This window comes from Neofelis nebulosa, chromosome 2 (assembly GCF_028018385.1).
Source record: "Neofelis nebulosa isolate mNeoNeb1 chromosome 2, mNeoNeb1.pri, whole genome shotgun sequence".
NCBI classification, from domain to species: domain Eukaryota; kingdom Metazoa; phylum Chordata; class Mammalia; order Carnivora; family Felidae; genus Neofelis; species Neofelis nebulosa.
The window spans coordinates 32,075,346-32,147,434 of NC_080783.1; the positions used below are offsets into that span (position 1 = coordinate 32,075,346).

General features: G+C 38.9%; 1 protein-coding gene across 3 annotated transcripts; it reads right to left on the reverse strand.

Moving 5' to 3' along the window:
• Positions 1 to 20,275: 20,275 nt before the first annotated feature.
• ICOS (inducible T cell costimulator) lies at positions 20,276 to 43,395 on the reverse strand. 3 transcript variants are annotated; one of them, XM_058707979.1, is made up of 5 exons: positions 43,245 to 43,395; positions 26,924 to 27,262; positions 25,753 to 25,859; positions 24,703 to 24,787; positions 20,276 to 22,476 (listed from the first exon to the last, which is right to left on the reverse strand). In XM_058707979.1, exons 1-5 carry the CDS (start codon positions 43,300 to 43,302, stop codon positions 22,322 to 22,324), a joined length of 744 nt encoding a protein of 247 aa, XP_058563962.1. In that variant the 5' UTR covers positions 43,303 to 43,395; the 3' UTR covers positions 20,276 to 22,321. The 3 variants fall into 3 exon arrangements, with proteins under 3 accessions (XP_058563962.1, XP_058563948.1, XP_058563955.1); XM_058707965.1 differs by having other exon boundaries at positions 20,276 to 22,511; XM_058707972.1 differs by lacking the exon at positions 20,276 to 22,476 and adding an exon at positions 22,603 to 23,910.
• Between the last annotated feature and the right edge of the window lie 28,694 nt (positions 43,396 to 72,089).

Sequence of the window (72,089 nt, forward strand, 5' to 3'; positions counted from 1 at the left end):
GACATTTTAACAATATTAATTCTTCCAGTCCATGAGCATGGAACATCTTTCCATTTATTTGTGTCTTCTTCAGTTTCTTTCATCAGTGTCTTACAGTTTTCAGTGCACAAGTCTTTCATCTCCTTGGTTAAATACATTCCTTAACATTTTATTCTTTTTGATGCAATTATAAATGGGATTTTTAATGGGATTATTTCTTAATTTCTCTTTGATTATTAGTGTATAGAAATGCATCCCACTTCTATATATTGATGCTGTATCCTCCAACTTTACTGAATTAACTTATTCTACCAGATTTTTGGTGGAGTCTTTAGGGTTTTCTATATATAATATCATGTCATCTGCAAATAAAGACATTTTCTTTTCTTCCTTTCTGATGTGTATGCCTTTTATTTCTTGCTTAATTACTGGCTAGGACTTCTAGTACTGTGTCGAATAAAAGTGGTGAAAGTAGGCATTCTTATCATGTTCCTGATTTACAGGAAAAGTTTTCAGCTTTTAACCATTGATATTTGCTATGAGCAAATGTGTCACATATGGCCTTGTTATGTTGAGGTATATTCCCCCTGTACTCACAAAAAGAGTTTTTATCATGAATGGATGTTGAATCTTGTCAAATTCTTTTCCTACATCTATTGAGATCATGTGATTTTTATTTTTCATTTGGTTAATGCAGTATATCACATTGATTTACTGGTGGATGTTGAACCATCCTTGCATCCCTGGATTAAATCCCACTTGATCATGATGTATGATCTTTTTCATGTGTTGTTGAATTTGGTTTACTAATATTTTGTTGAGGACTTTTGCTTCTGTGCTCATCAAGGACATTGGTCTATAATTTTCTTGCAGTGTCCTTGTCTGGTTTTGGTATCAGACTAATGCTTGCCTCATAAAATGAGTTCAGTAGTGTTCTCTCCTCTTTTTCTGGAAGAGTTGAGAAAGACTATTATTTATTCTCCTTTATATGTTGAGTAGAATTACCAGTGAAACCATTTGGTCCTGGGCTGTTTTATGTTCTGAAGTTTTCCATTACTAATTTAATCTTACTAGTAATCAGTCTGTTCAGATTTTCTGTTTCTTCATGGCTCACTCTTGGAAGATTATGTTTCTACAAATTCATCCATTTTTCTAGGTTGTCCAATTTTTTTTCTTTGGTGTACATTTGTTTATAGTAGTCTCATGATCCTCTATTTCTATAGAAATATCGGTTGTAACATCATTTCTGATTTTCTTTGAGTCCTTTTTTTTTCTTGGTGAGTCTAGCTAAAGTTTTGTCTATTTTGTTTTTCAAAGTTCAGCTCTTAGCTTCCTTGATCTTGCCTATTGTCTTTTTAGTTTCTATTTCATTTATTTCACTCTGATCTTTGTTATTTCCTTCCTTTCATTAACTTTGAGCTTAGGTTTTTTTCTAGTTTTTTTTGAGGTGTATAGTTAGGTTATTTGTTTGAGATCTTTCTTGTTTCCTTCTGTCAGCATCTATCATTATGAAGTTTCCTCTTGAACTACTTTTGCTATATCCTGTAAGTTTGGGTATGTTATTTCCACTTTCATTTGTCTCAATGTATTTATTTCTTTTGATTTCTTCTTTGACCCATTGGTTGTTCAGTGGCATATTGTTCAAACACATATTTGTGAATTTTCCCAGTTTTTTTTTTTTTGTAGTTGATTGTTTTAGTTTCATACCATTGGTGATCAGAAAAGATGTTTGATATTATTTCAATCTTCTTAAGGTGGTTAAAACTTGTTTTGTGGCATAACACATGATCTCTACTGGAGAATGTTTCATATGCATTTGAGAAGAATGTGTATTCTGCTTTTGGATGGAATGTTCTGCAAATGTCTAAGTCCATCTGGTCTAACATGTCCTTTTAAGTCTAGGGTTTCCTTACTGATTTTCTGTCTGGATGATCTATACGATGATAAAAGTGAAGTATTGAAGTCCCTTACCTACTATTATCGTATTACTATCTATTTCTACATTTAGGTCTGTTAATATTTGCCTTACGTATTTCAGTGCTTGCATGTTGGGTGAATAAATATTTGTAAATATTTGTCCTCATATTGGATAGCTCCGATTTCTTTGTCCTATCATGCCACCATTTCCCCACACATCTCCCTCACTGTTGAAGCCATATTTTTGACACTCAATCATGCATTGCCTTGAGACCTTGTTCACAGGTTGTCAAACAAGGGAATGGAAGGCTATCACAAACTGCAAACTGTGAGAAAAGGCAAACTACTGCTAACTCACTTCTCATGTGTGGATGCCTTCTTGTCCCCAAAAGATTCTAAGTTACTTCAAAGGACCATGTAATCATTGTCTGTGAGAATAAGGACATCATCTGCCATCCATGAAAACCTGCCTCTCCTCTCCCTCACTGGCTATACCCAAACATCCCTGAAGTCTTATCACTCTGTTCCTTCAATATTGCTCAAATTGGTCATTTCATTCATACCGCCCCTGCTATTGCTTTAGTCCAGGCCTTCACGTCAGTTATCTCTTAAGTTTTTGCCTCCCTCATTCCAACCCACCTTTTTTACTCTGCCACCACAGAGCCAAGCATGTCCCTCCTCTCCTTTGAAACCATTTGTTTCTTCATTGTCTGTAAGATAAGAGCCAATCTCCTCAGTGTAACCAGTTCTTTTTCTTCTAGAAATTCCTTGCCATTTCTTTCCAGGTATTCTATGATCCCACAAAAACAACCACCCACCATTATCTGAACACCTCTTCTGAACACCTCAAGATTTTCATCTCCCCATGCTTTGGCATATACTGTATATTATGCCTCTTCTCCTTCCTGCCACCTGAACTCCATCTTTCAATGCCCACCTCAAAAATCACCTTCCTTGAATACAGACCTCTATGAATTTTATTTATTTATAGCATACACCATGACATAAAATAAGATATAATGTCACATACAAAGAAACACACTATATAGCAAGTTGAAATAGATTCTAAACCTTAGCAACTGATAGAAAAGTAAGATAAAGATGGGAGTGATATTAGGCCATGAAGTGCTTCTCAAACAATTCTACACATTTTCTAGAGCTTCATAGTATTCATGTAAGTCTCTGAGGCTCCCTAAGTGTTTACATGTCTTACTCCTCCTCTAGACGGAGTTGTTAATAACAAGAAACTCATCTTAATCATTTCTCTGCCACTAGTGTCTCAAATAATGTCTAGCATTTGCTAAAGACTTAATAAACAGTTACTGGATAAATGAGTAAATGAATGTTTCAATGGATATCATCGTCCTCTTTATACCCCTCTCCCAGTACTGAATAACTTACACGTAATGTATGAAGTGATGGACAGAAATTCAGAGAGAAATATCCAAATACTTGGAAATGTATTCATATTCTTTGGGGAAAACAGATTAATCTTTAGGAATACATTAAATATCAAGAAAGAAAACTTGGAAATAAAACAAATGGACAAAGGAGCCAGTGAAAGAGAATAAAGAGAGTGTTGGATGGAAAGGAATAGTGAGGAGGAGGTAGGGAAAACAGGGAGAGTAGTGAGTCAATGTTATGAACATTCAAGAGACAAAAGTTCTTCTTGATATGATCTGTTTTCTATTCCCTATGCCCTTCATATAATAAGTGCTAAATAAAAATATTCATGTCAGAAGTTGGGCAGAAAAACTTTAAAGCTCCAAGTCAGGAGCACAGCAGGGTAAAGAACTTTCTTGTCTTCAGATTTAGTTTGGCCTCCAGGCAAACACCTCTTCATACTATTTGATATATTTATGTTTCTGTCGGCTTTAATTCATTTCTGGCCGCCTGTTCCTCCAGACTCAAGAGCTCTCAGAAACAACTTTTTTAAAATCTACTTTTTCACCCACCCTGATTGTTCACTCTTTGGAGAATACACATTCCTTCCAGATCCCATTTGATTTCTGCATCTGCCTAGGCCTTCCTGACTTACTCATATCCCAGGGCATCACCTGTGAGTCTGTCTATACAGTCCTAGGTAGCCTCACCTTGCTCTTCTAATGTGCTCTTCTAATTCCCTGGACAGTTAGATGGTTCAGAAATTCTCCCCTCTTTCCCTATTTCCAGCCCTGATCTCTTTGGCTCTGACAGAGTCAGAGATTAAAATGCACTTTGTTTCTTAAACTAAGTTTTAGAATTTTCTCAAAAGGAAGCCTATGTTGCTTTGGTTTTTCTTTTTTCTTTTTTCTTTTTTTCCCAGTGAGGCTTAACTTAAAATCACTAAAAATTCTCAAAAGACTGACAGCTGGTGACAAAAGACAGTGATTACATTGAAATCTCTACTATGTTTTGTGAGAAATTTCATCCAAATGTTTCTGATTTTGAAACTGCTCACTTGTAATTGCTATTTAAGTCCAGGAAGCATTTTAACTATCATCTGTAACATTTTAAAAGATTCTTTTTCCTTTGAAATCACTTTTTCAAAGCTGGTATCACATATATTCTTACTCTATAAACCTAAGAATTAGGAGGTTGCTAATTCAGACATATTTCCCATGTAGGTTGGCCACAAATAATATTCCTTATTTAATTTGCAAAGTCCTTCCCTTCTATGTATTCTCTTTGGGATAACCCCCTTCTAGCCATCTAACTTTCAAGGCGGGGAGGGTGGGGGGGAGGGACCCATAAAAGTCACAATATAAAAATACTAAAAATGGGAAAATGGGAACTTCCGGAATGAAGTAAAATCTGAACAGACTGCCTTTTTCCTAAGCAAGTCAACAAAGGGTAGAAGATGGAAGTAGAAAATATCTTATGATCTGGGTAATTTCCTCAGTGACTTTTTGGGAGCCTTAGGACTTTCCAGAAATTAAAGAAGTAAATTGTAAAAAGCCTGACTGTGCAACTTCAAGAAGTATAAAACCTTATAAAGAATATTTTTTAATTGGAATTCATCTTGCCAATGTAATTTGTGGTTCTTTTGCATACAAAGAGCTCCTTTGGAGGACAATTTTGTGGCCCTGAACTAAAACAACACAGATTGATACCCCCCAAAATGGTCACCAGGAAAGATTTTAAGAAATCCTGAAATTCAGGGTGCCTTGGTGGCTCACTTCGTTAAGCATCCAACTCTTGATTTCAGCTCAAGTCATGATCTCACAGTTCATGACATTGAGTCCCATGTCAGACTCTGCGCTAACAGTGTAGAGCCTGCTTGGGATTCTCTGTCTCTCTCTGTCTCTCTCTGTCTTTCTCTCTCTCTCTCTCTCTCTCTCAAATAAACAAACAAATAAAGACATAAACATTGAAATTCAAGTCCTGGGGATGGAGTTAAAGATTTTTAAATGCTAGAATAGTAAAATTGTAGAGATAGAAGAGATTTGAGAAACTATTTGGTAAATGAGCCCTCAAGTGTATCTGATTTGCTGAGTGTGCACGAGCAAAAGGCAACATGCTTCAAATAATAGGAAAATGATGTGCAAAGGTTAGCACTAAAGGGGATTGTGTGTAATCCTATTTCTATGGGAGGCAATGGTCTCATCCACAAACACCTCAAGCTTCAGTCCAGGCTTCCCCATGGTACACTCTTGGCTTCCTCTCCCTAAGTACAGAGAAGAAGATGACAGTGAAGGTGGTAATACGAAGAAACTTGAAAATTCACACCTAGTGACAACTTGGGGGAAATGAAGAGATGTAAGGTACAAAAGCCAAAAAGCTCATGATAATTATGAGAATAGAAAATTGACTAATTTTAGAAAAATTATTAGTGAAAATTGTATAACCACTTTATAAACTTTCTTTCAAGTATGTAATTTAAAATGTGTCTTAATCTATTTTTGTCATTTTTAATTCAAGTTTGTCATTTTTAAAGATTCATATGTTACTTTGATCTACAGCAACACTAAGGAACACTTCTTTAGAAAAGCACGTTATACAATGGAAAAGAATACGTGGCAAAAACTTCTGTTTTATTCCTTGTGGGGCAGCAGAGTTTCTAGATTATAGGCACCAGAACCCAGTCTCCTTATCTCTTTGAGTACTCTGTCCTACCTTTGCTATACCTCTACGTCAAAATGGCTACCAAGTGGCCCCATACCCAATTGTGATTCAAGGTGCTTTTCATGAGCACAGCAGGTTTGAGTTTGAGCTAAGCAGAGTGCTTGCACTGGTAATACTTAGTGCCTGTAGGTACCAGAGTTTGCTGTTGATAAAGAAGATAATAAAAGGAGGGGAAAACCCAAATGACTTCAAATAAGCCTAAACTTCAAAAGTTTCAAAACTCAGAGGCTGGTAATTTGAGTTAAGGATCTTTTGTGGGCTGAACTTGACTTAATGCCCCACCCCTGTCTTTATCAGTAATGTATTCAAAAAAAGAGAAATAGAAATGATCTTTTGGATATCAAGTAAAAGAAAAAACTAGGTCCATTTGGCCTAAAGAAGGGAACTGGAGAAGAGTTTTACACACCATCTTCAAGGATATATCATGGTATCACATAACAAGGATATAACAGGTATCCATGGTATCACGAGGGGGGTGGTAGACTTGACCTAGCAGGAATTCCGTAATAGTGTGCATTATCTTCATTAGTGGCAGGAAGAAATTGGCTTAAATTTCAAAAAATAAGCACAGTCTCGTGATAGTTACTGAAAAACACCTATATAGGAAGATCCTTCTCTGAATACTTTTAGAGTGGAAGGCAAGAGAATAATGTTTTTCTATGTCATGTCCTATTTGAACACATCAAAGTTAATCTCACATAAAATCACTTTTGTGATATCTCTGGGATTATTTGAAAGGAAAATTATTGTATTTGCCTCTGTGTTCCCAAATTCCTAATATATTGGATAGAAGGAAGAGAGAGAAACTTGTTCTGGCTATAAGCGTCTTTTGCTGAGCCCGCAAGCAGCGTAGGATGGTGGAGGTGGGATGAGAAGCCCTTGAGAGATGAAAATGCTCAGATTCAAGGCCATCCCAAACCCAAGGGAAAACGTGCCTACCGAGTCACAGCAGATATCATGGACTCCACTTCCACTAGAGCCCAAATTGATCCATCAGAGGGATAAGAACTTCTAGGAACACCAATTCTAAAAGAAAGATGGTAACTATTGACTCTAACTATCCTATTCCATGATATCTGAGCCTAAGTTTATAGAACTCCCACCATCTCTCCACCCCAAGAAGATCATTCTTCCTTGCAAAATCCCAAATCAAGACAGAAAATTGATTGATTGATTCTTTATTATATTAGGCAAAACATATTTTCCAAACTTTTCCTCTTTCCCTGAAGCAACCAGGCTTTGTAAAACTTGGGAATAATAATGACATCTGATGAAAATTTTCAGCTATCAGTGCTCCAGAAGACCTGGACAAACCTGTTAATCAAACAAAGCTAAGCTTGTTAAACTTACTGAAATAAGGGAAGATATTACCTTGACTATCTCAAAATAGAAAACTGAAAGAAGTTATCTATGGAGTTTTAGGGCTCAGGCTGGATGACTTTAAGGTAAGGGTCCCAAGGCAGGAAACGGGTTGAGGCTGGGCAGAATTTATGACAAAATAACTTGATTTGATGGGTACAGTAGGGCATAGAAGTTAAAGCAAGTCCTGAAGTAAGCTGTTTGTCTGGCATTATGGGTTGGGTTTTCTGTGAAGCAGACTTTGGGGCATAGTTTAATATTCAGGATGGTTAGTAGGGTGTATCCTTAAAATCAGAAGCTCTATGTGTTTAAAATGATGCATCAGAAATGTCCCCCATTGGGCCACATCACTGGTCATGGGCTACCTCTGGAAGGAAGTAATGGGCAAGGCAGCTTTCTGCAGCTGAGGCAAATTCTGAAGGGAATGACAGATAAAGGCTTTCTGCCAACAGCATTCCTCGGCAGCCAGAGCAGAGGGATCTGGACAGCGTGGTCCACAGTCTCCTCATCCATGAACACGTATTCCCTAAACAAGCAGCCTCGGTTATTGCTTGGTCTGGGCACTGTTTAGCATAGGAATAGGAAAATGTGTCTGGTCCCATTATTTAACACAGGAACAAGGAATTAGGACACTGTCCATTTTCAAAAACAAGTTCAGCTTCTTTCCTCCTGATAGGAAATGTATCTTAATGTCCGAGAAGGAGATTACTTATGTTTGGGCCAGATATATTTCCTATCAGTTAGGTTCTCTATGCCACCTATCCTCTCCCACCTTTCTCCATATATGTATCCCACGTATTTATTATTCCCTTATCCTATGCATATTCCACTACCTCTCATCACCAATAACGTCTCTACATAAAAACTTCAAGTTTTCCTAGTTTAATTACTCGATTGATTAGTCAATTAATTTTGATTTATTTAGGCTTGTAGATCTCTATATAATAGCCCATCTTCCTTTCATCATCAAATGTCTTCACTTAAAGTTCTTTCTATTCTAACTTTGCTGTTCTATTGAAACTACCCTTGGAAAGTCTCCAGTAATCTCCCTTGATATTTATATGATTTACCTCTATTTGCAACCTTTCTCTTAAAACTCACTCTTCTTCTCTTGTATTCTGGAGGTTTCTCTTCTGCCTCCAGAGCAATTATTTATTTGTCACGCCCATTGTCCTTCCTTCCTCTCCATTTCTCTCAAAAATGAAGACATTTCCCATTTCTATCTTTTCCACTCTACCTATACTTTCCTAGTTGTTGATGTCACTCATAGAAACAGCACCTTCATATGAATAATACATCTGTGTCTTTTTTCAATATCCAATTACCAGCTAGAAATTTAGAAGTGATTTACTTGTCAATACTTCAAGCTCATTGTTTCTACAAGTAGGCTCAACATATACCCCTTCAAGGCTACATCTCCCCTATTTCCTATCTATGTCCCTATGTATATTCCTATGTTATACAGAATGTATTTCTGTATTGATCAGCATGCCATCAGAGTTATATAACCATACCAGTTATTCCAATAGAAAGGATTTAATGCAAGAAATAAGTTAAACAGGCATTGGGAAATTGTAAAGAGAAGGCAAAAGGCAATTCTCAGGTAACACAAAAATAGTAACTGTAGGAAGCATCTACCACTCATAGTGCTGGTGGGACAGAGGGAAGAGGTTAGGGTTGTTAGGACCTAGAATCTTGGATCTGGGGAGAGAGCTCTGCAAGGCCGGCACTGATGCCTTAGGAGCTCAGAAGAGGCACCTCATAATGCCAGACTCAAACTCCTGTGGAGGGGCTGCTGGGAGGCTGGTGCGGAGGCAGCTCTATCATAGTCTGGTTCTAGGAGTATGGGAACAAACTGGAAATTAGAACCAACTGCAGCTGCCAAGGTGAAGAACCATTGTGGCGATGACCTGACAGGAAACAGCAAGCCAAACAGGAAGAGTGTATCCCTTCTCCCTGCTGCAGACTTCATAGGGAGCAGCTGGAAAAATAGAAATGTGCTCTGCAGAGTCCCCAGCCCCAGCATCCCAGGGCAGGGAACAGAGGGTGAGTTTAGAGCTCAAAGGTGATAGTTTAACAACCAGCACTGATGTTATATCCTTGTAAATCAGGGATCAGTAAACCAGGGCTTGTGGGCTGGAGGTTTTAGTAATAAAGTTTTATTGGAACATGGCCTTTCTCATTCATTTATGCATCGGCTATGCTTTCATACAGCAGTGGCAGAGTTGAATGGTTGCCATGGAGACTGTGTGGTTCACAAAGCCTACAACATGTCTCTAGCCCTTTACAGAAAAAGTTTGCCAACCCCTGCTCTAAACTTCCAAAGCTGAACAACTCCACTATTTTGACAACTGCACTCCCTTCACCCTCAACAGAGTTACCTGCCAAGTTACACCTCTATAAAACTACCATTCCTTCTTGCCTGTTTCCTCAGCCATAACCTCTCCTCTTGGTCATCTCCTTTCACCTGTCTTCAGTCTACTTACAAACTGCTACCAAATTAATCTTTGGAAAACACATTGCTGGAATATTTCGGCTCTGCTGGAATACCTTCAATGCTTCCCACATTTGCTTAAAAAAAAAAGAAAAAGAAAAAATTAAACCCATTACCCACGTTTGGGCAGATATATTTCCTAACTATTTCCCACTACTGTCATGCAAACTCAGATCACTGACTTGTCTCTAGCAAACCCTACTCTTTACCATCTTTGCGATTTTGCACTGATGCTTCTAGTTTGAGAGAACCCAAAAAAATAACACCTCTACTCCCCACCTGCCTTGAAAACCAGTTGAGAAATAGACTCTCAGTTGCAGTCAGAAAAACTGGAGATCAAAATGTTAAACATTATTATGAAAGCTGGAGTGGAGTGTGTGGTTAATTTACATAATAGAAATGTTGTACTGATACTCTCTACTACACTACCTCCAAATCATACCCCAGTTAGACCTTAAGAAAGCTCACCCAAGGGAAAAACTTGGATCTGCTAAAGAAAACACTGTCTAGGATCTCTGCCTCATACTGAGCCAGGTTGGGGAGAAAATAATATAACTTAGCAACCAGTTTTTGGAATTTTGTAATCAGTTCTGTCAAATGGAGCAACATGGACTAACAGATGTCTCTTACCATCAGAAGGGGTGGAATAAGAAATAAGATGGGTAAAAGACATGGATGTTAGTTAAAGACCCTCATATAAAAAAAAAAAAAAAAGATTGAGGAAGGGGGAGTTCCCCGCATCATTTTCTTTATTTTTTTTCTCTTAGTCTTTGAGATTCACCATGAATTATAACAACCAAGGGAGTGACAATCCTCTGAAAGAGAGGAGATCATCCATTCATCAAGGCAATCTTGTTTCCACCTTCATGGAAAAGGTGCTTCCTTAATACCACCTACTGTTCCTATGTTATCCTCCTGTGACTATTAGTGAGAAGCATAAAAATGCTCCCAACAGACAGTACATTCATTAGATTAACTCCAAATCTACACTGAATCCAAGGCTGAGAATTTGCTCCCTCTTCTATTTCCCATCCCAAATTATACCCAACTACACTGCCCAATATAGCTCACCAGAGGTTAGACAATATGATTAAAATGGCAACACTAACATATTCCACTAATAAATTTACAGCAACCTAAAGGTGCCTGAAATTTGCATATAAACTCTCTCCCATTGTGAAATTCCCAGAAGAAATTGAAGTCCAAAGATTAAATTCTCTTGAAAATTAGAGTCCAAATAATTTAACGTGTGAAAAGATTAACATCCTTAATTCTTTCTCCTCAAGTCCTTATTTTACTTAGGCTCAGCAAAAGGACTTAGGCTCAGATATCTGGTAGAGTCTGGGTTATTTGAACCACTGCTGCCTCAGTTTTTAATCACTAAAATTAGCATACTTCTTGTGTTCCCTAACATTTAAAGAGCCAAAGACACACATAGATTATCACAACAGCAGCACTACACTCATGAAATTTAAAATAAGACAAAACCCGGACCCTAGAAAGCTCATCTCAGGTGAAACTGTCTTCTGAATACAACTTTAGTCTAGATCCACATTAATGTGTCCAAAGATCATGGCAGCAAATCAGTGGTACTGGAGAAATTCTCAGTTTTAGATTTTCCACGATGCCAGTCAGCTGATGTCAGTTATCTAAAATTCGTAACTATAAATTTAAACCCAATTGGGAGATATTTCTCATAAGAGGTTAATTTCTCCCAAGAGGTTAATCTCCTATCTGAGGGGAAAATCTAAGAGCATCCAAGAGCTTTTCTCGGAGAGAGGTGTTGAAGACATCGTAGCCTTCTTAGAAAGTGTAGAAATTTACAGTGGTTACTGTACCTGTCACAAGATCTTACTTCCTTTTCCCCTTCAAGTCTTTTGTTTCTGGGGCTGTGGTGCCATACCTAGCATGGTATCTATTTAGACCATCATTTCCACACCCATTTCCGAGCAAGAATGTTCAGTCCTGTGATATAATGGCTGCTACCCCTATCTCTTGAAGTAGAATTGCTTGAGCCTATGAAACCCATTTCCTAGAAAAGATATTACCCTACTCTCCACATTTTGTTTTGACTACCAGAGTCTTAGCCTCAGTAGACCTCTAAACTGAAGCTCCTATGAATGTTTCAGAATATTTTCTTCCTATGAATCTAATGAAAGCTTATTTCTCTGCCTTATGTCCTCAAAGACTACTGTCTTCGTTCAGCTTTTGGATGTTCCAGGCTTTGAGTAGAATTTCATTCTCCATTTTTTTTTTTTTAAATTCAATCCTGGGGTGTGTCTAGAGGAGTTCATTTTTCTTTTCTGTAAATTCTTTCTGCAAGTCTCAGTTGAGATCCTGACAATTAAATCTAATGCCTAAATGGATCATTTCCTTATTTATCACAAGTGTAAAGGTACCATGATTTTTGGACCGGAATACCACCAGTTAATAGATATTTTGGTTGTTTTCAACTTTCACCTATTATGAATAAATGCTGCTATGAACACTTTCATACCGTTTTTTGTGAAGGCATGTATTTTCATTTCTTTGGGGAAGATTCCTACTACTGGAAGGTGGATCATACAGTAAGGGTATGCTTAACTTTATACAAAATTGACAAACTTTTTTAAAGTGGTTTTACCAGTTTGCACTCCCACTAGCCATGAATAAGAGTTCCAGCTGTTCCATATCTATCTCCATACTTTAATTTTAGCCATATCAAGCTGTGGGTAGTATTATCATATTTTTAATTTGCATTAGCCTGGTAAATGTGGTGCTGAACATCTTCTCAATCATTCTTATTATATGTATTCCATATATCCAAACCAGTGGCCGGCCCAGAGCCTGAAGGTTAGTAGTTAGGTAAGTGGATTACACAGGTGGGAGTTGGGGTACCAGAGTAAACTATAGATTCTGGTAAGGTTAGGGCTCTGAAAGTGTAATGACTGACAGGAACCACTTCCCTTACTCAGAATGCTCAGAGACCAAGGTTAGTGCTGGCAAGTTACGTCTTGCTGAAGTGAAGATGAAGTAATTGCATAACTCTCAAGTTTTAGCAAAGATGGTGAGCAGCAGAGATGCCAATAAACTGAAAGGATTTACCGGGGGATGAAAGGGATAGGGTCTGAGTCCCAGAAATTGGGGATCTAGCCCTCATCTTCACTGAGCCTTTCATTCAAAACCAATTTTTGGCCAGAGCTTCTCGTGTGTGGTTAGAACTTGGATGAGGAAGGAGGTTACACCAGTGTCTCTTGTGTCAGGGACACAGTGGGGTGTTAGGAGAACACTGGCCCCGCAGGGCAGACAGCGGGCTTGGAGATGGCGACTAGTCTTGAAGAGGAAGAGGACTGACAAGGAAACTGGAATTGACCCATCTTTCTTCACAGAGGCTTTCCTCCGTTTGCTGCCCACCCATCTTCCTTCTTTAACCTCTTCAGTCTTGTCTTGGTGGGTGACAGCAAACAGGAGCTAAGAGGGGAGAATGAATGTTTAGGGAAAGGAAAATGGGTATGGAAAGTTGAGTTAGGTGAGATAAAGCAAGTGGAAAATGAGATAAGCAACGTGTCAGAAATAAAATGTACAGTTTCTAGTCTGCTTCTGATACCCACTGAGAATGTGACCATGAGAAATCATTTTACTTCTTTGGACCATCTATGAAGTTGGACTGTGGATCCTTGGAAATTCTATCATTAGACTGCCTATGGAGATTCTGTGGTTGTTCTGCTGAGCTTTATAAATGCTTTTCCTTTGTGATCAGATTTGAAATCTGAGACCTTGCTTTCACTCATATAAAACTGGTTTTTCTAGACATTTGGAAATGTAGGCAGTTGGATTTCTGTAACATTTGCATGAAATCCAGAATTTAACATAAAGTAATTGTTTCTTTAAGGTAAGAGAGTGGGATTAGGCAGGGAAGAGAGGGATAGAGAAGCACTTTGATTATTTTAAGTCACTCCTTGGGCCCTCACATACCAATAGGACTTATTCTCAAAGCACTGTTTGAGAAATGCTAGACTGGATCCAAGCTTCAACTGGAAGTCTGACAATGGTTCCCAAATTTCTCATGTTCACTCACTTGGGCTTCTTTATATTACAAGAGGAGTGTTTCCCAGAAATAGCCATCTTTCTTGACTGTTGCTAGGAAATATATTCAAACCCCACAGCATTTAGTAGATACTATGGAATGGAGGCAAATAGAGGATCCCAATCCTGGTTTCCATTAGAGGGGAAACTCTGACCCAAAATAATTTCATTAAGTCTAGCCCATTTCCCACAATAATAAAGTGGACAGCCATTAAAAGCTAATTTCAATTTCTTTTAGGACTCTGGAAGGCCCTGCCCAATAAAGCAAAAAAAATATTTTATTTTACAGTGATTTGGACCCAATGACATAAAGGATAGGGTGGGCTCTTGCTCACGTGGGACAACTGAGTCCTTTCTTAACATGGATTCAGACTGTAGTTTGTTCTTCAGGGATGTGCTTACTATAATGGACCAACTAGCAAAAACAAAAAACAAAAAACAAAAAACAAACAAACAAAAAAAACAATGGTTCTCAGCTCCTTTTGGTGGGTGTAATGGAAAGGAAACTAGAATTGACAAAGTTGAGCTCACCATTGGCTAAAGGACTAAAGTCCATACTGGCCAGTCCCCTCTCCATCCCAGCACTTACTCTCTTAAGAGTAGTGAGCATCAGCCATCCATTGGGTTGAAGTCTAAAACTAGTTACAACCACAGGACTCAGAGTTGGAACATGGCCCGCTGTATAAAGAGAGTCTAAAGGAAGTGATCTCTGGTGCTTTGACAAGGAAGGGTATGGAATTTCCAAAAGAGAATGTAGAAGAATGGGGAGTCCTAAGTATAGAGACCCGCGTTGGGAGTGGAAAGAAAGGTTCATGGGGGATTCCCACCCCAAAAAACCCTGGTGGTTAGGGGACTTGAGTCAGCTAAATAAGTCTATGAAAGATATCCTAGTCCTAATCCCTGGAACCAGTGAATTACCTGATATGGCAAAAAGGACTTTGTAGATGGGATTAGTTAAGGATCTTGAGATGGAGAATTATCTCATATTATCTACGTGGGACCTAAATGCAATCACAAGTGTTCTTATAAGAGAGAGGCAGAGGGAGATACACAACAGAAATGGCAAGGTCGGTGTGACTACAGAAGCAGAGATTGGAGTGATGACAAGCCAAAAAATGCTGGCAGCCACGAGAAGCTTTGGAAAAGAAAAGGGAAAAAAAAATTATCCCCTTGAGTCTCCAAAAGAACTAGTCCTGCCAACAGGTTGACTTTAGGCTGGTGAAACTGATTTTAGACGTCTGGCCTTCAGAACCGTAAGAGAATAGATTTGTGTTGTTTTAAGCCTCTGAGTTTGTGGAACTTGGTTACAGCAGCCCTAGGAAACCTATACAAGGACTACGTGAATTAGAGCTATTTTATCAGGTGCTTTGAAAGGGACAATGTGGGGAGGGGATGGAAGAGTTGTATTGGTGGCTGGTGGAAGACTTCATTCAGGAGAAGAAAAGGAGGGAGGAGCTGCTTTAGGAGCTGCCTGCAGGCATGTAAGGGGCACTGAGAATGGGGAAAAGCGTTTTTGTTAACGAAGTTTTGCTGTGCTTTGAGAATGACACTCTCAAATTTGAGAGAATTTTGGTATATTCTTACAAGACTGGGAAGAGCTATATTTTCAGTTAAAATTTATTTGTGGTGAAGTGTCCTTTCTTTCAGAGTAAACCTGAGTTGGCCCAGAGGTATCTTGCTTTTATACCAGGGGTTTCAGGGGAGCTTGCCTGATGTTTTAGATACAAGAAAAGGAGTATTTGGTGGCATTTTGAATTCAGGTTGAATTCAGCTTGAATTCAAGGAGAACATTTCATCATGACTTCCAAATTATTGGAATACTGATGGAAGAGTGCCACGTCCACGAGACAAGCTGCAGGCATTTTGAACTATCACCATTAAGCCAGAAGAAAAGAGTAGAGAGAGACCATACCGAGGAGAAGCCACATGTAGAATTCAGTATTTTTGTCAAAGAACCATACTGAGATGCCATTATACTGTTCATTAACATGAAGACGAAAAACTCTGTGAAACCAGAGATTCATTTTTAATCCCGCCTCAATGGACGCCCTTTCTTTTTTTCTTTTTTTCTCTTTTTTTAATTTTTTTATTTTGTAATTTACATCCAAGTTAACACTAATGAAATGATGATTTCAGGAGTAGATTCCAGTGATTCATCCCCTATGTACAAAACCCTATGTACTCAGGGGTGCCTGGGTGGCTCAGTTGGTTAAGCGTCCAACTTTGCTCAGGTCATGATCTCACAGTTCGTGGGTTCAAGCCACAGGTCCGGCTCTGTGCTGACAGCTCCGAGCCTGGAGCCTGCTTCAGATTCTGTGTGCGCGCGCGCGCGTGTGCGTGTGTGTCTGCCACTCCCCAGCTTGCTCTCTCAAAAAATAAATTAAAAACAAATTTAGAAAAAAACCCAGTACACACCCCAACAAGTGTCTTCCTTAATGCCTCTTATCCATTTAGCCTGTCCCCCCCCACAACCCCTCCAGCAACCCTCAGTTTGTTCTCTATATTTAAGAGGCTCTTAGGTTTTGATCCCCTCCCTGTTTTTATATTACTTTTGCTTCCCTTCCCTTATGTTCATTTGTTTTGTATCTTAAATTCCATACATGAGTGAAGTCACATGATACTTGTCTTTCTCTGACTGACTTATTTTGCTTAGCGTAGTACCTTCTAGTTCCAGTCATGTTGTTGCAAGTGGCAAGATTTCATTCTTTTTGATTGCTGAGCAATACTCCATTGTATATATTCAGTGGATGCCTTTTCTTAAGGAGAGGGGTCAGTGGTGGATGCCCATAGTTTAGTTGGAGGCTTTTGTCTGACTCTACCTGCAGAGATCAGATTCCTGGTGAACCTGCCTAACCATCTCTATTAGCTTCTTGAAAATGGAAAAATTCATAAGCACTATGCTATGAAAACTAAGGGAGAAGTTATGATTTTTTTAGTGATGGTCAGAGCATGTCACTGAAATGACACAAGAATGGGTAGACTTGGAAGACCAAGAAAATAAGAATTTACAAGGGTTGGTATTAGGGATTAATTCTATATTTGATGACAGGCTGTCTTGCTGCCTTAGACGGGTTATGTGGCAAGGTGGAGAATAGCCAAGATTCATCTTTTGAATTCATAAACACTAATCGACAAGATAGAAAATAAAGTGGTATAGGGTGAAAGACGTCCAAGGGGTAGGCAGTTGGAGGGAGTTGGTGAATTACCATCTTCATTTACTGGAACACAGACCCTGGAGGAGGTTAAATGTTGAGACTGACGCATTCACTCTCCTGGAAACTTTCAAATTCCCCAGCGCCTCACTGCCATGAAACCAAGTCGACTGACAACCAGCCTGAGCACAACCTATCCCCCATGGCACCACAGGAAATCTTACCCAGTACAGAAGAAAAGCAAAATGGAATGTGTTGAAAGTAGGAAGAGGACTTGGATCACACCCAGAAAAAGTGGTCCCCTCTTGTGAATTTAATGAAGAAAAACATGTGACAAGGTGGAGAATTTTGTTCCTCAGAATTCAAACTGATATTCCTAAACAAGGAGGCCAGGTCCTAGGAAAACTGTGTGTCCTTGGGCACTGGCCACAGACAGGGGATACAGCAGGAGGTGCAAGCCCTATTTGGGTGTGGTTCAGTCAGTCTCCACAGAACAGGTGATAACTTAAAGGTTAAAGGAAGAGAGCAATGAGTGGATTGTTTCCAAAAGGTTGGATGGAATCAATGAACAAATAAGGAAGGATGAAGCACCTGGGACTAGTGTCAGTGGAAAACCACTGTTTCCCCTAGGCGTGGAGAGGCAAAGAAGTGTCTGAGTTAGAATTCTCCCAGAAGCAGAGGCTGAGATAAGAATTCCAGAGGAAGCAGTTTATGTGAGAAGTAAAGGAAACACAAATAGGGATGTAAGGATGTAAGACAGGGAAGGAATTGATGCCAATAAAGATCAACCAGCAATCACTGCAGGTAATTGGAACTTAACATGATGGGTAAATTCTGCCAGCCAGGGTAAAACACAGGCCATTAGGGGAGTCACCCCAGTGCAAGGGAGCCACCATGGGCCCAGGCTGAGGTTGGAGGAATGACCCACTTTGGAATGGTAGAACCCAAAAAGGTAAGAAGGGCATCCATGAAGTGGGAAAACCCAGTTCAAGGAGTCAGAACCCAAACTGGCTGATTCTAGGCTTGTGCAACCTGGAATGAGGAGTCAGAGTCCAGGCAGAGGGAGGAAGCTACTATGTTGGGCAGGGGGCACAGCCGAAATGGGAGATTAGTTTCATGCTGGGAGACTGAACAAATAAGTAAAATACTAAAAGATGATGAGAGTCAGGTTTCTCAGTGTACTAAGAGGGCCAAAAAATAGAAAAGAATAAATCTGGAATAAATGCTATACTGTTATATTGGAATTAAAGGCACGGGTATGAACCCATGTGTTTCAACATATATAGATTGTTAAAGAAATAAATATAGATATAAATGAGTATATGTATGTGCAGATGTATATATACATACACTTCTTTCTATATATTATATGTATTGTATGTACAGTTACATCTATGTTTAAAATATATATTATAAAATACAGAGAACAACTGATGGTCGCCAGAGGGGAGTGGGGGGAGGGGGGAGGCAAAATGGGTGAAGGAGAATAGGAAATATAGGCTTCCAGCTATGGAATGAATAAGTCATGGGAATAAAAGGCACAGCATAAGGAGTACAGTCAATGATCTTGTAACTGCGATGTTTGGATACAGATTGTAGCTACACTTGTAGTGAGCATAGCATAATGTATAAACTTGTTGAATCACTATGTTGTACACCTGAGACTAACGTAACATTGTGTGTCAACTATACTCAAATAATAAATGTAAATATATACGCATACACATTTACATTTATATTTGCGTCTGTATCATGGTTCTGTCCACTGAAGGGCCTGGAAGCAGTGAAATCCCAATAGTCATGAGCATTTACTAATGCCTAGATCTTGGCTTCGAATAACCATTGCCTACTCAAAGAAACAAGGGCTCTTTGGAGAAACAGCTGATGCTAGCCCTGGGATGGGAAAACACTAGCTGGGCCTGGAGTATCTTGTCCTGCCCCAAAGCACAAAAGTGCTAAGAATGACGAGGATGTGGTAGAAAGACACAAGAGGCGTTTAAATAGGCTTTTTCTGGCCAAGAATGGGACGGTTTAAGCATCAAAATAAAATGATGGTAACAAATGTTTACCCATTGAATACAACAAGAAACCATACAGATAAAAAAAAAAAAATGAATGAATAGAAAATTTGACAAGAAAAGGAAGATTGATAAGCTTTCAAAGCACCTCCCCATAAACTACTTATTAACTATAAAGAGGAAAAGAGTATCTTACAGTGGAGACGCTTGACAGGCACCACCTTAATTAAGGGATCAAAATGAACATTATCAGTAACGTAACAAATCAAGATTGTAAGCCACCTGACCGGATGCAGTTAAAAGAAACACAGTAACTCTTTGGGGTTATTTTTTGCCAAAGGTCGATAATCCGATTTTAATTATCAAGAAACATCGGGGGCACCTGGGTGGCTCAGTCGGTTGGGGATCTAACTTTGGCTCAGGTCATGATCTCACAACTCGTGGGTTTGAGCCCCGCATAGGACTCTATGCTGACAGCACAGAGCCTGGAGCCTGCTTTGGATTCTGTGTCTCCCTTTTTCTCTCTGCTCCTCTCCTGTCATGCGCCCACCCTCCCTCTCTCTCCCTCCCTCTCTATCTCTCAAAACTAAATAAACATTTAAAAATTTTTTTAATTAAAAAAAAAAAAAGAAAGAAAGAAACATCAGACTGACCCAAAGCAAGGGGCATTCTATAAAATAACTGCTTGTAATATTCAAAAGAGCCAGGGCCATGAAAGTCTAGACTGAGAAACTGCCTAGACTGAAAGACACTGCAAAGACATGACAACCAAATACAAAAAGAGATTGTGAACATAATCTTTTGCTATAAAATACATTAGGAGGACCCCTGGACAACCCCGAATGGAGCTTGACGGTGAGATGGCCGCCATGTATCAGTGTTCATTTTCCGATGTTGATGGTTGCATTGTGGTTATGGATAAAAGAGTGTTCTTGTTTGTAGAAAATACTTATGTCCAGAGGTGATAGGGCATCAGGCTAGAAACTTCATGAGGAAAAGAGCTCTTCTGCTGTACTTCCAACTTTTTTATGTAAGTTTGTGGTGGTTCCAATATTTAAAAAAAAAAAAAAAAAAAGATGAGCGACTGTTCCAAGCCGTGTAACCACCTTCAAGGATAAGGTCAAATTTGCAAGTGCTAGCTACACCTAAGGGAACCGTTTCCTTCCCCCAAGAAAACACTCTGAGTATTTTCAGTTGCTGAATATCAAATGTTTATTCCTTAATTTCCTACTACTGCTAAAATCTATTTCATGAGTAGCTCCTCTTAAAACAAGTCTTTATTTCATAGAAATTGTATCATTTAATAATCCACTTCGAAATGTCCAGTGCTGAGGATGAGGATGCTTTAGAGCACAGTATGGAAACCAGGCCAGGTGGACCCCAATGAAGGCTGTACTCCCCACGCCAACCCCCCACCCCCAAAGCTGCAAACAACTCAGGGAACAGCTCTGCAGAGCCAACCAGGTTGTCCAAGTCAGCTGGAAAAACACCACCAAACTTGATTCAAATTACAAATGCAGTACTGTACTGTACGTATCCATCATTACGCACGCTTACAAGAATATAAGTATGCCTAATGACATATCTGGTCTCACTTTTAAAGTAAACTAGACACAGGCACCTACAAATTTTAAAACTACTGAATAGCCCAACTTTACCTAAGGTTAAAAATGTTGTTGCACATACATTGGCTGCTTCAGAAGCATTGGGCATGCAAACAGGAAGCAGAGAAAATATTCCAGCTAAGACCAATCATGTATTATATGTATTTAAGAATCTTTCCAGCCAAATTGCATTCAAAGGAAGACTATCTTGAAGGGCCAGGGCCAGTTACTAGGAGAAGGAATCCTGCTGATGTTCCCTGGCACATCTGTGCCTCCTCCAAGACCCTGGAGGTACAAATGCAGGCAGATTCACCATGGTCACGTCAGCTTCTGGGGGCAAGAGCAGCTGGTTGTCCTTGGCTCACAGGAGTCTCTCAAGCCTTGCAATTTCACCCAGGTCTGGATGGCTGCTCCAGGCTGATGGGGCCATTTCAGCCTGTCAAGCCAGGAGGTCATCTGGGTTATAGTCTGTCAGTGACCTCCAGGAACTACAGCTTTCCACTAAATGGATCATTGGCTCTACCCTCCGGGACAATGTTGGGCAGTGAAAGACGGTTTTGTGGGTTTGTTTGTTTGCTTGCTTGCAATTTTAAGATGACCTATAGAAACAGCCTCGCTTGGAATTAATAGCACCATGAAAACATAGATAATGATAGAAAACAGACTCATACAATAAAGTCACTTCTGATTCTAGGCAATGTTTTCTACCACTAATGTGGTAGAAACAAGTCAACAAAGTAAATCATTTTAACTGAATTTGGGAAAATAAGAGGTCTTTCTGGAAGAAAAATATTCTTGTAGGGAAAATATAGGCAAATTATATTCATTGGGCTACAATTAAATATATATACTATGTGTTTTATTGAGCAGCAGAGGGGGAAAATGTAGATAAAGCTCCCTACTCAAGAATGTCTGTCGGAGCACCTGGGTGGCTCAGTCAGTTAAGCGCCGACTTCGGCTCAGGTCATGATCTCACGGTCTGTGAGTTTCAGCCCTGTATAGGGCTCTGTGCTGACAGCACAGAGCTTATCGCCTGCTTCAGATTCTGTGTCTCCCTCTCTCTCTGCCCCTCCACGCTCATGCTCTTTCTCTCTCAAGAGTGAATAAACATTAAAAAAATTGTTTTTTAACAGAATGCCTGTCAAGTAGTCATGTAGAGTATTTTAAAAAGGCAAACTGAAGGCAGAAGAAGGCATCTAAACTCTTGGGAATACAGGACTGGGGTTCAGATGTTGGAAAAGAGTACTGTGTACTAACCTATTATAATAGTACAATTACGTGTTGATACCTCAGAAATAAAATAGCTATAATTTTGAAGCACCTTCCCCTACTGTGTGGCTAAAAAGGAATGCTCAGCCCTAGAGGAAGAAGAGGTAGTCTATAGGCGAAGTGCAGAGAGATACTGGCTGTTGGCAGCCCATTTGCTTTGCAGATTCGGTACCCATGGCATCTGTTAAAAATATCTGGAGATGCGTTTGTTCTCCTGGCTGGTGCATTGCTAGAAGCAGATATGAAGATAGGAATTCCATCCCAGTGAGGTCTATTTCTTGAGCACACACGAGCTGGGCTTTCTGTAAAACTAGTTGCAAGAGGGTGTTTTTGATAACCCAACAGTACCGAAGCAGCCTTTTAAAACCCCTGTTGACCGATAGTCACTAGTCCAGATTGAACAGAACACCAGCAGAAGATGCATGTACTCAAATCAAGTCTGACTCTCTGTGGTCCAGGGGACGTGGGAATCTTGCGCTTCAAGTCAGAGGGGACCTGGCCCACGTGGTTCATGCCTGGGTGCCACAAAGTTCCAAATTATGAGTCACACCTATAACAAAATGTAGCACAACATTTTTAAAGGCACTCTGTTCCAATTCCCTTCAACAAGTTTGTCCCTTTCATCTGACTCTTGTACACACACACACACACACACCCCATCCAAACTCGATGCTTCAAGACTCAGCACCAGCTCCATATTTGCCATGAAGTTTTACCCAGCCTCCTCTTAACTCCTGTAATAAACATGACCTGAACTCTCGACTTCACAATTGAGGACTTTGGACACTATCGTATGATTCTACCCTCTATGTAAACACATCAGCTCTCCCAATGACATTATAGACTGAAGACCAGGACTTGCTTGAGTCTCCCCTCTCTCTACCCAACACAGATCACGTGGCCTGGTACTACTTACATAATCATGCAATAAATACTTGACAGAGGTGCTGAGACATGCTCTGCTTGAACTTGTGTATGCATATTGCTTTCAGAATACAGAGGAGAGACCCACCTACCTTCAAGAAGCTTACACTATGGCCATTTTCAGTGATTACAGTTCGTAGGTGGGATGTGAAATAGCCCGACTCTGATCCCAGCCACAGCTGGGGTAGACACTTCTGTACATGCTGTCCATTCTAGCACAAGAGTCCCACCATGCATTACTCTGCTCTCTGTCTCAGGGATTTCTCTGTAGACTTGGGAGCCAAGCCTAGAGCATGACTCCAGGATGGATGAGGGAAAGTTCATGGACCCTACAGGCAACTCCAACCCAGTGGGGATGGGATCCACTGGATCAATACCCCACTTGCCATCCTTCAGAAGAACAATTCTTGGAGACACCTGTGCACTTCTCAGAGGTTCTGTGGCCTCCAGCTGAGACCTCAGTAATGCAATCTCCATTTGCTTTTCCTTCTTGCCTGTCTTACTCTCCCTGCTCCCTCACCCGTTTTCCCTGGGGTCACCTTCTAAGTAAACTACTTCTACTCAAGTCTCTGTCTCGGGGTCTGCTTTTTCAGGAATCCAAACTGAAACAGACACATTATAAGAAGCACAGGGATTACAAGAAAAGATTTTTTTAATAGGCAAGTAATGAAATGCATGCTCTTTGTTAGTGACAAAGCTATGGTGGGAAATCTCTAGGGAACCAAAAGAGTCACTGAACATCCTGGGCATCAACTTCTCTCATCCAAAAAATGAGGAGATAGACTGAAGGAGCATTTAGATCCCTTCCCATGCTTTAATTCCATGATTACAGGTGCTGTTTGCATCCTTTTTATACAAGTCCTTTACCACTGAATGGTGGCAGAACCTCGGGGCCTTCTGTCTCATCACATATGTCCTCTCGTCGCAACCTCAAAGGCATAAGACTTACAAATTTTCCACAAGGGATGCTTCAGACTTTCTAGATGCTCCTCAGCTTGATGAACCTCAAATTGACAGTGTTCGCTCTGAATGGGAAAAGTCAAATGTCGCACCTAACTGGCCTTGTGCAGCCATCGGGGCCCTCTCGCCCTCCACCTTCTTTTCACCAGAATAGCAAGAGCCTCACCGGCTCCTCCTCCTTCCCCTGGTAGCACCAGCCCAGATCTCTCTTCCAAATCTCTGTCCAAAACCCTTCATATACCTCTGCATCTCCCACAGCTCCTTACTCAGCCATTTGTACCTCACTGATCTCCAATAACTGCTTACCAGGTGAATTAGAGAACTTTTTACCAAGGAAGACTTAGAATCATGCTAGCTTTTGAAATACCAATTAGAAAACTGCGGTGATACAATAGTGGTTTTATGGATCCTTTGCTCGTTTGTTTTTTAATAGTGGTTTACAAATACATTGTTTGCAGTGTACTGCAGAAAAGGATAAACCTGAAGTGAAAATTTCAAATTTTCACAGAAAAGACTAAAATGAGGCCAGAGAGACATTTGGCCTTCCTTTAAAATAAGAAATTAAGGGCACATGGGTGGCTCAGTCAGTTGAGCATCTGACTCTTGGATTTCAGCTCAGGTCATGATCTCATAGTTCTATGGGATGGAGCCCTGTGTCAGGCTCTGAGCTGACAGTGCAGAGCCTGCTTGGGATTCTCTCTGCCCCTCCCTTATTTGTGCTCATACACATGCTCACTTGCTCTCTCTGTCTCTGTCAAAATAAATAAACTTTAAAAATAAATAAAATAAAAAATTAAAATTCCAAGCATAATGTGAAGAACACTCTGCTCTACCCAAACCCCCAGATGGAGCCATACCTGTGAGTCCAGGTTTCTTGGCTGTGTTCACTGCTGCCATAAACATGTATTCACTGTTAGGGTCATGCCCACTGGATCGATACTTCTGAAAGAGAAGTCAGAAACATGGTTTGTCAGCTGCTCTTCCTCATCTCCATCCCTGGTCTTTTTTCACTGTTTTCTATTCTTGGTTGAAGTGATATGCGACAAAAGCGTTAGCATGTGGTGTAGGCTCCTGACTTCCAGCTAAGTAGGAGACCAATATGAAAAGGGCTTTAAATAAAAAGACCCTTCTGCTGAATTTCCTCCCTCATTTTTGTTTTTATTGTTCCCTTCTTTTGTAGATTTAGATAGCGAACCCTATCTCACTCTATTCTTTATCTCTCTTTTTGAATTCCATTCTGGCACAGATACACCCATGGTCTGCCAACTGATACCTGTGTAAAATGCAGAATGCTGTACGTTCTCTCATTGAGAACCTATATTATGAAAGACTGGAAATAATACCCCCCAGCACAGAGAGATTGTTTTGTCATTGTTGAATTCTCTTCCCAGTTTTTCTATGGTCTTCTTCAAAAACGGTCCTAACAACTTAGCCATGGAAAGAAGTTGGCCATTTACTTCTCAGCTAAGACTGACACCTTGTAAGACTTTCTCACTGATTGTTTAACTGAAAAGTTGAGTGAAACGAAACTGTTTCATCTTTGTCCTGACTCTGGAAACTTAGAATCAAATTTGCAGCCCATATTTAATGATTCTCAGAAGTCAGAAGCATCTATTTTTATGTTTCAATCTTCGTCCTGACTTTTTATGTTTTCTTGGCCCCAATTCCCTTATCTTTTTTGAATAATAATAATAACAGCTCTTTCCATAAGCCCTCAAACCCTTTTTTAGAATGAAGCAGCTATAGAATAAGCTTCTGTTCCAAGTTAGTAGTTAGTAGACCTATCTTATGGAAAAGAAAATGTCTGTTAATCAAATCACTCTGGCAGGAGCAGCAGGTGCTTTGAGTAAATAACTACTGATATTCTTCAGGAAAGCAGAGGCGAGAAAAATAGAGACATTGCTCACCTTTTTTGTAAGCCAACAAAGAAATACGCATCCAAAAATGTAGACTACAACAAAAGCTGAACACCCTATGGGTAACCAGAACTTCAGTTGGCAGCAAATCTGTGATTCTGGATTGGAAAGGAGACATGTTAAGGAAAAACTGTGAGAAACAAATCTCCTTTTTGGGTGCCGAATCACAAGTTCTTTTACCAAATTCCATAAAGTGATTTAATCAAATGCAGTTTGCCTTCATTACAATCATGGAATCCAATGCACAGTATATAACACCATCTCAGTATTATAGCAAGCGTTCAAAAACTAAAACCTGAAAGATTCTATGCACATAAATGATTACAAATGTGGTTACTAGGAAGGACTTTTTCTGTCTGTATTTTTGTAGAAGAGTAAGTAGGAAAAGTAATGGTATAAAACTATGGCTTTCAATCCCCTCACTTGATTCCACAAAACCGACACTAACCAAAACCTTAAGTTTTACATGACTAGAGCCAATGGCCACTAGGCCACAGATTTGGGTAATTGTCTTAAATTTTTTTCCTGATTTTTAATGGCCTATGCGTTTTAAAGACAACATGACCTATTTTTTTTCTTTTCTTTTTTGTTTTTTTGGAGAGGGAGAAAGAGAGTGGGAGGAGGAGGGGCAGAAGAGGGAGAGAGAGAATCTCTAGAAGGTGGACTATGAGATCATGACCTGAGCCGAAATCAAGAGTCAAACACTTAACCAACTGAGCCATCCAGGCGCCCCAACGTAACCTATTTCTAACTCAATAGTCTACGTGATCAAATTGCATATTACTGATTAATACTAATTATTAATAATAATAAATTATCCCTTGCATATTTTTATGATAAATTATTGCCATCAATTGCACCAAAATGAACTCCACAAATGATACTTATTTGCTTAGGGGCACCTGAGTGGCTCAGTGGGTTAAACATCCAACTCTTGGTTTTGGCTCACTCAGGTCATGATCTTACAGTTTGTGAGTTCGAGCCCCATGTCAGGCTCTGCACTGACAGTGTGGAGCCTCCTTAGGATTCTCTCTTTCTCTCTCTCTCAAAATAAACAAATAAACTTTAAAAAATAGTCATTTGCTTAGTTGTTTTCATTAGTGAGAAAAGCTGTTAAATGGGAACGTACTCTTAAGTCTGAAAGATGAAAACAGTGTCTTACCATAAATATTCAAATATTCTCTGCTAATATTCTTCTTCTGAAAAGGAGGAGGATCAAAAATTGACAGTTCGCAGGTGTAATAGCTGGCATGAGAATTGTCCAAGTTATACAGGAAAAAGGAGACACTGTCATTGAATAACTGAGTTTGACAGAATTTCAGATTCTTAATGGACACCGTGTTACCACTTTCTTTTGTCTTAGTGAGATCACAGAGTACTTCCGTCCCTTTTAGCAACTTCATTTTAAATTGCAAGGCTATCTCACTGAATTTGCATGAAATTTGTATGCCTCCATCGTGAAAGGTAAACATCTCAGACTTGGCGGAATCATTGATTTCTCCTGGATAAAAAGGAAGAAAACAAAGCAAAAGTGACATTTTATGAAGCTACTACTCTATTAGTTGTATTCGAGCACAAAATTTATCTCTTCTCTTCATAAAGTCACCTCTATTGCACCAAAATGAAAGAATTTCACAACCAAAAGAAGAACAGGACAACAAATAAAACTCTGCCCTCGAAAATAACCTGACCAGAAATTTGCTTGTTACATATGAATATATAATATGTAATATATTAAATAATATATTTACACAGGGCAGGCACCATATTATCTGATTATGCTTTTATATTGGAGACAGATGATAAACAAATATGTAGTAAAACATCTGAATTAATGCTAGGAATGGAGTACTGTTCAAATAAAGGTGGGGGGTTGGGTTCTAATTTTGTTTATAGAATCAAATAATGCCCTTTTGATTTTTAAAATTGAGATTGAAGGAGGATTAGCACTTTGTCAAACAAAGGAAGATTTGGGATGAAATTTGGGGAATGATGTAACTTACAAAAAAAAAGTGAAAAATAGCTTAAACTAAAAAATGAACAATTATATATAAATATATATTTACACTATACCCTCCAGTCAGAGTAAAACAACAGATGAATCATTTTCAAATGATAGAAATGTGTCTTCTCTGAACCTGATCCATTGAGAATTGAATCAAGGTCTGATGACAATGGTAAGGCACCAGATTTTTGTCAATTTCTTTTTTTTTCCCCAATACATTTTAAGCTTTCTAGGAAGCCAAGGGTATTTTTGAAAGCTACACAGAGGTCACACAAGGAAGGAGCCAAAATGGTTTTAGTCTGGTTGCAGATTCTGAGTTACTGGGTTATAAGTAACTGTTCTCTTCTGTTCCTTTTTCCTTTTTTTTTTTTTTTATATGAAAGTTTCTCACTGAAATTGGGAAAATTATTAGCATGAAAGTTTTTTGCTTAAGTTTTGAAATCTGTCTTTATTCTTAAAGAGAATATAGCAAGTAAAAAAAGAATGTTGAAGGAAAAAAAGTTGTCCAGCCCTATTGTGAAATAGACATACTATCTGTGTATATTTCCCCTCTATCTTCCAGATATACACTTGTTTTGTAGACATATTTCTTTGTGTTCTGCTATTGTCACTTAATGATATATCATAAAAAGTTCCATTTCTTACATAGTTGTCACAGTCCTTTTTAATGACTGTATGTATATTAGGACATAATGTTAATATATAATTTGTTAAAGCATTCCAATGTTGAATATTAGGGTGATTTTTAGCACTTTGCTTTTATGACCTAGTCAAACTGTTTAAACATGTTATGGCACTACGTATTGCCATGTTGCTTTCTGAAAGAACTTTAATTTATGATATGACTAAACATGATGCGGGTAGATTCACCTGCCACAACTCTGCTTGCACTAATTGCCCTAATTTTATTTAAGATTTAGCACACTTATTTTTCTTAATATCTACAGGCTTTAATTTAGATCTCTTTAATTTAGATTCCATATTACAAGGGGATAGATTTTCAACTTGGAGATTTGACTGTGAAAATATGCATAAGTGTTGTAGTTTTTTGGTTATGACCGCCCAGATTCCAACAAATTCCCACACCCAAACAACCAAAATTGCTGAACAACAGGTCTAAAAAATATTATTAAAAGGCTTAACAAGGTTTAGCAAAGAGAAGAAATTGGTGGGTTAAATCTGAAGAACCAGAACTCAGAGAGATGAGCAGAGTTTAGAAGTTGCTTTTACTCTGAGAGTGTTTGCTGTTCTCCCAGGTTCAAATTTTTGTTTTCATGCCTCAACTCCCAGAGTCTTCAAAGTAAGAAACCTAGAAGGCCATCCTCTCTCAGTAAGTTGGGATCTCAAACGGTTCCCTTCTTGGACTACGGTTAAAGCAGAAGGAAACCAGCTCACATCACTTCAATGGTCCAGAAAACCTAAATCCTTGAATTTTGTTCAGGGTCACTTTGGATCATTATTACCCTTAGGCTATTGAGAGTAAAAATGCAACTATTCTAGGAAGAAAGATTTACATCGTAGGCCTCAAATCCTATCCACAAATAATATTTAAAAACAATGACAAGCACACCAAAAAAGTTAATCAGACATGCAAGGAAACAAAACAAACAATGGACTACAGAAACAAAGCCCCCTTAAAGTCCTATATTTGAATTGTCAGATCCCAAAACAAACAACGGGGCTTAACTGCATTTAAGGCAGTAAAAGACAAACTTCTAATAACCTCTGCAAAGCAAAGGAAACTAAAAGAAACAAACAAAAAACCTAATTTGAAAAAGAATCAAATAAAACTGGCAAAATCCATACTATGATTAAAAATTCCATGGATATTTTCAAAGCATATTAGAGCTAAAGAGAGAATTGATGAACTAGAAACTTAGGTTAGAAAAATTATTTGAAGTGCAGTCATCATCCAGATTCAAGAATCCCAACAAATCACTAGCAGATTTTTTTTTAAATGTGCACGTCTAGATACATCGTAATGGAAATCCTAAAAGCAGCCATAGAAAAGAGACACTTTACCTTCAGAGAAGGAACTATTAGACTGGCAGGTGATGTCTCAACATCAACAATAAAAAACAAAGTGAAATAGTAAAGGTATGTATAATGAGAAACTTTGGTAAGTGAAGTATGCATGTTGTGATTTCTTGCCTAATGACTAAGAAAATAGAAACGGGGGGGCCAGGGTGGCTCAGTCAGTTAAGTGTCCAACTTCTGTTCAGGTCATAATCTCCTGGTTCGTGAGTTCGAGCCCCGTGTAGGGCTCTGTGCTGACAACTCAGAGCCTGGAGCCTGCTTCAGATTCTGTGTCTCCCTCTCTCTCTGCCCCTCCCCTGCTCATGCTCTGTTTCCATCTCTGTCTCTCTCTCTCAAAAATAAATAAACACTAAGAAAATTTTAAATACAAAATATAACCTAAATGGATGTCACAAAGTTCAGTCTAATGGTTTTACATAAAGGGAAGGAAATGTTGGATCAGGAAGCAAAACCCAGGGGGTAGAAAGGCTTCTGTGTGCTGACAGTGTTTTATTTCTTGAGATGTGGTGATTATGCAGGCAAGGTAGTATGCTTTATAATTATTTATTGTGCACTGATGTTCAGTCTTCTGTATATATGTCTTGTTCTAGAACAAAAATTTGTAACTATACAGAAGGAAAATAATGCTTGTCTTCATTTTAAAAATAGAGGAAACAATGTAAGCAAAAGGCAAAAGGAAATAACTGATAGCATGGATATATATGCAGTCTACATTAGATTAAAATGAAAGATATTTTCTTGGGGACTTATTTATGTGAAAATAAATTATGCTGCATGACTATTGTTCTGATGTTTAGGACTCTGTATTCTCCTGCAGAGAATAAAATCAGTGGGCTGGTTCTCAGTTTCTTTAGAAATGTCCAGGGCACCGGCAGGGGAAGGGGGAGGGGGTGGCTCAGTTATTTAAGCATCCAACTTTGGCTCAGATCATGATCTCATGGTTTGCAAGTTTGAGCCCGATGTTGGGCTCTGTGCTGACAGCTCGGAGCCTGGGACCTACTTTGGATTCTGTGTCTCCCTCTCTCTGTCCCTCGCCTGCTCATTCATTCTCTCTCTCTCTCTCTCTCTTTCTCTCCCTCCCTCCCTCCCTCCCTCCTTCCCACCCCTCTCCCTTCTCCCCTCTCCCCTCTCCCTCTCTCTCTCAAAACTAAATATTTAAAAATTTTTTTAAAAATGTCCAGAGCAAATTTTCCCAGGACTTTAGAATGGCAGCAAGTAAACTACAGTGATCTTGGGGCCAAAGTGTCTGTGGCCACCATGTAAACACATAGACATAGATGCCCCATCTTGTATTTCTGAAGATGTTTTGTCAGCAGCTTCTCTTCTCTGCCCCATGCCCACACTATGACCCACAACCCAACACAAGATGAAAGGTAACGATCAGCAGTGCAGAGTAGTGGAAGATGCAATGCAGTGATTCCCAAGGAAATGAGAGGAAAATTCTGGCCTTCCCATAGCAAGTCTGTGACTCTGGTACCCCTCTGACTTTGGTCTCTTCATCTGTGAAATAAGGAAGTACCAAAACATCTTCAAGTTCTTTCCAACACTTACTCACTAGGGATCCAGGATCAAAACCTATCCAAAGAAGACTGCAAGATAAGCTATTACTTTGTTGTTGTTCCAATAGTCTTCTCTGTTCCAGAATCTTACTGGGATATTCCAGGGGGGTCAGGAGAAATAAATTGAATGAGACTATCTTCCTTGCCTGTGAAAGTGTTTAGGTAGGGCTAAGAAAACTACCTAAGTTTTTCTTGAGTGATAATGCCAAGGATGTGTGCCATTGACATCAGAGGAGTAGCTGGGGATTCCAAAGTGTCATTTCTGCTGGGCACTCTGACTTGTTCACTTTATCATATTTAATCTAGGTGGGCTTTTTATTATTAAAGATAGTGATAAGAAGCCTGACTTCTGTTTCTACGTAACCAATGCTTAAGCTTTTCATCTGGAAAACCATTTGACAACTCTAAGTCTGCAATTTGAATGTTTTCAATTAAAATTAAAAGAAGCAGGTATGACATTTAATCAAGTGCTTCATAATTACTTTGGCACTTGTAGAACAGATATGCTCCAGTACCTGATTAAAAATGCTCCTTAGCCTTTGGAGACATGTGAAAAAACACTATCAAAAGGAGATCATTCCTATAACCATGGCTAAAGCATTTAGCGGGTAGGCAGATAATTTAAGGAAAATCAGAATGTATTGGTTTCTTATAATTGTAGAAACAACTAGAATCTTTTCTTCACCCTTCCTGGATATTCTCATCTCCAGATCTAATATTCAACTGGGAGTGCTGGTGTCATAACACCAATTTTTATAGCCAGTGTTCGTTTTGGTTGAGTGTCAGATCTGTTTGATCAGTTCCTCTGCTGTACCAGAAGTTAAAAATTGTGAGAGTTCCCCTCACCAATCTTTCTTCTGTTCTTCCTTTATCTCAGCTTACTTTTTTTTTTACATACCACTTCTTATAAAATCATCTTCCAAAATCTCCCTTCCCACAGTCTTTGATAAGTTCCTCACCTTCCTCCCTAACATATCTCCATCTAAGTTCTCATAGACACTGTCTGTCTGTGTTTCAGACTCCCCAAAACACCTTCTCCTTCACATTTGTGTTTCTTGTAACATGGTTCAACCCCCACTCAGCATCATAAACAATTAGACCTGGTAAACTTAGAAATTATACAAGTCCAATTCTTTCTGAAGACCCGGACAGGTTAGATTATTTGTCCACAGGGAATACAACTTCTTGGGTGCAGAAAAGATTCTGGGTTTAATCTATGGTTGAAGTGCCACTAGCAACAACCAAGGGACAGGTAATGGAAGCAGGCAACCACATGAAGCGAGACAGTGATCACTACAGACTGAGCTTACAGGATCATGTTAAAGTCTGTCTACGGGAAGAAGGCCTAACTTCCTGTACTTCTGTTTTATGTCTGGTTGAGTCTATCCACTGCTCCTGCATCTAAACTTCAATTGGGCCAAACCATATCATCTCTCTTTAGGACTGCAAGAGTCTCCTAACTTGCTGCTCTCACTTCTGCCCTTTTACCATCTATTCTCTTCAGGAAAGCCAGAATGATCTTCTAACATTCACAGATTGTGTCATTGCCCTGCTTATGAAACATAAATCTCACTTAGAATTAAATTCAACTCCTCAGCCTAGTTTCCATGACCTGCATGACCTACGTAGCTCTCCAACACCATTTTATACCAGTCACTCACTACGCTGCAGTCATACTGCTCTTCTTTCTATTCCTCAAATATAAGAAGCTGGTCCCCTGGGCTTCGAATTTGTTGCTTTTTCACCTAGAATGTTCTCTCCAGTCTTCACATAACTACTACTTCTTTAGCGACCACTGACCACTCAATCCAAAGTACACCCCCAAGTCATTTTCTGTCCTATTACCTGAGAGAAAATATTTATCATTGCCTGAAATAATCTGGTTTATTTATTTACTTATTTATTGTCTGGCTACCCCACTGTTACATCAGGTTTACCCCACTATTTAAAACCAGGTACCTTGTTGATCTCCTTCACCAATCCATCCCAACTATCTACAATAGCATCTGTAGTATGTAGTAAGTCATAATAAATATTTATTAGACACAGAGATGAACTAATGAATGTGTAGATTTTGGTGATGTTATAAATCTGGGGCGATGGATAAAATATACAATGTAAGAACCAAAAGGGCTCTCAGAAATGATCCAGTTAAGCCTTTCATTTTATATTTACATTTATCAAGCTAGACTTGGGGCAGAAAAGTGAGTATCTTGCCCAGGATTCCATAGCTCATTGCTGGAACATGATCTCATGATTAGCTATGCCATGTTGTCTTTCTTCTAGAAGCAAGTACATGCAAATGTATAATCAAGCATGAAGGGTATCTCCTGAAATGGAATGTCAGATTCTAAAGAAAATTCTCTCTGAGCTCTAAAGAAACAGATTCTCTTTAAATATCTACTAGGTTCATAAAGACTTGTTTAGATGATTGATGATTCTCTTTCTCTACAGAGGACAAGTTTAAACCTGGTTGATTATTTAGATCCTCCAGAGTGCACAGTCTTTAAAATTGCCCAATGTACAGCCAAGACGGGCCCCTGGACCAATGATTGTTCTAATACACTCAGATGTTTCATAACTACAGCACGTTAGTGACTTAGGATAAAACATCATGCTATATCTTTCAGCACTTAATACATTATTTAAAACACAATAGAAATATGTCCTCTTGACTCCGATTAATGGGTCTTAAAATCTAAATATTAAGTATTAGTTTTTGTTTTGCTACCATATCTGTTTACCTGTTAGTACTCCTGGATTATAAGTACTCTGGAGAACAGGTATTGTGTCTTCTTAATCACATAGACTACCATGTCTAAAGGGTACAACCTTCCCAATAGAGGTTCAAACCTGTTAACTGCTGCTAACTATGATTGTTATAACTTTACTCTTGACATCAGTGGACTAATGTTTCCAAGAGTAAAATCACGGTCCTTATATTAGGTGATTTCTTTAGGTTTTCAAATTATTTAAGGGATAAGAACATTGGTATCCCCTGGGCATGGGAACTGTGGAGGTTGTTTATAAAAAAAAAAAAAAAAAATCAGAAGAAAAGATCATTCTCCTGAGAATTGTACTGTGGCTCAGAAGAGTTTATTTGTACGTTGTTGTTTTTTTTTTAAATATCTAAACCATTCAATTTCTATAGTATAAGATGGCCTTACTGGAACCCATCCTGCCAGGACTCCTTGTAAGCAGTTGTATTACCCCTGTTGAAATCTTTTGGCAAAAACACTTTAGAAAACCCACACAACTGCAGGGGGTGTGAGACAAAACAGTAATTTTATTTCATTCTCCTTAACTCAGACTTCTAACCACAAACCTCCACAAAGGTCTCAGAGTGATAGAAAGATAAGATCTCCTGAGTATGCAATTATTGATAGTGCTTATTAAACATGTTTTCTGTAATCAAACAATAAACTTTAGCTTAGCACGGCACATGAGTGTGACATAAGAGGTGAAGTCCTAAAAACTGCAACGTTTATTTAGGGTTTGTTACATTTTATCTTTTACTAAGAAATGTTGGCATTTAAAAAAATGTGCATTTACCACTTTTTTTCACCTTTAATTAAAGTATTGTCATTTTTTTATGAGTCTACTGGCTAAAACTTTCAGAATCCTGATTACATATTTTTACACACGCATCAGTTCTATACTTACATTACTATTCAAAGGCATCCATACTCCAAAGAAGTGATTGAAGTGAGTAGGGAGGATAAACAAAATAAACCCAATCTGATCTAACTTCCTAACAAAGACAAAAGATGTGAAGAAGTGAGGAGAAAAGAGCGCGTGCGTGTGTGTGTGTGTGCGCGCGTGCGCGCACGCACACACACACACACACACACACACACCCACAAATATGTGTATTGTTTTTACTCTCCAAGGAAATTTGTTGGGGGGATAAAACAACCCTCGGTCCTCTAAAGTGTGTATCCTATTACAGAATAAGAAAAATATGGAAAAATGATTTTCTTCTAGTAAAAACTTTCTTCATAAAAACGGAAGAATATCAAATATGCTATAAAGCTTTGTAGCAATATTCATGAAGTAACAGTTAAGTTGCAAACAAGTTACTTTCCTAGTTAATTCATTGTCAGTGATTTAAAATTGCCCCACCAGGGAAATTACATGAGATTAAATGAGCCCAAGTCTCTTACACAGAACGGGAGGGAGAAAGAATTTTATTGGCACCCAAGAATATCCACATTACTTCCCATCCCTCCTTTGGGCGCATAGACAAGGCATTGGCTGGGTGAGCTTGTTACACTGAAGGCTCCAGCTCTCCTCTCTACTCTAGTAACACTCACCTTTATCTCAGCCACCCCTTCCCTTGGCTCCAGTCCTTTATCACCAGTTTCCTTTCAACATCTCTATCTGGTTTCCTCTGATCAAGAATAACATTTCCAACCTGAACTCAATATTCACTTCCAAACCCAAACCTTGTCATTTAAGGGAGTCACTAGTCTGACCCCCTTCCTCATACCTCCCTCTCTCTGGTTCTCCTGATCCAATTGGCCACTAAGTCCCGTTGACTTTAGCTCAAGGATATCTCTTGAATTCAGTTGCTTTTCTCTATTTCTGTTGCCAATCCAAGGCATTTTTGTGTCTTCCCTCCTCTGTGGAAGCTTCTTGACTGGCCTCAGCAGCAGTTTCTCCGTTTCCAAATCCATCCTCCATGCTGCTTCCAAAATTGTGTTCCTAAAAAGCATTTAACTCCCCAGCCTAAAGTCTCTATTATATTGTTACTTATGAGGTAAAAAATCAATTTTCTTAGCATGACACCAGCTCTTTTCACAATCTGTGGACCATATATGGTCCACCTATACTAAATTTTTGGCCATTCTTCTCACATCCTTAAACTATTCCCATAAACTAGAATATCCCGGTACTTCTTTGTCTTCTTAGAAACCCCCATGCATTCTTTAAGAACCATTTTAAATTGGTCCCTGAGACCCCAGACAAAGACACCTATCTCTATGCTCTCAATAATACTTTGTTTACACCAACATATTTATAATGCATATCATCTTTGATCATAATTATTTTGTCTGTCTTCCTCATTTAACCATGAGCTTCACAAGGATGAGAACTGTAGTATGGTCACCTAAACCATCCAAGGAGCTAGAACATTTTATAAGCTCAATAAAATAAATGAATGCATAGAAAAACATGGAGGCTGAGCATGTTTGGCAAATGTCCTGCAATGGACTGAGGAGAAGAACGAGAAAAGCAGAGCAAGAGATTCTGTTTACTGGAGAATACTTGTTTCCCAGTCCAAAGACAAAGACTCAAACTGAATGCTACCTGGCCAATTGTCTGAAGCCTAATAGGTCTGGAAGTTAAATAAATATTTCAGCTTTCAAAAGTTTCCAAATAATAATACAACAGCAATTTATAAGCATTGAGAGTTTCTCCTATGTTGAATACTGTTAAATGCATTACATGCAATACATAATTTGATGTTCATAACAGTCTTTTATGTTGGACTTTCTATTTTAAGGAAACTTTCGTATTTTGAGGAAACAGAGGCTTGAATCACTGGCCCAAAGTTGTTGAGCCAGTATGTGGTGGAACCATAATATGAACCTAGAAAATCTGAGACCAGAGCCTGCATTCTTAAGGAGCCTCTTAGCCCAGTAATCTAGTACAACCCCCTAATGCTACAGAACCTGAAGCCCAGAAGCTAAAGAGACTTGCTGGAAAAAAAAAAAAAGGAAACAAAAAAAGAAGCTTTTAACATTAAACTTGATTGGGAAGTTATGTTTGGATATTTCTTTTCCTTCCAGACGTATTGGGTATATTATCATCCCAAGTACTTTAAGTACTATTTACATTGATGCCACATATGTATTCTGTGATTTAAAAAGTTATCATAGGGGCGCCTGGGTGGCGCAGTCGGTTAAGCGTCCGACTTCAGCCAGGTCACGATCTCGCGGTCCGTGAGTTCGAGCCCCGCGTCAGGCTCTGGGCTGATGGCTCGGAGCCTGGAGCCTGTTTCCGATTCTGTGTCTCCCTCTCTCTCTGCCCCTCCCCCGTTCATGCTCTGTCTCTCTCTGTCCCAAAAATAAATAAAAAATGTTAAAAAAATAAAAAAATAAAAAAATAAAAATAAAAAGTTATCATATACCAAAAATACATAAAATAATTTCTTAGATATAAAATTACTTTGTGCTGAACACATTTCTTTAGATATGCTCATTCAACAACCATGTGTTAAGCTATGAGCTACCCTGTGTATTTGAATCTGCAACAAAGTCTAGCTCTTTGCTCCGACAAAATTCTTTTATTCTGTAACTTCTCTGCCTGTAGACATGTAAAAACATGGATTCACATATACAAACTTTCGTTATCATTCAACAGGAAATAATGGGAGATTTTTGTTTTAGACATAGTACAACATAAACACAACTTTTCTTGTGAGTGAACTAGAGGATTTGTTTGTTTGTTGTTGTTTTCCATGAATGGACATTTTGGTGATGAGTCCTAGGAAAATATAAACGTTGGCTGTAAAAAGTCTGATTTCTCAAATTCAAAACAGCTATATTAAAATGATCTCTAATTGCTTGTTGAAAGTGCCATGCCTATGTCAACACAGCTCCAACAAACAAAAGCTATACTATCAGAACTAGTGGTTGACAGAACCAAAATTCATGAGTCTGTCACTGTCCCTAGAGTCAACTTGATTTTTCTTAGCGTTGCCTCACGCAAAGTAGAAACAGGCATCAATACGTTATACGTGACCCAGAAGAGGACCATATCCCCAACTGACTCTCTTTAAACTTGGAAATCTTGGTCTGTTCTGATCAACCTTACAGGCTAAAGCAATGAAAAAAATCATGTTTTGACTAACAGTTTTCATTTGTGTTGTATACTTTCTAAATACTTAAGTTCTACTTTCCAAAATAGTTTTGAATTTTTTTAAATTTTTTAATGTTCAGATTTTGAGAGAGAGAACAGGGGAGGGGCAAAGAGAGAGGGAGACAAAGAAGCAGGCTCCAGGCTCAGAGGGCTCTGAACTGGCAACACAGAACCCAATGTGGGGCTTGAACTCACGAACTGCAAGATCATGACCTGAGCCAAAGTCAGATGCTTAACCGCCTGAGCCACCCAGGTGCCCCTAGTTTTGAATTTTCATAAGAAGTCTTCAAATACCAAAGGTCCTATTTTACTTAGGATGACCAAAAAGTGCCATTTGAAGGACTCAGTTTATTAGAATAGCAATAGTACAGATGAGCCTTTAATGAGTAAATGTGGCCCTTTCCTTGGGTATTAAAAGGCTAGAGATGATTTTTATTTACAAAGTTTAATAAATCCTTTTGCATAGAAATTTCCTATCCTTAAGCTAGGAAGGTAGCATAAGTTGTGGGTTTTGCTCAGTTTACAACTGCAAATATTGAGGCCATTTTTTTTAAGTCAAACAAGTCTATACACCTTACAGTGAGCAAAACAAAAATGAGAATCAGGCCCTGTCTACACACCTACATTCTGTTTCTACCAAGAAATGGGAATATGCTGTTAGCCATTTAAAAACTATGCTATTCCACTTCATCTGAGGGGGTTGCCAATAACAATGAGAAATTAGGAAAGCCACTGTGTTCACTATGGATGAAAAAACACGGCACTCAAGATCATACATGAGAATAATAGCTATTCCTAAAAGGAAGAGAAAAAGACAAAGAAAAAGATATTAAACTATGGGGAGAAAAATGCCCTGAAAATTAAAAAAAAAAAAAAAAAAAACCAAAACAAAACCCTCAAGTCTACAGATTGAAAAGGCTCACTCAGTCCCGAGCAATATTAATGAAAATACTCAGAGCTAGGCATGCCCTGGCAAAATTCCTGAATTCCAATATTGAAATAAATAGCATACAAGATCCTAGAGATTTTTTTAAAGTTACTTACAAATGAGCGAGAATCAGAGTAGCATGGAACTGTTCACCTGTAACCCTAGAAGCCAGCAGACAGTGGATGGGAATCCACAGAGAATTCAGAGAAAAGACTTCGGTCCAGGAATCCTATTCCCAGAAAAGATATTGGTCACCCATCAGAGTTAAAGACTTCTTTACCCGTGCTGGAATTCACAGAGTTCGAGGTATCTGCAGAAAATGATAGAAGTCTTCTAATCACTGTATCAAAACAGAGATCACAAGACAGGAGCAGATGGCAAGAGGGGTGCTGGCACTGAAAATAGGTGAAGGAAGTGTGAAGGAGAGATCCTTAAAACAGACAAGAAATACTGTAAGAGGAAACCTGGCAATGATCTGCAATTATTATTTCAAAGCCCAAGATTGGGGCGGGGTTGTGCTAACTGGACAGTGTAAGAGTGGGACAGGAAGAACCTTCAGGAGTTCTCAGATCAATGGGGAGTGTGGAGTCAGCACATCGGGCAAGGCCATTGTCATTATTTTAATCCAATAATAGGCACTCAAGATGCTCTAAACATAATGACTACTCAGTTAAGAACTGTAGCGAACCTTCTAAATTACAGAAGCAAAGAAGGAAGTTAAAAGAAACTTAGTTAAAAGGATACAACAGCAAAGGAAAAGAAATAGAAATAAACACGACAATGAAGGGATAAAATCAAGTGTATCAGATTTTCAGGCTCATCACACTGACTGGGAATGGCCTGAATTCATCAATGGGGAAAAAAGTCAACAATCTGGGTTTTTAAAACTCCAACATGACTACTTGAGGGGGTTGTGGGAGTGGCTGAAGGTCAGCTCGGATCAGCAGGCTTCTCTCCAATCTCGGGGGAGCCCATCTGCAGGCAGCAAAGGGCTGTTTTTCCTGAGGTGATGGAATTCAGGGGTCACAGATTGGATGTGTTGGAATCAACAGCAAGGCTCAACTTGCATCTGAGGGTTATCCTCCCAGGCACTTCCCAGAACACATCGTGAGACATGCACATTTATTAGGCACCGTCTCACATCCATCATTCCCACTCAGGTACAGCATCCACGCTGCTTTCAGAGTGGTCTTTCTGAAATCAGAACTCATAAGGTCACCCACATGGTTCTCACTGCCCATAAGGTGTAGAAAGAGGGTCTTCCAAACCCAGGTAGAGGTTCACGTTTTTTCCAGACCCTTTTACAACGAGAAGCTTCCTATTACTCCAGAGTCACAAGATGATGACTTTGTTAAATTTTACACTGAGATCAATGGTTAAGACTAGAAATCACTGGGGCACCTGGGTGGTTCCGTCGGTGGAGCGTCCAACTTTGGCCCAGGTCATGATCTTGCGGTTCATGGGTTCGAGCCTCACGTCAGGCTCTGTGCTGACAGCTCAGAGTTCTGGAATTCTGTGTCTTCTCTTTCTGCCCCTCCCCGGCTCGTACTCTGTCTCTCTCTCTGTCTCTTTCTCTCCCTCTCAAAAATAAATATTAAAAAAATATTTTTTAAAGACTAGAAATCACCAAGGTTTCCAACCTATTAACTCATCAACCAAATGCAAACCTGAGAATTTCTCTCCTTTTACAATTTGTTATAGCTCTTGCTACTTCAAGACAATGAGGAAAGAATGTGAAATCTGGAGTCAGGTATATTTTGTGTTGTAATCTTGGTTCTGCCACTAATTACTATGTAACAAATCACTCAGCCTTTCCTGGTCTGAGATTCTTCAAACATCACCTGAAGATAAGAATACTCCCCTTTTTGTGGGATGAGAGAGCCTACTTAGTTGGGAGTATTAAAAATATGCCAAAAGAAAAGACCTGCAAGGTCTTGGCATACTTCTTCTAGGCTCTTAAGAACCGTTGGGTGCTAGATATATGCATCGTGATGGTATTTTGAACATGGAGACTGTTAGCAACTTAGAATCTCCATTTAGTCATTCGTGCCTGTTTTGCCACCTGTCAAACCAAGAAATGGCTTGTCACATGGCATAGTGTTCTGTGTGGTAAGAGTGAATTCTGGTATTATTCCACTAGAGCTTAAGATGAACATCGTTCTAGAAGCACAATTTCTTTACCAGCTTAGTCTAACAACTCGAAATAACTCTACCTAGGTTGGATTCATCCTTCCATAGAAATAACACGATTATTAATTCAAGTATCAGACTGATAATAAGCACATTATCAACAACTCTAAGTGCCCAAGTGGGTTTAACATCCTGGGGTTCATTTTGGCACTACAAACCTTTCAATGACTTGAGCCAATGTTCTTGGAAAAAATCCAAAGTTCTTTAAACGGCCCATATAGTCTCAATGGTCTGCTCTCTGCTCTCCTTTCCAGCATCATCTTATACCTTGCCAAACCCCTCTCCTTCAGGCACATCTACCTTATTCCAGTTTCCTGACCTTAATTCATTTCCTCTTGCTACAGCTCCTTTGCACTTCTTCTTTTCCTGGTATGGAATCTTCTTCCTCACTCTCGTACGATCCTCCCCATTTATTCTTACTTATCCTTCCAATCTTAATTCAAGTGCCACGTCCACAGAAAAGACTTGAATATCGCTTCCAAACCCCACCTCCATATCTACTCCGTCTAGAGAGGATTCTTTGTGACATCCTCTGAATTCTGGCTATAGTGATCACTAATTCATGGGATTACTGGATTAATGTCTCAGTCATTCAGTTAGCGTCATGAGAGCAGGGCTGATAAGGGTTTGCTCATCATTGTTCACACAGCAGCTTGCACAGTACCTCCTGCCTGGCAAGTGCTTGATGCTGCATGAATGAATAGATGAGTGAATGAATGAATGGATAAATATCCATTCCAAAGCTATTCATTTGTTGTTCAATAAAAGATTTCACTGGGTTGTGGAAAAGGCCTTAAAAACAAGCAAGTAGTCCCAAGCTGGCTTTGGAACTTGTAAGTAGACCCTGATTGTTCACTCCTCGGTCCTCGTTACTTAAGAGCATTTGGGCCACCTTGAACTACCACAGGATGAAACATTTGACCAATCCGCTTTTGCTTTTTAGTTTTTTGGAGAGAAAAGTAAAATCTATTTCTTTGTACAACTGCAAAATTTATGTCTAGCTAGATAAGATTATACCTACTAAATTTCTGCTTTCACTTTCAGTGTTAATAGAACTTTCCAACTTAATGTAATTTCACTTTGCTTTTGCCAACCTCAAGAACATGGATCAGAGTGAAGGATAAAAGTAATACAAAAATGTACCAAGTTAAAAGCAGCAGAAACCCGTTTATTAATTTAGTTGTAGGTAGCATTATTTAAATCGTTCAAACAGTCTGACATATGCCATCTAAGAGAGAGAATTGAGGACTTTAGAATGGTTGCTTGTTTTTCCTTAATGTCTCCAGAGGCTAGGGAGTCTTTTTACATCATCCACTACTCCTTGGCCTTTTTGAGGGTCCCTGACACTTAGCGTCAAATAAAACCTCTGTGGCAGCCTGTGGCATATCTGACACAAGATCACCCAGATGAAAATCAAAATCCTTTTTTTTTTTTTTCAAAGCCCTTCCATTTTATTTTCTCCTTCAAAAAGAATTCCCAGTCCAAATGCCAAGACTATTTTATTTTCATTCAGTTGACACAAGTCATTTTGCCTTTCATCTTTCTCTGAGAACAGTAAGCCACTCTTCGACTTGATCCACTCACAGGTAACTCCAAGCAGGTAATTTAAAATTTTAATGGTCGGATGAAACCTTTTTCTTCATCTTAAAACACAATATCAAAGGAAGCGGTACAAACTCCACGCTCTCAGCAGCTGCACCGCCACAGACACCCTGAGCCCAAGTGCTTGGGGCTCTTCTGTAATTGTTGCTGCTTTCAAAACAAAAACACAACACAACACAAAAACACAAAAAACAAACAGAAACCCCTTCTATTTGGCGCCTGACTTTTCCTACCTTTGGTTTCTCTTCATGTTCATTTGAATTATAACTTAGTGAGAAATATTAAATGGGCCACTTACCTGTTAGGACTTCAACTTGAAAGCAGAAGAGAAGGAAATAGCAGAGGTCTAACTTCATGTTTGCCAGAAACAGATACAATCCTCCCCAGTGTTCAAAGCTGACAGTGAATTCATGTTCTCAACTGTTTTCTATTTGCTGGAAAGGAAGTGGGTTTTGTGAGGGTTTATGTAGTGTCACACTTACCATCAAGGCAAGGAGGTGTCTCTCTCGATTGATGTCAATGGCTATTTGAGAGGCATTACTGCTTATGGGGTTCAGCTTAATCCATGGATTGCTGATAATTTTGAGAACAGACTTTACCCTCATCCTGGCTCCAATAAAACCAGAGACAGAGACCATGCTTATTCTCAGAACCACCCTACTCCACTGATCAATAGTTATTAGGCGGGGCGCCTGGGTGGCTCGGTCGGTTACGCGTCCGACTTCGGCTCAGGTCATGATCTCGCGGTCCGTGAGTTCGAGCCCCGCGTCAGGCTCTGTGCTGACTGCTAAGAGCCTGGAGCCTGTTTCAGATTCTGTGTCTCCCTCTCTCTCTGTCCCTCCCCTGTTCATGCTCTGTCTCTCTCTGTATCAAAAATAAATAAACGTTAAAAAAAACTTCTAAAAATAAAAAAAAATAGTTATTAGGGATAACAGGATGTGAAAACAGCCACATGATAAATAGCCTATTTTTTTGACACCTTTCTGTCTTGTGTTATTTGCTCCAGAGATAGAAAGCCTTTGAAACACGACAAACAATAAAGGAAATTATTACAGAAACTGAAATAGAAGATGTATCTGGAAGAGGAGCGACAGAAGGGTCTGACAAATACTTATATCACATTCACTGTAGATTGTAATTCCCCAAATGATGGATCACATGTTAATCCAACTTAAACCCTGCTCTGCATATTACAGCAGTCTGTAGAAACCAGAAATTCTGTATCAATAGCCCCAAATGAAAGCAAAAAAGTTGAAAAGCCCACCTGTAGTCTCTCCATCCCTGTGGGGAGATAGAACAGATAATAACAACAATAATAATTATTATATAAATAAGGAGATTTTTATGTATGTAAGTGTTTATATGGAATACTCCTCTTAACACAAAACATGTACAAAACTGTAAAATAATACAGATGTAATATGTATAAAACATAGAATATAGCTAACATTACATTAATCTGGATTATTTATGTATGTGTGTTTATATTATGTGTTTTTAATGTTTATTTATTTTGAGAGAGAGAGAGAAAGCACAAGCAGGGGGAAGGGGCAGAGGGAGAAAGAGAGTATCCCAACAGTGCAGAGCCTGATGCAGGGCTTGATTTCACGAACCATGAGATCAAGACCTGAGCTGAAATCAAGAGTTAGGTGCTTAACCTACTGAGCCACCCAGGCGCCCCTATATTATGTTTTATACGTGTATTAGTTCATTTAATCCTCCTAATCATTCTGTGAGATGGGGACTACTAATCTGCCATTTTACAGATGAGAAAAACTGAGGCACAGAGTTATAAAGTACTGGCACAAGTCAGATAGGAAGTGGCAGTGCTAGGATTCGGAGAGTCTGGCTCCAGACTCCTCACTCTTAACCAGTGCAAGAAGAGCCATCCAGGCCACAGCCTGCTGAACCATCCAGAAGTCTGAACCAGCTTCCAAGATGCTGGTTCCAGGCTGGGTTTCTGGGGAGTAATGGGGCAGGATCTACTCTCAGCCTGCAGAGGTGATAGCCAGGTGAGAGGCTGAAGTCAGTAGGTCAGGGCAACCAAGATTTCAGTCCAATGTCCAGGCTTTGAAGCAGAACCCAGATTTGGTGCTACAGAGGAGCAACTAGGGATATCCGGTCAGACCCAAGGGATTCCAAGGGTAAGGTACAAGGCTGATCCTGCAATGACACACCTAAGTCTCTGATTTCCCGAGAGACTTTTTTCTAGGGCTCCTCAGCTTCAGTAGTGGGTGTGAAAGAAGCTATTTGAGGTGTTGAGCCAGCCTGAGCAGGAAACACTGGGCAACTGGGAACCTGTTACCCTGATTTCCTTCCTTTCTCTTCCACGTGCTCCCTGACGCATCAAGTGGAAATGCCTCCAGACCCGCCGTCATTGTACTGGAGTCCTTTTCCAGCAAAGAGGAGGCAGTGGAGAATTGACTTTTTCTAACCTTGTTGTGGCCTAGCTCTGGAACTGAGTTTGGAAAGCTCTTGCTTCATCTGATGAAAGCTATCACAAATTCTAGCACTCAGCTGCAGTTACGCAGAGGGAAACAGGGCAGAAATCTAATAATGAACCTTAACTGAGTACCTATCCATGTGCCAGACATTGCACTTCACATGAATGATCTCATTCAGTGCTCACAGCCTCTTTGTGACGTAGATCTCATTATTATTCCCATTTCTCAGATGAGGAAACTGAGGGTTAGAGAGTAAGTAATTAGTGCAGGCTCACACAGCCAGTAAGTAATGGAATCCAATCAAACCCAGCCAACGAAACTGAATCCCACACTCTTAATTACCACACCCTAATCACATGCCAGTCTTCATTTATCTGCCCATAAATCACTGATAACATGATTTGGGGGTCTCATATTTTGGCGGGAGTAGGGTGCTTAGGTCCTAGATGATGTTCGAAAATATTTGAACGCAAAAGAGATTTCCTAAAAAAAAATCAGGTGCAATGTTTCTATAGCTCAAGGGGAAAAAAGTTAACACACATCATGGTGTGGCTCAGCTCATTTCAACTGGATATGCACACTTTTATTCTAAATCTGCTTTTTCCCAACCAACACAATCTCTGTTTGTAAGACACTTGAAGGTAACCGACGTTAAAGGTGAGCAGGCCTTGCCTCGATGTAAATGTGCCTTATGTCAGAGACCGCTGTGAGAGATCCTGTCCGTGCTGCCTCTTCTCAAAAATCTCAGTTAAGAATACAATTACTTGTGGTTTTAAATATACAGAACTACTTTTCATGTGCCTGGAAATAAACTGGGCAAAAATTTCCCTTCACCCCACAGGAAGCACTTTTTGTTTGCTTTTTTTTTTTTTTTTTTCATTTTTTATTCCATGACTTAAGACGGTTTTGATTTGTGTGTGCAGATGCCAGCAGTGAGGGTGGGGAGTGGAAAGTCTGTTGCATTAAAAGTGGAATGTTTATTATTACTCGACTTGGTGGGCACCAAGTTTGGTAATGCTGTCTGTGTGCTTACTTTTTTGAAGTTCCACAGGTGAATGTCTTTCTTATGCTTTGCTTGAAACTTACTGAAGGCAATATTTGCATGTGCACAGGAGCCCACACACCAGAACCTTTGAGTTCAAACAACGGGGTTAAAAAGCACCTGCAAGGTTATCTGTGCTACACCTAAACTGGGTGTGCCAATCTAAAGTAGAAAAGCAGTGAAAGAGAAGTGTTGTCCCTAATCAAGATGGTTTCTCCTCCGAGTGGCACCACCATCCTGGCACTTAATTAGCCAGAAGCCTGTGTGTCAGCCCCCTCTGCTCCTCGTGAATTCACCAATGAGCCCCACGTTCTACTTCCTGGCTGTCTGCCCTGTTGTTTTCCTTCTTTTCTTGCCAGGGTCACTGCCTTACGTCAGGCCTCCAGCATCTCTCTCTGCACCTTCCTGTCCCCACACTTGCCCCATATCAATCTATCTCCACATTACAAGCGCTAAATACTCTTTGTAAAATGTAAATCTAATTCATCTTGCTCCCCTGCTTGGCACTCTCCGCTGGCTTCCTGTTAGTCTGAGATCCGGCCCAAACCCCATACAAGACCCGTTGCAATAGGGCACCAGTTCAGCCTCCTCTCATGCCATATTTGCTCTTTCTTCCTTCTGCATTGAACACTTCAGCCTTATTGAATAACATGGTGTTTCTCAAATTTCTCAAGCTACTCTTCCTTCAACTACCAGGAGCTCTTTTCACGTCTCTACTTCCCCTCCCCACCACCCCAACCTCCCTTCTCCTGAAGAAATCATCCTACCATTCTTCAGGCCTTTGCTCACACACTCATCAATTCATCAAAGAAGCCTTTCCTGATCCATTCGCTACCAACCACTTCCATAACTAGATTCCAAAGAAGATGCCTTCTTTGCATCCATATCTGCAATGTTGAACAGATTGCCTGGGGCATAGTAGAAGTTCCATTACTATTTGTTGAATGAATGAGTGAATAGTTCTGGACTTTTGAAGGGATAATATGACCTCAGAAAGAATCACCAATTAACACTTTGCTCTTTGAGTCATAATTTGAGGGCAGAAAAATATCAAGATGTTTGTATTTCACACTGAAATTGATTCAATACATATAATAATTATCCTGATATATCTCTCATCCAATCATTTGTCCATCTCTAACTAGCAAACAAAAGAACATTCCATTTTAACAGCCAAATAATTTCTCATTTAAGAGTTACTAATTCATGAAGCCCAGCAAACTAATTGCACATTTCCAGGAAGGGTGAAAACAGTCAGTGTGAGATGTGACTAGAAAGTGTTATTATTGATATTTTTAACAAAAATTCCCCAACTTAGTCATCTTGGCAAACAAGGCCTTCATTCTGATGATGAAGGCCTTGGCAAACAAGCCATCCTTTGCCCCTCGACCACTTTCCTATGGCTGCTATGGTTTATAAACATGCTAGGATCTCTTCATTCACGAATACAAACACATTTCCCCAGACCCTGTAACCTCTGCCATCTGTTACTCTCTTGCTTAGGAAGGAGATGTCCACACTCAGTCTCTACCCTTCACTACTTCCCAGATCTTCTTGAATCTACTGTAGATTGATTTCTGTCTTTATCATTCCATTGAAACTGTTTTTCCCACCTATGAGCTCCACAATGCCAACTCCGACCAACATGCTCTATCCTTCCCTTCTGTGACCTCTCTGAATCATTTGGTGCTACAGTATTTTATGTTGATATTATACATACGTTATCTTGAAACAGTACCACCCATTCCTGATTAAGTTATCGGAACCAAGGGCCATTATGTTCTTGTAGGCTACAACTTTGTATACCTTTACTCTGATCTATTCTGTCTTGAATAAAGTCTAACTCTCAGAAGGAAACATTTAGCCTCCTAATTCAAACATTTCATCAAGGCCCCTCTACGGTCCCCATATATGGTCAGAAACATTGCTATCTTCTTCTTAACACCCATCTCTCAGACCCCTTCCAGCTTGGGCTTCTTTGCCAGTTCTTCTCATGTCTCTCTCCTCCTGAATGTTGATGTTGATACTGCCCAGAATTGAAGTTTCAGTCTCCTGCTTCCCTCATTCTATACACTCTACTACCCAAATGATAAAGCAGATAATGCCCAGTCAATTAAAATATTATGTGGGTTGAAATACCCACCCCAATTTATCTTATGTGACTCTTAACCTGATTGTGAAAGCTATCAAAACAAATGTTCGAAGCATAATAGCACTGCTGTAATGAGTACATAATCTTTCCCAAAAGACTGAAACTCAAAAGACTCTCAAGCTCATATGCATACAGGGGCCCGGCAGATGGAACAAATGAATGAAGCGGACCTGGTATAAGGCAAAAGGGAGTCGTGGAAACTGGGACAAACTGGAGAGCACACAGGAGAACCAGCTGACTAGATCCAGCTGTACAGTGCTACAATGGAATAGGAGTCCAATTGAACAATATCTTCTGAATTTCTCCAGATAGACTTAAAGCTCCATCTGGATGAAAAATATTCCAATTTTAAAATTTTTCAACTTATTTTAAAAACTTAAGTTTTTTCATCCTGTACTATAGGAGGCAGACAAAACACTTAAAGATCTAGTTTGGCCCAGGGGCTATCAATTTTTAACCTCTGCTTTAAAGGACAACTTTCACTTGGCAATAAATACATATAAATATCCATATAAAGTCAGAAGATTCTTGTTCTAGACCTCACTTCATTGTTTACCAGCTGTGTGGCCCTAAGCAAGATGTCTACCTTCCCTGAACAGAAGTTTACTTATAACCTCAGAGGATTTGTGTGAGGACCAAAATCTAATGGATACGAAAGCTCTTAAAAATCATTACATGTTGCCAAAAATTCTAGTAATTATGATGTTTAAATTTCATAACATTTTCCATACATTTCTGATATTTTAAAAATAGTTCATTATATTTGACACATCTCAAATTTTACACACAGGATCAAGATCGGTGACCCTCTTTGAGAAAAACATGACAATATCATTGACCATTTTTGGGCAGCTACTCAGAGTAAGGTTTTAATCCCATCTCCCAGTAATTGATATATTTTTTAGGATGTAAAATAACTTCAAGCTTATGAAATTTATTCCATTTTAAAACTGTTCTTTCTTTCCTTCTTTCCTTTTCTGCAAGCACCCTAAGGGCAAATGTAGTGTCTTCTCCAGTTTCTATTTAGAACCTAATGTCTTTCATGCAAAAGGCTCAGATAAACTAAAACACAACACTGGAATTTGCTAGAAATTATGGACGTTAAGTCAGATTATATTAGGTTTCTTGGGTTGTGCTTTGTGTGAACGGATGACACCTACTGGCATAAAACAAAAATCTGCATTTTGTTTCTAAGAAGAAAAATAAATGTTCATCTTTTAAGCCAAAACAAAAAAACAAAAAAACAAAAAACACTTCTAGTAGAGCCTAGCACTATCAAAGTGCAATTGCTAGAGGTACAAGTCAAGGATTCTATGGAATCATGAGAAAATGTTTAGGATATAATTAGTGCAAAAAGCAAGTTATATGTATTACATGTATATGAGATTAATGTTTAAATATTTATATAAAAATGTATAAGGGGCACCTGGGTGACTCATTCAGTTAAGTACCCAACTTCAGGTCAGGTCATGATAGGTTGGTGGGTTTGAGCCCCTCATCGGGCTCTGTGCTGACAGCTCAGAGCCTGGAGCCCACTTTGGATTCTCTCTCTCTCTCTCTCTCTCTCTCTCTCTCTCTCTCCCTCTCTCTCAAAAATAAATAAACATAAAAAAATTTTTAATGTGTAAATAAAAAATATATAGAAACTTTGGGGCCACTGGGTGGCTCAGTCAGTTAAGCGCCCAACTCTTGATCTCCGCTCAGGTCATGATCTCACAGTTTGTGGGTTCAAGCCCTGCACTGGGCTCTGCGCTGACAAGTGCGGAGCCTGCTTGGGATTCTCTCTCCCCTATCTCTCTGTTCCTACCCCGATCACCCTCTCCCTCTCTTGAAATAAATAAATAAATAAATAAATAAATAAATAAATAATATATATATTATATATATACTATATATATATATAACTATATCTAAAAAATTAAAAGGATGCATTTTTTCCTTTGTCTTTTTCTGCACTTTTGAAGTCTCTTCCTATGACCATGTATCACTCTCCTCACTGCAATAACTAAATACTGTGTGTGTGTGTGTGTGTGTGTGTGTGTGTGTGCGCATGTAAAATACATTTTTTCTTTAGCAAAGGTTTTATGAAATTATCTTATGCATGACGAAGCAAAATACCTAAAGCACGAAGGACAAAAGTGATTAAATAGTTTAATAATAAACTTGAAATTTTGGCCAGGCAAGGCTTCTGATTTGTTTTTCTTTTTAAAAAATATCCATTGGTACCTAATTGTTTTTCCAAATGAACCTGAGAATCATTGTCAAATTTTCACAAGTTCTTTCTATTCAACATCCCCATGCCTCAAATTCCACTGGGATTTGGAGTCAATACAGTATTGAGTGCCCAGACCTCTGTTACTACTTCTAATCCCAGGAGCATTTGACAGCCTAGTAATTCATAGCTTTCATTAACCATTTTATTTTAAAAGTCCAGTGAAAGTTTAAGACATATAAAATTAATGTCATTTGTTAATCAATGTCCATTTTTATTTCTTAATCACTATGTTGCATCCTGAGGAGACTTTAATGGCTATAGAAAATTTACATATAACAAGAGTTTTCCCCAGGCTTGAGTGCTGAACCACTTAAGAAAAGAAGGGCAATGATCTTGCAAAGGTTAGTGGTGTTCACCAGGAAATTAAATGAGTGATAATGACTAAGGCAAATGAGTGACTGTTTTAGATTCCTGATAGGTCAAGAAAAATCAGAGATGGCTGAAAAGTTAGATGAAGAAGACCGAGCAGAAGGTCTTGATAACTAAGGTAGGTAAAAGACAGAAAATGTGTTAATTCACATTTGTACGGCATGGTACAGGTTAGGCGATGCCTATACCTACATGGTAGGTTGAAAACCAATGATTTGTCCAGAAGAGTTATCATTCCCATATTTTAGGGATGGAAACCTAAGTAAGTCCCAGAGAAGTGGACTATTTTGTCCAAAGTAGCTATGCCAGAGTCAAAATCAGAACTCATATATGCTTCTAGATTAGTGCTCTTATAAGTGTCTAGAAAGAAACAAACGAACAAAGGCTTGTAGAAAATTATCTTGGAGGCTTTGTTTTATGTCATTCTCTGAGAGTTTACATTTTCCTATGCCTAAAGATTGCAATTACAAAGAATCTTAGACCCAGCCTCTCCTCACATAATCTTTGATCATTTTCCGGATTATAGATGTGTTGAAGTGTCGAGACTTTTTTTCTTTTTTTAAGGTTATTTATTTTGAGAGAGAGAGAGAACCAGCGGGAGAGGGGCAGAAAGAGTGGGGTGAACAGAGGATCCTAAGCAGGCTGTTCGCTGACAGCACACAGCCCAATGTGAGGCTCGAACTCACAGAACTGCGAGATCATGACCTGAGCTGAAGTTGGACACTTAACCAACTGAGCCACCCAGGTGCCCCCATAACTCTTTGATGTTAGCTTTTCATAAGTTATTTGATATAAAAATATAAACAAAGTTTTGTTGGGTGCAGTTATAAAGTAATGAAAATTAATGCCCCCCCAAAAGAAAATTAAATTCCACTTTATTATCAAAATCTTCACCTTAAATCTTAGAATTATTTTGTAACCATTATAGTAGAGTTATCAAGAAACTGTGAGCCCAGCCTGGAACCTCAGACCAGAAGATGAGCAGTTTCTTCAAACGGCTTATTGAATCAATATCCCCAAGGAACAGGGCTGAGGACTATGAGGAAATTGTCAGTGATACAAAAATTCATCCAGAAGAATAAATATTTTTTATACTAGGCCTGCCATATATTAAAACATATTATAAGGTTAAAATAATTAAATCATTTTATACCAGTCCAAAGATAAAAAATTCAGTGGAAAGGAATATGTATCTAGAATGAGGCCCTGGGATGTATAAAAATTTAATGTTTGATAAAATCAATATACTAGATAGGGTTCAGCTGCAGATAACAGAAACCATTCTCTCTAGTTTGACCAGAAAATGATTTCTCACCAGATATTACAAAATCTTTAGAAGGGTTGGAGAAGCAGATTTTGACTTATACAAACAATTCCCCGACCCTACCTTACACAGTTCCAATCATGATCATAAAAGCTTCCATGGACACTGTTGGAGGCTATCAGCTCAGGAATCTACTCACTTAAGACTATCCTGTCTCTGCCATAATTTGTGCTAGCAAAACAGATGTCTTTCTATTGATGCAATTCCACAAGTCCTGTGATGGCACATCTGAACCTTAGCTGCAAGAAAGCCCAGAAAGCCCAAGAAAGCCCAGATTTCCCACTTCTGCATTATAGGAAAGCACACTTGGAGGCTGGACTGGAATTTGAGCAAGCCAATCCTTAGTATTCACCAAAAACAGCATTTCATATCAGCTCAAAGGAAACAGTTATTTAATAAATGATACCACCAAAATATTTAGATACCTAGTTGGAAAAAATCTGTTTAGATCTATAGCTTAGCATACATCAAAATAAACTGCATATAAATTGCAAAGTTATAAAATTTACATAAAAAACAAAAACTATGGAGAAGTATATTCTAAGTATAAAAGCAACAAAAGAAATCGCATAAACACTAATAGATTGGATTCAAAAAGAGTTCTCCACATAGAAATTAAGTATTATAACTCAAACAGATTAGAAACAATATTTATAAGAAAGAGGCAAAGAATTAATATTTTTCATATGTAAAATGCTCGTGCAAATTGGCAGGAAAACATTAAGCCGCCACAGATAGGTTAGGCAAAGCACTGGAATATAAAATTGACAAATGAGGGAAAATGTAAAAAGATGTGTCTAAGTATGATAAACAGTAACAAATAAAAAATGGAGTCAAAATATCATCAAAGATAAACTCAGGACAAAGAAGTTGTTTTATATTTATTTAAAAGTAAAATCACAATAAAGCTTTAGTACTCTTATACAAATATAAAGACTTATCATTGAAATATAGAAATGCCAGAAATATTTGGAAAATTAATAGAAACAGAATAGCTAAGAGATTATTCTTAGTCTTTGAGAGTTCAAATAAGCAAAAAGTTTAAAGATAAAAGTTGAGTAACAAATTATAAAGGTTGTTTTATTATATATTAAACTTTTAGTCTATTAGAGAATATATCTGCTTTTCCAACACATCTGGAATATTTACAAAAAATTGTTATTGATTCACTCAAAGAAACCCTCAATATAATTCAAAGGCAGAAGATGTACACTTTCTTTGATCACTATGAAATTAAAAATTAGCAAGAAAAGTTTAAGTGTTAAAACTATGTCTGCTTAAAGATTTCAAAAATCACTCTCTACAATAACTCTTTGGTCAAAGAGTAAATAGTAAAATTCAATTGTAGACAACCTAGGAAACATGACAAAACACAACTTACCAAAACATATTAGATATGACCAAAGCTATACCTGGCAAAAATATAATCATATAACTTTAGTATTTTATTAAGTAAGAATGAAATAATACTAATGAGTTAATCATTTAGATCAAGAGATACAAAAGAAAAACTAAGCCTTTAAAAAGTAGAGACATAGAATTAATATTTACAAACAAAAAATACTGAATTAGGAAACAAATTATACATAATAAAAGATATGTTTTTATTTTAAAAATCATTAACTGGAGCAAGACTATCTTTGAGGGAAAGATAATATATAAGCACAATGTTCGAAGAAAACACAGATCCTGATGAGATTTTTTTAAGTTTCTTTATTTTGGGAGAGAGAGAATGTGACCACGCATGAGCACAGCAAGGGGCAGAGAGAGGGAGAGACAATATCCCAAGCAGGCCCCACGCTGCCAGCACAGAGCCTGATGTGGGGTTCATACTGACAAACCATGAGATCATGACGTGAGCCAAGATCAAGAGTCAGACACTTAACAGACTGAGCCACCCAAACACCAAGATTTTTTTTTTAATTTTAAAGAAAATAGAACATCCAGTACCATGTACCGTTTTCACAATATGGTTGAAATTGCTAATTCTCTGGGATCTAGAAAATTGAAACAAATAGGAAACTGAACAGACTAATAACCTTGGAAGAAAATAAAAATGGAACCAAGAAACTAGCCCATACAAAAGGGCTAAACCCAAAATATTCTACAAGTGAGTGCTTCAATCTGGACCACTAGAAGTAAAGACTGAAAATATGTTAGCTTATTTTGCAAAACTGAGAATGCTAAAAAATAAAGTTAACCCAAAGAAGATCCACAGACCAGTCTCATTTATGAATATATTAATTAAATTAAAAAGTCTAATTTGGGGATGCCTGGGTGGCTTAGTAGGTTAAGCGTCTGACTTTGGCTCAGGTCATGATATCCCTGCTCATGTGCTGACAGCTCATAGCCTGGAGCCTGTTTCAGATTCTGTATCTCTCTCTCCTTTTCCTCCCCATTCTTTAGCGCTCTCTCTCTCTCTCTCTCTCTCTCTCTTTCTCTCTCTCTCTCCCCCCTCACTCCCTCTCCCTCTTCCTCACTCCCTCTCCTTCTCCTTCTCCCTCTCCCTCTTTCTCTCTCCCTTTCTCTCTCTCCCTCTCTCTCTCCCTCCCTCCTTCAAAAATAAATAAAACATTTTTTAGATCCAATTCAATGGCTTATTAAGGGAATAATGTACCAAATAGGATTTACTCCCAAAAATGCAAGAATTGCATAATATTAAGAAATCTATATCTCACAAACTTAAAGGGGAAAAATATACAATCATCTCAATGGATGCTGAAAAGACCTTCAATAAATGCAGCATCCGTGCATGATTTTAAAAACTCTACTATTAGTAGAGTATCATAACTAGAAGGATACTTCTTAACCTGATAAAGTTTCTACCTCATATCACTAGACAGAATCATGCTTAATTACAAAGGGATCCTCTAAGGGTTGGAGGAAGGTACTACCCCCACTGTTTTTCATTATTCAGAAAGATATTTAAAAGAAGCAAGTGCTATACATTTTTTTAAAAGAGGAGAAACAGTTATCAGATATTTGTTTTTATGTAGTTGATTACCAAGAAAATCCAAGAGAATGAACCGAAAAGGTCTTATGATTAATAAGTTTAGTCAGGTAGCTACGAACAAAATAAATCCAAGAAGAGCCAGTAACTTTCTCTATGTCAGGGAAAAAATGAGTAGTTAGAAAACTATAAGGGGAAAATAACAAGTGTACATGTCTATATCAAAGCTATGAAACTTACCAAGGGACATAACAAAAGGTGTGAACACATGGAGAGGCACACAATGTTTCTGATTGGGAAGACTCCATCTGATTAAAGTATCCGTTTCTCTAAATAAATTTATAATGTTTTTCCAACAAAAAACCCACTGGATTTTTCAAGTTTCAAATTTTTTACCAAATGATTTTAGAATTCTTTTTTTTTTTGGGGGGGGGGGGGGAAGTTGAAAATAACCAAAACAATTAACGGACTATAATGTGAAGTGTCAAAGTGGTTGAGCCCCAAGAACGGGTATAAGAATTAGCTAAACTGAATATAAAATCCAGAAGCAAATCCACACAACACAGGAATTAAAAAAATGATAGACACATAAATTTCAAGGCAGTGGAGGAAATATGTATTTTTGTTACATAGGAATAGTTAGCCAACTATTTTTAAAAATTAGAGTAGGGCTCTAACCTCATATAAAATGGCAAAATTCCTGAATCAAAATTAAATTTTAAAAAATCATAAAAAGAATTTGGAGAAAATTTGGATGAGAAAAGTATATTTTAACTGCTTAGATAGAAGGATAAATTCCTTCATGGTTATTTCTTGGATATTGTCCTCATGTGTATTATCTTTTATATCTTTTTTTTAAATCAACAACCGTGTTAGAAAAAACAAAGATATTTTTGGAAACATATATACATGACTATGTGCTTAATCTCAGGGTGAAGAAAGTATTTTAAGCCTAAAAACAAGGGGAAAATGACATAAAGGAAAAACCTTGATAAATACAATTTATAAAAACTCACAAATTTTCATGCATCAAAAATCTAAAGATAAAGGTCAAATGGTGAAAGCAGAAAAGATATTTGTAACTCTGACAGCAAAAGGCCAATATGATCAATATATAAAACTTCTTACATGTCGTTATAAGAACACTCTAAATTTAAAAAGTAGATAAAGGGCCTGAGTAGGCAATTCACAAAAGAAGAAAGTTCAAACCCACATTAAGAAAAAAAAGTTGAAGGGGTGCCTGGGTGGCTCAATTGATTAAGTGTCCAACTTTGGCTCAGGTCATGACCTGACAGTTCGTGAGTTTCAGCCCTGCACTGGGCTCTGTGCTGACAGCTCAGAGTCTGGAGCCTGCTTCAGATTCTTTGTCTCCCTCTCTCTCTCTGCCCCTCTCCTGCTCATGCTCTCGCGCTCGCTCGCTCTCTCTCTCTCTCTCTCTCTCTCTCAAAAATAAACTTAAAAAAATTTTTTTAAAAAGAAAGAAAAAGTTCAAGCTCACTAGTAAGCAGACAGAAATGAAACGGAAAGCATGACATACATTTTTGTCCTACCAAATTGGCAAAGATATTTAAGTGATATTTAAAGGATATTAAATGGGGGCGCCTGGGTAGCTCAGTCGGTTAAGCGTCCGACTTCAGCTCAGGTCATGATCTCGTGGTCCGTGAGTTCGAGCCCCGCGTGGGGCTCTGTGCTGACCGCTCAGAGCCTGGAGCCTGTTTCGGATTCTGTGTCTCCCTCTCTCTCTGCCCCTCCCCCATTCATGCTCTGTCTCTCTCTGTCTCAAAAATAAATAAACGTTGAATAATTAAAAAAAAATAAAAATAAAGGATATTAAATGATATCTACAAGATTTTAAACAAAACCTAATATTCAGCTTTAGTGCAGGACATAAGTAACGGGCACTGTTATCCACAGCTGGTAGGAGTGAATACTGATACAGCCTTCTAAGGGCAATTTGCTAATAAATACCAGAACTCTTACAGCACATCACACAGTCTCCCAATCAAGTGGTATCTTCCCAGGAAGCCTGCTCCTGCTCCACTTTTATCAGATATTTCCAAACAGACCAGGGCCCCTGTTGAAGCTCCAGTAGACCCCAAACCCATACGCTGAAGTGTATCCACCATTACAAGTGAAGCTATGTCTACACAAACTCCAACCATCTAGATGTTGTTTTATCTTCTTTATAGCCATTAGAATCATACGAAAGATTGGATTATATTATTTTAATTGTTTAGTGTTGAACAGATAAAACCTAAACAGTAATGTGAGGAGTACGAACAGAGTACATACTTATTCCAGCTTTGAAAACTTGCCCCAGAGGGACGCCTGGGTGGCTCAGGTGGTTGAACATCCAACTCTTGATTTTGTCTCAGGTCATGATCCAGGGTCGTAGGATCAAGCCCTGCAGCCGGCTCCGCGCTGAGTGTGGAATCTGCTTGAGATTCTGTCTCTCTCTCCCTCTGCCCATCTACCCCACTTGCGCTCTCTCTCTAAAAAAAAGAAAGAACAGAAAAAGAAAACTTGCTCTGGAAATAGCTGAAACATATGTATGGTCAGAAAGAAAATAATATCAAACAAATAGAAAGCATAATAGGAACTATTCTCCTTCCCAGACTGAGGGAAGGAGGCTTTGGAATAAGGTTAATGTAACTTGAAGATCAATAAGAAATAAGCAACTTCTAAATGTGCTATATGTTCATTGCTTCAGTAGGCTGGTTGCTATCATATTTTAAAAAAACTAAAAATTGGGGTGCCTGAGTGGCTCAGTCGGTTAAGCATCTGACTTGAACTCAGGTCATGATCTCACAGTTCGTGAGTTCGAGCCCCATGTCGGGCTCTGTGCTGATACCTGAGAGCCTGGAGCCTGCTTCAGATTCTGTGTCTCCCTCTCTCTCTGCCCCTCCTCTGCTCATGCTCTCTCTCTCTCTCTCTCTCCCAAAAATAAATAAAAACATTAAAAAAAATTTTTTAAAAACTAAAAATTAATGTTACATATTCCTGTGGATGGCCCATGTCTTCATTGTGCAGAATTTCATCAAACAAGTGATATTCTTCACAATGGGTAGGTGGCTTTATTCCCACAAAACATGCCAGCTGACAGCTTGCACAGCATTTTACTTTTCTGCTGCTGGAAGTACTTTCAACAGTGCTTATCCACTATCCCTGTAATATAACAGTGAAGCACAGGACTAAACCCAGACCATTGGATGATAAACAATATGTATAGAAACCAATATAAAGCAATATTGATTTTTAAGATCACAGAAAAGGTATTAGTCAGGAATTTCTATTACAAGTGACAGAAACCCAAATTGGCCTAAGGAAAGAAAAGGAATAATGGTTCATGAAATTAAAAGTAAGTTTAAGAGAACTTCGGGTACAGCTAGATCCTGGGCTCTATCTTCATTTGTATCTCCTTTCTGCTCTTTTCTGTATTGGCTTCATCCTGACCTTAAAGAACTCTGGGCTTACCTCCTGCCAGCTTTACAAAAGTGACAGCTTGTAAAGAGTAGATAGCACTAACAGAAGTCATGAGTTTGATGCACTGACAGAGCACATGCCTTTTAAAAATAATAATAATAATCCCCGTGACAAAGGACATGCAGGGCTGTGATTGGCTGGGCCTGCTCGTGTGCTTAGCCCTGGAGTCCAGAAGCCAGGTCAGCCCTACACCAACCACATTAACTAAGAGTCTGAGGAAAATGGCCCCTAAAAGAAAATCAAGGTGCTGTTACCAGAAAGGAGGAAAAGGAATATTGAACAGACAAAAACAGCAGAAGTCTGCAAAGAGAGGAAAATGCTTCCTTCATCTTATACTGCTGATAAACTAAGTGTTCAAGGCACAGTGTGAAAACTCATTGCAGAAGGATGTATAACAAGACTTTTAGACTAAATAAGTGACAGTGATAAACGGAAGCCTTTTTTAAATCATTTCATCATTAAAAACAGAGGAGGAGAAAACAGGAGCCCAAAGTTAGTTCTCACTGTTGGACCGTTCCCAAGAGGTGAATCACATGGAGTGACAAGGACTGTGCCCACCCTGCCCTGTGCTTTGGGAGGCTGCCCTCACAGACCACATCCACTTCCTCAACCTCTGGTTTCCATTTGCTTTCAGCTGGCGAAGCTCTGGCAAGAGATGGGAGGGCGGGAGGAAAGTGAGGTTCACTATTCCCTAAGCTACCTCCTTTTAAAACTGTAACTTCTGTCCTCCTTTTAAAACCATAACTTCTGTCCTGGAGCCTTCTCATAGCAACAGCTCAGCTAGTAGCTACTGCTATAGCTCTGTCTCCATTCTGATAAACATTCCCTCTCCTTGACCTTCAGATCTAGAGGTGGTAATGGCTTGTTGTTGCTTGCCCTGGGATATCTATCCATCCCTTACTGGCTTTCCTTAACTCTGCTCACACCTTTACAAATAGTCTCTTTATTCATCTTTTCTCAGTTACTCCTACCTGTGTTTACTGCCTATTTCCCTTTTTTTTTGGGGGGGGGGGGAGACAGTGGATTGATCCCAAGGATCAATTTTGTAAAGAGATGAATTTCGTGTCTGGTTACATCTTGTTATTTCAAGGGTGGGGCAAGGAAAAGTCCTTCATCTCACTTGCCCCCTCACCTATTGATCTACAAACTATTGGGTGAATTTCCTTTAAATGGAGACAAAGCCTTTCATTACACTATTATGGGGAAGACATAGCCTGTAAATTGCCCTAAGTTAAAATTGCTCCTCTATATACATGACTGATATCAGATTCTCTCTTGAGAGAGCATTTATGATAGAGGAAGATAGAACAGTGAGGCACAGAGTCTGTAAAGGATAAAGAAGATGGTGACATCAGCATGAAGACAATATCCTGGTGGGGGGAAAGACTGTGTGTACCAAAGGTAGACTTTTTCAACTTGTAATTTTGAAGTCTAGCTCTAGAGCTAAACCTCTCTATCAGCCTAAAACAAATGAGGTTACCCATAGTTAGGAGCTGAACTGTGTCTGCCCCAAAATGTATATGTTGAAGTCCTACGTCCAATGCCTCAGAAAGTGACTGTATTTGGAGATACAACTTTTAAAGAAGTAATTAAGGTAAAATGAGGTCAGGTGGGTGAGCCCTAATCCAAAATGACTGGTGTCCTTAAAAGAAGAGGCGATTAGGACAGATGGGAAGAAAGGAAAGACTGTGAAAACATAGAACAAAACAACCATCTATCAGCCAAGGAGAGAAGCCTGGAACACATCCTTCCCTCATGACCTTTAAATGAAACCAATCCTGCCAACACATAGATCTTGTACTTCTAGTCTCCAAAATTGTGAGAAATTTCTGTTGTTTAAGCCACACAGACCACAGAAATTTGTTATGACAGCCCTAGAAAACTAATATACCCAAGGTTCCTAAAGTAAAGACTTATCTTCTGGGGGGTATTAAAAAAAGCCCTATCCACAAGACCAAAAAAATAAACAAAAAACAAAAAACCCCCAAAAACAAAAAGTCAATCCATTGTTTTAGCATTATGAAGCTGCAACTTCTAGATATAAACCCTAGGGCAAGCCATTTTGTTACCCATCTATTCGTCAATGTATGCCATCAGATCCATCAATTGGGGCAATAAAATTGTCAGTGTATTTATTTGCCAGCCATTTGAGGGAATTAACCCCATGGTTGGGCTCTTACCCATCCTACAAAATATTGGGACAAAGATCCATTTCTAAACAAGGACTTGGCATTTTAGGACTTTGTATGTTATCTCTTCTCACACAATGATGTGAGAATTCAATTGATGTGACCAGTAAGCAATAAAATAATAAAATAAGGTAAGATAAGATTCTTGGATTGTAGAGGTCAGTTGCCTACCCAACCCCTAAGCGTTGCTACTCCAACAAAGATTACAAAGGCACATAGTGCCTTCTCTGAGACTGCTGGGTCTCCTTACGCCCATACCCTGACCTAACCCAACCCTCTTAATTTGCAGGATTTGCTTGCTAAGAATTAGTGGTCTATTCAGTTTGTGGGTGGTTAGTGCCCGAGATGAAGAAGGGAGGTCGAAACAGCAATTGAGAGCAAAGCAAAGAAAGAGCCCCAGGCAATCACATTTATTTTTTTCTCTCTCTGTAGGCATAAATACTACCAGGATACCTCCTGCTTCTATTGCAATTATTAAAAAGTAATAAGTCATGGGGATGTAATGTACAGTATAGGAGATGTATTCGATAATATTGTAATAACTTTGTATACCAACAGATGGTAACTACACTTATCATGGGGATCATTTTGTAATGTATAAAAATATTGAATCACTATGATGTACACCTGAAACTAATAGGATATTGTATGCCAGCTATACTTGATTTAAAAAAAAAAAAAAAAAAGCAATAGAATTCCCCTTTGAAATTTGTGCCTGGGAACATTGCCTTAGAAATAAATGTAAAAGCATCAAGTAGGTTTGGGGCTGATTAAAAAACAAACTCAAAGAAAATCAAAACTAAATTGCTAAGGCTTTAAAGATCTCAGCCTCAAAAATGGAATGTCATATGTGACAGAAGCCCTGTTGATGGAGTCATTTGTTTCATCCTGTCTCATTTTAGTTTCATGTTCCAGAGCTGTTCATTTTTATTTACTTCAGTGAGGCTTCATGAGAACAATAGTTTGTATGAGCAAGTTTTTCCTTCAAACATATAAAATTAGAAGTTTTGTCTCCTTAAATGTGGTATATATTGCCCCCAGTGCCTAGTAATTTTTCCTGAGGAATACAACTGGATTCCCAAATGGGAAAACTGGATTCCCTTCACAGACTCTTGGCGACAAACTCCATGGAAGCCACAGTACCTCACTCAGAAAGGGCTGCTCCTGGTGCAGAGGTTGAGAGCTGGGCTTCTGGAGCCATCTTCTGGCCTTAAGCCCAAAGGTCACCGACTTCCTAAGCTGCAGGCCCACAGGCAAGTGCCTAAACTTCTGAGTTCAGTTTTCTCGCCTGTAACATGAAGACCATGGCAATACCTGCCTCGTTAGCTTCTTGGGGGAATTGAGCAAGTTTTCACAAGTCAAGTACTCCCACTGGTATGGAACATGTTCTATTTGCTAGGTAAGTGTTAGCTGCCGCTGGTGTTCAAGCAGCAGAGAAACAACACGTGACTCTCCCCACGTATTCACACCTCTCCGCGGTGGCCCGCGTGGTTAACTGGTCAATACCGCAGGCTGTCTTTTAGGGACTCTGAGCTGGGCCTTTGGTGGTGGTGAGGTTTATGTGGCACCAGCTTCCTCAGTGGGCTTTTGTTTTGAAGAGGCAGGAGTTGTTTATCTTTTTTTTTTTTTTTAATTACTTTAAACTTTCTCTACTCTGGCCTGTAAGATTTAACAAAAAGTTAAAGGTATTCTGTATTATGTGTGTTCAAAAGCTGAATGTAGGGAGAAGACAACTAATGTGACACATGAAAAAGGAGAAATGTCAAAGATGCTAAATGCAACACTCGACCTTATTTTCAGGTCTGGGGGGGGGGGGAAGTTTTCTCATATTGTCTCATAGTAGGAAAAATTCCCTTGCGTCTTTCTTTCCTATCAAACTCCATCCGTGATTATGGTGGGAGAGAGGAAAATAGTAATTACTTTCCCCTAATTAGTTTCCAAATTGACGATCCCGTTGGATATGTTTAGTTTCATGTTGGTGGTGCTTTCCCTAATTTCCTTAATTCCCAGAATTTAATGTAATAATATCAATCCTTCAAGGACATAAGTTATCCAAGCCAAATTCTAGAAGTTCCATTGTGCTGTTCCAGCAGTGCATAAAACAAACTAGTGTGCACTACAGCCTGGAAAACCCACATGTTGTGTCCAAGGGAAGTCAAGAGTGAAAGCATCTTGGGGGGGGGGGGGGGGGGGGAGGGTGTTACTCTCTATGGATAATAATAGCACCCTACAGTTGTCCAGAATTTGAACCCAGAAATTGTTAAAGTAGCCTTAAAGGGATTCAGAATGTCCAAGGAGAGTCCTTTGCGTACAGAAGTTTTCTTCTGAAGACATCAGAGGAAGCTAGAAAGCATGAAATGTCAAATGCAGCACCCTGATTGGTCAGATGGCAGAACACATAAAGGCAGAAGCCGCAGCCATTGGTGGATGAGGAGGGAACTTTGGCCAATGAATAGGAGAAGAAAGAGGAAACAGTGAGATGGGACAGAGAAAGGACTTGGGGGATGAGAAAGTAAAACAGGAAAGAAGAGAAACTAGCCAGAGGAAGAGAAGGCTGTGAGAAGGAAACTCCTCTTTCTAGGGAAGGGTTTAACAAGGAAACTGATTTATTGAGAACACCCCATTCCGCCTTTCTAGGCTTAAGTATTTTCTGAGAGGCTTCTACAAAAGGGGGTGCCTCGGAAACAGAGGCTTGATCTACAAGTTCCCCAAATTTGAAGCATTCTTGTAGTCACAGGATGATTTTGTTGTTGTTGTTCTTGGGTTTTCCTTCTGTTTCTGTTTTTGTTATTTCCCAATGCCACTTGGGCTGTGATTATCTATCTTAACATTTGTGTTTCTACTAAATTTGTCCTTCTATGTTTTTATTTAAAACTTAGAGGGGCACCTGTCTGCCTCAGTTGGAAGAGCATGTGACTCTTGGGGTCCTGAGTTTAAGACATGTTGGGCAGAGATGAATGACTAAATAAATAAATAAAATATTAAAAGGAAGCCTTTTACCTTAAAAAAAACTTTAAAATTTTTCATATCAGTAATTAAATGGAAAGCCAATACTACTTGCCAAGAATAAAAGGCAATGACAATAATAATAATAATAATAATAATAATAATAATAATAATAAATGGGAACAAATAATGCATTAAATTCTAGCCAGAAAGAGAGAAAGAGTTTAAGATGAACAAATGTTAGTAATGTGCTAAAGATATAGAGAACTATGAGATTTGTTCTTTGATGTAATCCAAAAAAGTGAAAATTGAAATGGGAAAATATATTCTCACTTTGTGAGTCAATGCTACTCAATGTCCAAATACCACCCAAAGTCATTATTTTCTGATACCTGTTAAAATTAGTGGTATCCATTCCATGCTTTAGAGAGCACTGGGGCTATGAGCATTTCATTCCTTAGAAAAGACCATGCTCTTTACAAAGTATACATTTTCTCGTTAGACCAGACAACGATGTTACCAGACTTAGTTAACCTGAGCCCCCTTCTAGGGACTAATCACCTCTGGAGGCTCTCAGGGCAAAGCCTAAGACCAGAGCTGGAAGAGGTGTCACCCCAGAGAAAGGCTGCCAAGGAGTCACTGAGACCCTGAATGACATCCTATCACTGCCTCTATTCCTGCGCTGTCCAGTATAGCAGCCTACAGATACACGTGGCTACTGAACACTTACAAATGGCTAGTAAACACTGAGATGTGTTGATGGGGTAAAATGCACAGCAGAGTTTTTAAGACTGTGCAAAAAATCAAAAAACAAAAAACAAAAAAAAAACCCATAAAACCTCATGGATAATTTTATACTGATTATGTGTTGAAATAACGTTTTGGATGTATTGGGTTTAATAAGACATTAAAGCTAAGTTTGCTTGTTTCTTTTTAATTTTTAAAATATTTGAGCCAGTTTTAGCCTCACAGAAAACTTGCACAGCTGTATAGAGTTCCCATATAATCTTCACCTAGCTTCCTCTCAAATTAATATCTCACACAACCATAGTGTAATTCTCAAAACCAGAAAAAAATGTTTTAATATATGAAATTTATTGTCAAATTGGTTTCCATACAACACCCAGTGCTCATCCCAAAAGATGCCCTCCTCAATACCCATCACCCACCCTCCCCTCCCTTCCCCCCCACCCCATCAACCCTCAGTTTGTTCTCAGTTTTTAAGAGTCTCTTATGCTTTGGCTCTCTCCCACTCTAACCTCTTTTTTTTTTTCTTCCCCTCCGCCCATGGGTTTCTGTTAAGTTTCTCAGGATCCACATAAGAGTGAAAACATATGGTATCTGTCTTTCTCTGTATGGCTTATTTCACTTAGCATCACACTCTCCAGTTCCATCCATGTTGCTGCAAAGGGCCATATTTCATTCTTTCTCATTGCCACGTAGTATTCCATTGTGCATGTAAACCACAATTTCTTGATCCATTCATCAGTTGATGGACATTAAGGCTCTTTCCATAATTTGGCTATTGTTGAAAGTGCTGCTATAAACATTGGGGTACAAGTGCCCCTATGCATCAGTACTCCTGTATCCCTTGTCAAAACCAGAAAATTAACATCGATCCAATATGATTAACTACAAATATACTCACATTCCACCACTTTGTCCTACTGATTTTGTTTTGTTTTGCTTCGTTTCCAGGACCCAATCCAAGGCACCATAGAGAATTTAGTTGTCATATTCCTTTAGTCTCCTCCAATCTGTCACATTTTCCTCGGTGTTTTCTTGTCCTTCATGATCCTGATGCTGTTGAAGAGTACTTATATTTTATTTTGCAGAATGCCCCACAGTTTAGGTGTATCTGATGTTTTCTCATGATTGGGTTGAGGCTATTGCTTTAGGGCAAGAAAATTGCAGATGAGAATTGTCCTTTTCCGTGCATGCCATCAAGGAGTATGTGATGGTACTGTGGCTTATTCCTTCTGATTTTATTTAACGTGGCTAGTACAAAAATTGTAATTATATAAGTGGCCCACAATATTGTTCTATTGGGCAGTGCTGGTTGACACCATGCATAAGAAAATAAGTATGTGACTTACTAAAAGAGCATGTTCATAGCAGAAATGTATGGATTTAATCATCTAGATTTTCTAGGCTCTTTTGACGTATTTCACTTTTTGATACTGATAACAACTAATGTTCGTTGAGAGCTTATTCTATGCCAGATTCTTTTGTGAACACTTACTTGTATTAAATAATGTAATCCCCACGAAATCTGATAAGGTAGATGCTGCTCTATTATCCCTGCCTTGCAACCAAGGGACCTGAGCGACAAAGAAGTTGTAGGTTGTACAATGTCCTTCAGCTTGTTAAGTGGCAGATCCAGAATCTGAACCCAGGGAGAGAATTCCAGAGGCCAGGCCTGTAAGCATGACCTTTTTTAAAAGCCACAGCATCAGTTAATTCAAATCCACAACTCAAGCTTCACCAACTGTAAACTCTGTTTTAATTCTCTCCTTTTCTATATAACACCAAATGGGAGAACTGACATGTATTTGAGTTTCTACACCGTGCTAAGAACTTAACACACGTTATCTCATGTGATGCTCATGGCAGTTCCATGTTACAAATACAAAAACTGAGAGCCTTAAGGAAATCCCAACTGGCAGAGGCTGGGATTCACATAGTCCGCTCTTTTTTCCCATTATACTTCTATATTCTCCAGTTGGCTCAACTGCATAAGTGTTTCGTTTTATCAGATTGTTAAGGTTTAATAATTTTTTAAAAGCCAGTACTGTACTATAGAGATCCTATCCATCAGGTTTTCTGATAATGGATGATGACCCTGGCGTGCCTTCTCAGTTACCAAAGGAAGAAAAATGGTATCACTTTAGGATAAAGTACAAGAGTAGTTAGGTCCCAAGTATGGGAAACCTAATCACCTATGTAAGGAATGCATAAGGTAACTCTAATGTTACCTTATAGAATGTCTGAGGGAGAAACCGAACCATTTGACCTGTTTGTAGTTAGCTAGGATAATTCCTTTTACAAGCAGTAAAAAAGTGGCATCCATAGCACAGAAAGTGATACCAAAATGGAGCTGCCTGTGGTCGAATACAGAATCCATTGTGTTCATCGCTACTCACTCCAGTGAGTGAATGGCTGAATGGCAGAATCTTCTTTAATGAAAGAGTAGAACTGGGCACCTCTTCTTGGTGCTGTGCTGCTTAAGTGGAGACAGGCAGAAGTGTGGCCCAGATGAAACATTCCAGTGATGCCTGAGGCCAAAGCAGAGAGGTCCGGTTGTTTCTATTTGTTCAGTTGGATTGCCCAAAGAAAAATCAAAGTAATGAGGTGATTAAAGAGTTGTATATAATTAAACATACTTGGGAGTATCAGGGTGGCTCACATTATTAGGTACTAAAAAGAAAAAATATGTGAATATGTATTTCTATAGGTTTCCTGCTTTGAAGTCGCAAGAATCATTTACATCTCAGTTTCCAAATATAGACACTAGGGGGTGCTGCGGAATCATACTTAACTCACAAAATAAAAAATAAAAAACACCCATCAATTCCATAGGCCTGTGTGCAAAGCAGTATAAGAGGAAAGGTTTGGGGGTGGGGTTTTTTGTTTGTTTTTTTAACAGTTTGCAGTATAGGCTCATAAAGATAACTCAGTAAATCCCTGTATTGCTAACAGAAGCAAGCAAATCTCAGCATGAAGAGATGGGCAAATCCATGTAGTGATACCTTCCCTTGAATCATTCTGTTGAAAGAGATGACTGCCTGAAAACCTATGCACTTTTTGTCTTGCTTTGCTTTGGGGGATGGTGGGAGAGCTCCCCCTCAGAGCTCTGAGAAGGAAAGTGAGATGTCCTTGGAGAATTGCAACATTCAATGAAGGCAAGAAAGCCAGTTGATATCAATATGCATCTGCAAGGCTCATCTTGGTCCAATTTCTCTGTTTCTAACCACAAACACACTTCATAGTGTCCCTCCTGTGCTTGCCTGACCAGCAGTAAATCTGTAATGTACAGAGAAAGATAAACTTGCCCTTGAAAATTCTAGAAATTTAAAACAAAATGCATGTTTGCACACGCGGGAAGGAAACAAAACAAGGAAACTAAGGCTACTGAGAACAGACCATGACCCCAGCACCCCCAGGATAGCTCATGGAACACTTGAAGAGAACAGTCAGGACACAGGCATGCGCCAACTCATGGAGAGCATGCCCTCTGGAAGTTCGCTGGCAGGTCCAAGTCTGGAATTGTGAGAACTGTGAAGGATGATTAGAATTCCCGGGTGACCAAAGCACATGCAGTCATAGGCTGGACCATATGCAGCAAGGGTGGAGGGAAGCATCCTGCACTGAATACACAATGCACAGGCTGCCACCACTGACCACTCCTTACCTTATATTTCTGTCAAACAATGCTTTAAGGTGGGTGTTAGTATCCTCATTTTCCAGATGAAGATGGGGATTAAACAGCTCACGATAACCCCCAAAGTCACACAGCCACCAAATGGCAAAGGTAAGCCTATTGACTTCGAGACCCACGACCAGACCTTACTTGCCTGTCCCTATTTCAGTGTGCTTGTCACTCTTCCAAGTGCGCCACATGCATCATGTCATTTACACCCATGATAGGTGTAACAGGTACTGTTATTATTTCCATTTTGAAGATGAGGCGACTGATGCACAGAGAGGCTAAGAAGCCTGTCCAAGGTAATGAACGTAACTACAAAGTGATGGTGCATGGATTCAGAAGCAGACAAATGGGGCTCCCAAACTGTTTCCCTGAACCAAAGCAGGGTTCCCTCATGGCCCCTCATGGCCCCTCAGCAGGTGCTCAGGCATTTGCTGAGTTACATATTCCTGGACCAAAGGTCATGACTGCCAAAAAAGGAAAAGGGATTGCTCCCCCTGTACTGGGCATGAAATCAAGTAACACTGGTTTAGAGCTATATATATGATATAATTTAGTTCTCACAATAGTCCTTAGAGAAAAGAATAATTATCCTCATGTTTAGGTGGGAAAATCTGTGCCAGAAAGGTTACTTAACCTACCCAAGGACATGCAATTAATAAATACCAGAGGCAAGACTAAAATGTAACATCTGTTTAACTTGGAGGCATTTCCACTGAAATATTGTTGAATAAGAAAAGCCAAACCCAAAAGAGTGCATGCAATGAACATGTGTAAAGAATTATATCATTTTAGAAAAAAAAAGGATACATGTTAGGTTGTTAATCTAAGTTATAGCAGAAAGTGTGGTAAAAATGTAAAAAGTACAGACATCACACACTTAACATCTATGAAAATTATGCATGTGTATATATAAAAATATTTAAGAAATTTAAACAACAGTTATAAAAACTAAAAACGAAACAATTAAAATTTGACAATATTCAGTAGCCATTTCTAATGTATTAGTATACTTTACTGTTATGGATGTATCTTTCTAATCCTGGATTATTCACAGAAATCAAAAGTGAGCATTACGTTTAGGATTAAAATTCTGTATACATTCAAATTAAAGTCAGAAAGAAGGCCAGGGATTCAACTATCATTTTATGGTTACTCAACATTATTCTAGAAGTTCTGGTTTATGCAATAAGACAAGAAAAGGAATTAAGGGGTGAGAGCCTTGAAAAGGAAGACACAAAATGACACATGCAAGTAATCGAGTTATAAAAGAAAAATAAACATGTAAACATAACAATGACTTCATACAACATAGGACCAAACCTAGATAGCAATTTTTAACTAGAAAAAATTAACACTGGTGCATTTTAATTCCTCTACTACCTATCACCTACTAATTTCTAGCCTTCCAAGGTTCGACGCCAATATGTTTCTCTAAGTCTTAAAATTACCATCTTCTTTCTTTTCTTACTCATTATCAAAGCTTACTTTCCCCTTTGTAGAAGAAAAAAGACCCCCCAAAACTAATTCATACTAACCCATGTCCCCATGAATGCACAACCTCCCCTACTATCAAAATCTCACACCAGAGCGATACACTTGTTATAGTTGACAAACCTACACTGACATATCATTATCACCTAAAGTTTGTAGTTTATAATAGGATTCACCCTTGGTGCTATACTTTCTATGCAGTTTGACAAATGTATAATGACATGTATCTATCATCATAGAATCATATAGAATCGTTTCAAGGCCCTATAAATCCTCTGTGCTATGCCTATTCATTACCCCCCTCTCATAACCCTGGCCACTAGTAACCTTTTTACTGTCTCCATAGTTTTTCCTTTTCCAATGTCATATTGTTGAAATCATGTAGTATGTAGCCCTTTCAGATGGGCTTCTTTTACTTTGTAATATTCATTTAAGTTTCCTTCATATCTTTTCATGGCTTAATAATTCATTTCTCTTTAACAGTGAATAATATTCCATTATTTAGATGTACCAGTTTGTTCATTCACTTACTGAAAGACATCTTGGTTGCTTTCATGTTTTGGCAAGCATACATAAAACTGCTATAAATATCTATGTGCGGGCTTTTGTGTAGACATTGGTTTTCAATTCATTTGGGTAAATATCAGGGAGTCCAATTGCTGGTTTATGTGGTATACCTATGTCTAGTTTTATATGAAAATGCCGACCTTTCTTCCAAAGTGGTGGTACCATTCTGCATGTCCATCAGCAAAGAGTAAGAGTTGCTCCATGTTGTAGCTAGCATTTGGTGGTGCCAGTGTTGCACATTTTGGCCATTTTAATAGGTGTGTGATGGTATCTCATTGCTGTTTTAATTTGCAATGTCCTGATGACATATGTGGAGCATCTTTGCATGTTTATTTCCCATCTGTATATTTTCTTTGGTGAGGTGTCTGTACAAGTCTTTGCACGTTTTTAAAATCAGGCTGTTTTCTTGTTGAGTTTTAAGAATTCTTTGTATATTTCTGATAATAGTTCTTTATCAGATGTGTTTTTTGCAAATAATCTCTCCCAGTTCGTGGCTTGTCCCCTCATTCCCTTGACATTGTCTTTCACAGAGCAGGTGTTTTTAACTTTAATGAATTCTACCTTATCAATTATTTCTTTCATGAATCATGCCTTTGATGTTTTATCTAAAAAGTTACTGCCATACCCAAAACCATCTAGGTTTCTCTCCTGTTATCTTTTAAGAGTTTCAACATCACTCCTCATCAGGGAAATACAAATCAAAACCGCACTGAGATACCACCTCACATGGGTCAGAGTGGCTAAAATGAACACATCAGGAGGCTATAGATGCTGGAGAGGATGTGGAGAAACAGGAACCCTCTTGGATTGTTGGTGGAATGCAATAGTGTGGAGGTTCCTCAAAAAATTAAAAACAGATCTACCCTATGACCCAGCAATAGCACTGCTAGGAATTGACCCAAGGGATACAGGAGTGCTGATGCATAGGGGCACTTGTACCCCAATGTTTACAGCAGCACTTTCAACAATAGCCAAATTATGGAAAGAGCCTTAATGTCCATCAACTGACAAACGGATAAAGAAGATGTGCTGTATATATACAATGGAATACTATGTGGCAATGAGAAAGAATGAAATATGGCCATTTGTAGCAACATGGATGGAACTGAAGGGTATTATGCTAAGTGAAATAAGTCAGGCAGAGAAAGACAGGTATCATATGTTTTCACTCATATGTGGATCCTGAGAAGCTTAACAGAAGACCATGGGGAGGGGAAGGGAGAGAAAAAAGTTACAGAGAGGGAGGGAGGCAAACCATAAGAGACTCTTAAATACTGAGAACACACTGAGGGTTGATGGGGGGGGGGGGGGAAGTTGGTGATGGGCATTGAAGAGAGCACTTGTTGGGATGAGCACTGGGTGTTGTATGGGAACCAATGTGACAATAAATTACATTTAGTATATAAAAAAATATTTTCAATATACCAAAAAGTTTTATAAAGTTTTGGGTTTAACACTTAGGTCTGTTTTCCATTTTGAGTT

What these genes read in the sequence shown, in the direction of transcription:
- ICOS (XM_058707979.1), bottom strand. Translation starts at nt 43,302, where the DNA reads ATGAAGTTAGACCTCTGCTATTTCCTTCTCTTCTGCTTTCAAGTTGAA. An exon ending in TCAAGTTGAAGTCCTAACAG is followed by an intron (nt 27,263 to 43,244) that starts GTAAGTGGCCCA and finishes CTTTTTATCCAG; the next exon opens with GAGAAATCAATGATTCCGCC. An exon ending in TTTGTTGGCTTACAAAAAAG is followed by an intron (nt 24,788 to 25,752) that starts GTGAGCAATGTC and finishes CTTCTCTTTCAG; the next exon opens with AAGTATCGATCCAGTGGGCA.